The 72,089-nt window shown below is 44.3% G+C and overlaps 1 protein-coding gene across 2 annotated transcripts; it reads left to right on the top strand.

Annotated features, from left to right (window-relative positions):
• Positions 1-19,459: 19,459 nt before the first annotated feature.
• DIO2 (iodothyronine deiodinase 2) lies at positions 19,460-36,372 on the top strand. Of its 2 annotated transcripts, none has more exons than XM_054026966.1 (2): positions 19,460-20,449; positions 30,746-31,318. In XM_054026966.1, exons 1-2 carry the CDS (start codon positions 20,228-20,230, stop codon positions 31,316-31,318), a joined length of 795 nt encoding a protein of 264 aa, XP_053882941.1. In that variant the 5' UTR covers positions 19,460-20,227. The 2 variants fall into 2 exon arrangements, with proteins under 2 accessions (XP_053882941.1, XP_053882939.1); XM_054026964.1 differs by having other exon boundaries at positions 19,463-20,449; positions 30,746-36,372.
• Positions 36,373-72,089: the final 35,717 nt, after the last annotated feature.

The following is a 72,089-nucleotide window of genomic DNA, read 5'->3' as shown; positions in this document are numbered from 1 at the left end:
TCAATGCAGTGGACCAGCACAGGCTGGACTTAAGTGGTGCATAGGCTGTGAGCTTGGCCTCTGCACAGGGGTTGGTTTCATCTACCCAGAGGTATTCTCTTGTCTTGCTCAAGGTCACACAAGAAGTCTGTGACAGAGACAAGACCTGAGCCCAGCTCTCCAGATCCCAGCCTTGACTACAAGATCACCTTAGAAGAAATCAGATGTTAAACCCATACCACACTTGACCTTAGCCAAAAGGCCGAGAATAAATGATTATATACAAGATATTGTAAATTACATACAACATATAGTAGACGTAGCTGCCAAATTTTAAGTAGCTCCTGAAGAGACATTTTTGCAGATGTGGGAGTGTGAAGTGGGTAAGCTTCTTCTGATTTGGCCTATTTTTCCCCTGCATCTGATAATAAATTAATGCTAATACTTACATCCCAGCATCTTAAGGTGCTTTCATATACTTGTGATGTAAGTTAGTATTATCACTATCTCTATTGTATGGATGGGGAAACTGAGGCATATAGCAGTTGGGTAAAGTCAGCCAGCAGATCAGTAGCAGATCTTGGACTGGAACCCAGGCATCCTGATTTCTGTCCTGCATATTAGGTATAAGAACATTTCCTCTCCCCTCCTTTTATTCCAGCAGTGTTTTCTTTGCTACCTTTTCCTCTCTCAGTCGTAATCTTTCTCACATCTATTACTGATTTACTCTTATCTCTTTCTTTGATTTCTTCCTGGACTTTTCCATGCTCCCTTCCCACAATGGCCCAATCTCACCCTCCTCATTTCTCTCCTTCAGTCTTTTCTCTCTAAATTTCTCTGTAATCCCTCTGCTTCTGTCTTCTTCCCTCACACCACAGAGAGAAAAGAGCTGCTGCTCAGAGTCAGGAAGTAGCAGTACTGGCCACCTGTTCCACTCCAAGTCCTGCCCTGAGAGTTACAGTAGGGAAGAGGGAATCAGTGGGCAAAAAAGTGTAAAGGGGTATGTGGAGAGAGAGGAAGAATCCTTGGCTACCTGCTCAGAAGCTCCAGGAGGGGTCTCTCATAGTGAGGAGGAGATGAAATGAGGAGGAACTGAAGTGGAAATCTTGCTCACTGCCTCCAGTCCTGACATGTCAGCAAGCATGACTGAAGTGCAGCAGCAAGAGCAAATGTGTGACTTTCACTCCAGATGAGTGACACTTAGAGATATGCATGGCCCTTTATGGGTAAATAAGAAGACAAACTCCTTGCCCAAAAGAACATAAGTAAAGCCTCCATGAGTGACCACAGTGAATGGGAATCTCCATCACTGGAGGTTTTTAAGAACAGGTTAGACAAACACCTGTCAAGAATGGTCTAGTTATTATGTAGTCCTGCCTTGAGTGCAGAGGACTGGAGGTCCCTTCCAGTTCTACACTTCTATGATTCTATGATTTACACTCCAGCTTGCCACGCACTAACTTGCCATCTAGACAAGCCCTTAGTCTCTTTTGTAACAGGCTGCAGCAACTTGGAAACAAAATGCTACTGTCTCTTTAGATGAGCGGTGTTCTTAGAAATTTTAAGGTGCGCTCCACAGAAAATGAACACATCCCAATGTAATAGCTACATGCACCACAACTAACATCTAAAATTGAGCTGCTGAAGTCAATGGGAATTCTTGCCATTTACTTGAGCGTGATGAGCCCAGATGAACTAAAGGGATCAATATTGAAGGATAAGGAGTTGAATGAAAAGGAAAAAAGATGCAACCATAGGGCCTCATTTACAACCCTTACTCATACAGGTAGTGCCATTGACTTTATTATGGTTACACACATGCTTAAGAACTATTTGTCTGAGTCAAGGGTGCAGGACTGGGTCCTTACACTTTTCCAAACATGAATGCTTTTAGGGCTAGATCCTGCTCCATTGAAGTAAATAGCAAAACTCTCATTAACTTCAAGGGACCTTTAATTTCTTCAAGGTCTCTTTAATTAGGATTCATTATTTAGTGTTTTTACAGTGCTTTCAAGATGTACAGAGATATAAGTGTGAAATGTTTTTATTATTATTATTTTATTATTTGCTGTTACTATTAAACTCATTATTGTTTTATTTTTTTATGTCTCTCATAAAGCTGGATATGATATAACATTGAGCACTTTAGTACTTAAACAAAGCAAAAAGGAAGACGATGATGATGATAATTTATTATTTACTGAACAGCAACTTTGGTATCATTGCTAAAGGTAGGACCCACTCCTGCCCACACTGACCTTTTGGGGGAGGTCCAGGTTGGATATCAGGAAAAACTATTTCACTAGGCGGGTGGTGAAACACTGGAATGCGTTACCTAGGGAGGTGGTGGAGTCTCCTTCCTTGGAGGTTTTTAAGGCCCAGCTTGACAAAGCCCTGGCTGGGATGATTTAGCTGGGAATTGGTCCTGCTTTGAGCAGGGGGTTGGACTAGATGACCTCTTGAGGTCCCTTCCAACTCTGATATTCTATGATTCTATGATTCTATGACCCCCCTTTAGGAAATGTACTCCTGTCATCCCTGGCCACCTGTATTTGCAGGATTGGGCCCATAAAGACAGCTATGGGACCTGATTCATCACTGCCCTGCATCTTGTACAGACACTGTACAGTACCAGTGCACAGTGGGTATAAAATATTACCAAACTAGATTGATAGCACTTTATACCCATTTTGTGCTGGTGGGAATGACTGCACTAGATGCAGAATAGTGATCAATCAAGCCCGTAGTCCTGGCTCCGAGGCGCTTACATTCAAAGAGCCCCATTCGGGAAACAGTTACACACATGAATAATTTTACTGATGTGACTTATCCCATTGAAGTTACTCCTGTGCATAAATGTTTGCAGGATCAGGCCATTCATCTGACAGAGGCATAGGAAATTGACTTCTGGGCTTGTGCAAAATGTTCACAACTGCATTTGAAAATCTATAAATTTTAGTTCCTCTGGTTTGCCCCAATTCAGCCAGGGACTACTCTGATGCTTAAAGTTAGGGCATGTGCTTAAATATCTTGTTAAAACATTTGCCAGGCCCTTATTAGCTTCTCTCTTGATAATTACAGGAGGAAGTTTATGTGACCAGGGCTATAAGTTACACAGCAACAGGGCTGCCTCTACAGTAGAACACTGTAGTTCTTGGAGCAAGGGGTGGCGGCGGGGGGGGGGGGGGGGATTGTTTGTTTTTAATAAGGGATGCACAGCTACAGATTGCATATGGCCTATTTATTTATTTTTAATTTCTTAAATGAACTCAGTGTTAATTCACATACTAACCTTGTACATAGAAGGGACAAGGGTTCTTCTTTTTACCTGTAATGAGACTGCATAAACCAAATCCCATAAAACCTTTGGTTTGTGGTATCTTGGGTACTGGGAAATAATGGCTTGCTGCCTAGTTAGCTCACAGTAAGTAGCACAAGGTATTCCATAATTAAATCTTATAACTAGAGTGGCACTAATTTGTGTCACTGCTGTATTATTATTACTACTGTAACTAATACTTGGTTCTTAATTAATGTTTTCCACCTGCAGATGTTAAAAAAGCACTTTACAAACCTTAATTAAAAATCCCAAGACCTCAGTGAGATACAATACCACAGGTCAATAGTGTTATAGATGGGGAAGCTGAGGCACAAAGAGTTCAAGTGACTCACCTGAGATCACAGTGAATCAGTGGCCAAGCTTGGAAAAGAACCCGGGAGACCTGACCCTCAGCCTCCTCCTCCAGCCATTAGAACACACTTCTTCCCTTCCCTCCAATGACCTCCCTTATGAGATGGAAATGATACTCATCTTGCTGAGTTGCTGCTTGTTTCTTTTGAGGAAGTTCATAAATCGAGCTGGACAGAGAGATTTAAAATGAATGTGTTGTTCAGACCTTACTAGCAGAAAATCAAAATAAATAGTCTTAGACCCCTGCTCATTTCAGTTATTGATAGGACCTGCCAAACTGAAGCGCTAAACAAGCTGCTTTCATTGCCTATAATGATGTTACCTTTCCCGAAAGGAGGCTATCTGCTTGGATAGTCTTTGTCTCGTAAGGTCAGGAAGTTGCCATGACAAGCCCCTTTACAGAGATTCATGCAACTTTAAACTACTGAGCATAAAATAAAAAACCAAACCACTAAACCTATTGTTTTAAATTTCATTTCAACACAAAACTTTCCAACGCTTTTTCATGGTTGGTTAGTTAACCTATGTCTTTTCCCCAGTCCCTTGCTTTATACTTTCCTTTCCTTCCCACAGCCCCAGTCCCACACAGATCCTTAAACCCTTCCTCCAGTTTTCCTTAATCTTGACAGCAGATGGATAGCTTGATGATTACCTGTTCTGTTCATTCCCTCAGGGGCACTTGGCATTAGCTACTGTCAGAAGACAAGATACTAGGCTAGATGGACCTTTGGTATGACCCAGTATGGCCGCTCTTATGTTCTCATGTTTACTCAGCCAAAGCACCTGATGGAGTCAGGTGAGTAAGGTCCCAAGGCCTGGCCTGCATTTTGCTCTGTGTCTTGAGCAGTATGCTTCTTTGGGCTGGTAAGGATAGCAGAGATGATTTTCTGGCTAAGGCACTGGACTAGGACTCTGGAGATTTGGTGTTCAATTCTTAGCTCCTGTGCGACCATGGTAAAATGGTGATAACACTTTCTTCCTCCCATTTTGTACCTGTCTTTTCTATGTCGATTGTAAGGACAGGGGCTGTCTCTTACTATATGTACAGTGCATAGCACAATGACCCCAATCCCTGCTGAGTCATTTAGGCAATATTATAATGAATATACTATAATAGAGATGGGTCTGAATCAAATCCCCAGAGCTGAACAGCCCAAAAACTTGAGGGATTTTCAAAAATTGAAACCAGATCTTCATCTCAGTGTTTTAAATCTCCCCAATATTTCTGATGAATTGAACAAAAAGCCTGATCTCAGCACCCCAAACTTTGATCTTTTTGCAGCATGCTTCTATAATTGACTCATAGTAGGAACATTTCAGTGGAACAAGGATAAAATAATTAATAGAAATGGGAGGCTTTCTAAAGGCTTAAGCTTCAACACCCCCAAGTTCCAGGTCTTTGATTAGACCCATGGATGAGTGAGTTTGTGTATGCAGTTTCCAACCTCTTGCTCCTGGGGGCGGCGGGGGGATAAAAAAGGGTGGCAGTTGCTCTGGAGAAGTGATTCACCAGTGGGAGAAGGCAGGCTGCGATACCACAGCTGGATGGCAGTAGCTTTAAGTTGCCTTTCCTGATGTAGGAGGACTCCATAGGACCTCTGCTTGTGGAGGATGCTGAATCAGCATGTCTCCCAGGCGCCCTTGTCCCATTCCCTCCCAAGGCTAGCCAGCTTTTCTAGGCTGCACAGGCTGACTCCAAGCCCCCATAAGCAGGGACTGTGGTCGGTTGGCACTACTGTCTGCTTTCATCCTGCTGGATGTTTTGTCCCCGGGGACCTTCGGCTTGGGTTGTCAGTGAGGCCAATCACAATGTTTATGTGAACTAGCTCAGCTTCTTGGTTTGAGAAAAGAAGGCTGGAGATCTCCAGGGAACAGGATTTGCTGGAACTCCCTGCTTCTGGCTGAACCAGAAATACAATAAGAGACTTTCTTGTGGCACTTCAGCATTTCTGAAAATTACACAGGGTGGAGCTTAAAAATGACTCAGGATGGGGAGGGGGGGATCAAAAGCTTGGATCACGCACAACTACCAGTATCTGAATATACAAACAGGAACACCTGAGTAGACATACAGGGGGACACACCCTTTTAACTCCATTGAAATACACTGGATTAGGAGAGCTTTCAGAAGGAATGCTTTGAGGGAAAAAAGGCTAATATTTTTCGGGGAAAATGGGGACTCCCTCTTCTAAGTAGAGATAGCTGGGAATTAGAGTGCTTGCCTAGAAGCCTGAATTGAGACAAAATAAAGATGCATTCTAGGGTTTAGGATAGTTACACAGATTTTATTCAGTCCTTACCCAAGCCAAATGCTTACTGAAGCCAGTAGGAGTTTTGCCTGAGAATGAACTGGGTTAAGGACATCAGGAAGGGGAACTTAGAGATTCTGAACTCTGACAGTGTGGGAGAAGAAGTCTTATATAGCAGCTTGGGTACAAGGAAAGTGCAGAATGGATTGACATTTACTTTCCGCAGTGGTGGCACAGGGAGGTTGGCAAGAGCCAATTGTATCACAGGGACATTCATATGATCTGAAGGTCTAAGATCCCATCCCAGTTCCCCTTGGAGGTTTGGGTAGCTAGAATCAGAACCTCCATGCAGGAAGGGGTGTCTTGTTGCCATGCCTGTGAACCAAACTTGTAGAGCTCTTTCACTCTCTCTTGCCATGTAGTCACAAGGTTTGGCTTTGATTTCCCCTGAAGGGATTTTCCCATTGTCCTTAATATAATTATAAAGAAACCTCTTTGTTTTTCCTAGAAGAAACTGCCTTTTCTATTGAGTTGGGCAGGGTAGTTAGTATTGTTCAAACTCAGAGTTGACTCACCCAGGTATGTTTTATCACCAGGTTTGTTCACTCAACTTTATTTACTGTCCCCCCTCCATACACGCACATGCCAACTTCCTGTCTTTGTTTTCATACAGTGAATGTAGGGCTCATGAAAGGTGTCAGATTTACAGCTCTGAAGTGCACAGACCAGGTTTGTGAAGGAAGCAATAATCCCAGCTCCCTCACACTGTCATCTCCTCTGTGTTTTGACTATAATGGCAGGCAAATAGATTAGACAAAATGCTCCCGTGCAGTGTGACATATGAGGGAATCCAATCTTTCCACCTCCATCTGTCTAATGCCACGTTTCTTGCTCCATTGTAGCCATATTTTTCTTATATGTAATCTGTTGTCCTCCTCAGTTCTGTCTTCCGCCCACTGGCATCCAGTCAAATGCTTCTCTAGGAACATAGTTTTTTTACATTCATACAACAGGAGCGGCGAACAGCAGAGGCTAACAGCGGGAGTTTGCCTGGGAGCTGTCCAAGAGGAGGTACGCTAAGTGCTGCATTAGGGGGGCTGTGTTGGTGAGTATCTGAGTGCCTGCTGCTGGGACAGTTGGTCAGTTTGACCGTGTGCTTGATTGCTTGCTTGTTTGTTTGAAAAGTGTGAATTGGGAGTGCTTTGTTCCAGGTGGGCCTTGAGTGGGCCTGACTGGTATATAAGGGCAGTCAGCAGCGAACCAGCTGAACGGCGAACAGCAGAGGCTAACAGCGGGAGTTTGCCTGGGAGTTCGCGTGGGGAGAGCGCACCGAGGCTTTCATCTGCAGGTTTCTCTGAGTAGTTCCTACAACAGTTGAGGAAGCTCTTAAGAGGACGGTGATATGGAAGGTGAGCCATCAGCTGTTGTAACCTGCACAGGTTGTGCCATGTTTGTCTTTCTTCCACAGGACAGAAGCGACTTTGTCTGTACAAAGTGCAAGCTGGTCTCCATATTGGAAGAGAAGGTTCGAGGGCTGGAGAAACGAGTATCGACTCTGAGTTGCATAAGGGAAAATGAAGATTTCCTGGACAGACGTCAGGAGATGCTTCTACGGCCGCAATGTTCTGAAGATTCAGAGCAGGCGCAGCAGGGACAGAAGGATTGTGAGGAGGTTTGGCAGCATGTGACCTCCAGAAGGAGAAAGAGGAGCGTCCATGCACCAGCAATGGAAATACAGGTGAGCAATCGTTTCCATGTTCTCTCTACAGGTACTAATGCAGAGAGTGGACTAGATGACCCATCTGAGGGAAGGGAGCAGAAGGCGACTCCACTGATTGGAAGGCAAAAGATGCACTGTCCTAGGGATGGGGGTTCCACGACCACCACTCCCAAGAGGAGGAGGAGGGTGGTGGTGGTCAGGGACTCCCTCCTCAGGGGGACTGAGTCATCTATCTGCCGCCCCGACAGGGAAAACCGAGAGGTCTGCTGCTTGCCGGGAGCTAGGATACACGATGTGACGGAGAGACTGCCGAGACTCATCAAGCCCTCGGATCGCTACCCCTTCCTGCTTCTCCACGTGGGCACCAATGATACTGCCAAGAATGACCTTGAGCGGATCACTGCAGACTACGTGGCTCTGGGAAGAAGGATAAAGGAGTTTGAGGTGCAAGTGGTGTTCTCGTCCATCCTCCCTGTGCAAGGAAAAGGCCGGGGTAGAGACCGTCGAATCGTGGAAGTCAACGAATGGCTACGCAGGTGGTGTCGGAGAGAAGGCTTTGGATTCTTCGACCATGGGATGGTGTTCCAAGAAGAAGGAGTGCTAGGCAGAGACGGGCTCCACCTAACTAAGAGAGGGAAGAGCATCTTCACCAGCAGGCTGGCTAACCTAGTGAGGAGGGCTTTAAACTAGGTTCACCGGGGGAAGGAGACCAAAGCCCTGAGGTAAGTGGGGAAATGGGATCCTGGGAGGAAGCACAAGCAGGAGAGTGCAAGAGGGGAGGACTCCTGTCTCATGCTGAGAAAGAGGGACGATCGATGAGTTATCTTAAGTGCCTATACACAAATGCAAGAAGCCTGGGAAACAAGCAGGGAGAACTGGAAGTCCTGGCACAGTCAGGGAACTATGATGTGATTGGAATAACAGAGACTTGGTGGGATAACTCACATGACTGGAGTACTGTCATGGATGGATATAAACTGTTCAGGAAGGACAGGCAGGGCAGAAAAGGTGGGGGAGTTGCGTTGTATGTAAGAGAGGAGTATGACTGCTCAGAGCTCCGGTATGAAACTGCAGAAAAACCTGAGAGTCTCTGGATAAAGTTGAGAAGTGTGAGCAACAAGGGTGATGTCGTGGTTGGAGTCTGCTATAGACCACCAGACCAGGGGGATGAGGTGGACGAGGCTTTCTTCTGGCAACTAGCAGAAGTTGCTAGATCGCAGGCCCTGGTTCTCATGGGAGACTTTAATCACCCTGATATCTGCTGGGAGAGCAATACAGCGGTGCACAGGCAATCCAGGAAATTTTTGGATAGTGTAGGGGACAATTTCCTGGTGCAAGTGCTGGAGGAACCAACTAGGGGCAAAGCTTTTCTTGACCTGCTACTCACAAACAGAGAAGAACTAGTAGGGGAAGCAAAAGTGGATGGGAACCTGGGAGGCAGTGACCATGAGATGGTCGAGTTCAGGATCCTGACACAAGGAAGAAAGGAGAGCAGCAGAATACGGACCCTGGACTTCAGAAAAGCAGACTTTGACTCCCTCAGGGAACAGATGGGCAGGATCCCCTGGGAGAATAACATGAAGGGCAAAGGGGTCCAGGAGAGCTGGCTGTATTTTAAAGAATCCTTATTGAGGTTGCAGGAACAAACCATCCCGATGTGTAGAAAGAATAGTAAATATGGCAGGCGACCAGCTTGGCTAAACAGTGAAATCCTTGCTGATCTTAAACGCAAAAAAGAAGCTTACAAGAAGTGGAAGATTGGACAAATGACCAGGGAGGAGTATAAAAATATTGCTCAGGCGTGCAGGAGTGAAATCAGGAAGGCCAAATCACACTTGGAGTTGCAGTTAGCAAGAGATGTTAAGAGTAACAAGAAGGGTTTCTTCAGGTATGTTAGCAACAAGAAGAAAATCAAGGAAAGTGTGGGCCCCTTACTGAATGAGGGAGGCAACCTAGTGACCGAGAATGTGGAAAAAGCTAATGTACTCAATGATTTTTTTGCCTCTGTCTTCACGAACAAGGTCAGCTCCCAGACTGCTGCACTGGGCAGTACAGCATGGGGAGAAGGTGACCAACCCTCTGTGGAGAAAGAAGTGGTTCGGGACTATTTAGAAAAACTGGACGTGCACAAGTCCATGGGGCCGGATGCGCTGCATCCGAGGGTGCTAAAGGAGTTGGCGGGTGAGATTGCAGAGCCATTAGCCATTATTTTTGAAAACTCATGGCGATCGGGGGAGGTCCCAGATGACTGGAAAAAGGCTAATGTAGTGCCCATCTTTAAAAAAGGGAAGAAGGAGGATCCGGGGAACTATAGGCCAGTCAGCCTCACCTCAGTCCCTGGAAAAATCATGGAGCAGGTCCTCAAGGAATCAATTATGAAACATTTAGAGGAGAGGAAAGTGATCAGGAACAGTCAGCATGGATTCACGAAGGGGAAGTCGTGCCTGACTAACCTAATTGCCTTCTATGATGAGATAACTGGCTCTGTGGATGAGGGGAAAGCAGTGGATGTGTTATTCCTTGACTTTAGCAAAGCTTTTGATACGGTCTCCCACAGTATTCTTGCCGCCAAGTTAAAGAAGTATGGGCTGGATGAATGGACTGTAAGGTGGATAGAAAGCTGGCTAGATCGTCGGGCTCAACGGGTAGTGATCAATGGCTCCATGTCTAGTTGGCAACCGGTTTCAAGCGGAGTGCCCCAAGGGTCGGTCCTGGGGCCGGTTTTGTTTAATATCTTTATTAATGATCTGGAGGATGGTGTGGACTGCACTCTCAGCAAGTTTGCAGATGACACTAAACTAGGAGGCGTGCTAGATACACTAGAGGGTAGGGATCGGATACAGAGGGACCTAGACAAATTAGAAGATTGGGCCGAAAAAAACCTGATGAGGTTCAACAAGGACAAGTGCAGAGTCCTGCACTTAGGACGGAAGAATCCCATGCACTGCTACAGACTAGGGACCGAATGGCTAGGTAGCAGTTCTGCAGAAAAGGACCTAGGGGTCACAGTGGACGAGAAGCTGGATATAAGTCAACAGTGTGCTCTTGTTGCCAAGAAGGCTAACGGCATTTTGGGCTGTATAAGTAGGGGCATTGCCAGCAGATCGAGGGACGTGATCGTTCCCCTTTATTCGACATTGGTGAGGCCTCATCTGGAATACTGTGTCCAGTTTTGGGCCCCACACTACAAGAAGGATGTGGAAAAATTGGAAAGAGTCCAGCGGAGGGCAACAAAAATGATTAGGGGTCTGGAGCACATGACTTATGAGGAGAGGCTGAGGGAACTGGGATTGTTTAGTCTCCAGAAGAGAAGAATGGGGGGGGGATTTGATAGCAGCCTTCAACTATCTGAAGGGGGGTTCCAAAGAGGATGGAGCTCGGCTGTTCTCAGTGGTGGCAGACGACAGAACAAGGAGCAATGGTCTCAAGTTGCAGTGGGGGAGGTCCAGGTTGGATATCAGGAAAAACTATTTCACTAGGAGGGTGGTGAAACACTGGAATGCGTTACCTAGGGAGGTGGTGGAGTCTCCTTCCTTGGAGGTTTTTAAGGCCCGGCTTGACAAAGCCCTGGCTGGGATGATTTAGCTGGGAATTGGTCCTGCTTTGAGCAGGGGGTTGTACTAGATGACCTCTTGAGATCCCTTCCAACTCTGATATTCTATGTCTAAACCACTTTAGCCTTCTTTCTCAAATCATTGTCTCTGTAATCTGCACATCAGCATTAGTTACTCTTCCCACTGGCAGTCACCAAGTATTCTCATCATTATCTCTGATGGAATGTGTAAAGTTTCATGTTGTGGGCTTCTATCATTTGCCAGGTTTCAGAAACATATAACAATGTTGGTATTACAATGACACTGTATAACTTTATCTTGTTTCTTATGTGAATTTCCTTATTTTTCCAAATATTTACCAGTCTCATAAGCGCCACTTGCCTTCTGAGTGCTTGCTTTCACTTCCTTATGGCATTGACCATCAGCACCTTGTTTCCAAGATATACAAAATTCTTAACGATCACTGTCAATCGCATACTCCATCATTGCTTACTCCTCTTTACAACTATCATGACTTTCATTTTCTTTTGATTTCATTTGATGTTCTGATTTTTCATCCTACCTTCATGGCCTCACATTTGACATTGGAGAGTGTCTTTCCATGGCATTGTTATGTGTGTTCAACAGAGAAATATTATCTGCAAAGTCAAGATCTTGATGTTTTCCTCTGCTTCACATAATGTGTGTATCTTTCTTTGATGTTGCTCTTTGCATCATATAATATATCACAATGCAAAAAAGAAGAGGTGATAAGATGCAACACTGCCCCGCTCCAGTGATGATATCAAAGCAATTGGTCTTTCAACTTTCTGTCTTTCCATAACATTTTGAACCTTCATACAGCATCTTGACCAATAATACTATCTTTCTTGGATGCCCATATTGTTGCAAGATTTTCCATAGTGACTCTCTGTGAACGCAGTCGAAAGCTTTGGTGAAATCTATGAAGTTCAAGACTAATCTTCTCTGGTATGTGAGCCCTTTCTCAACAAATCATCTCAGGATAAAGATGTGACCTACAGTCTAAAGCTTGCTTGCTCATTATGCAGTTTTTCATTTTTGACCAATTTGATTCTGTTCAATAGTATACTGCAGAACACTTTCCTGGGTACTGAAAGTAATGTTATTTCTTGCCAGTTATCTCACACCAGTTTGTTCCCTTTCTTTGGTAATTTACACATCAGACTTTTGTTCCAATCCTCTGGACAGAGTTCTTTCTCCCAAACAATAAACACGGTACATGTACTACCCCATCCTCACCAGCTTTAAGCATTTCAGCAGTAATCTTATCTTGACCAGGCACTTTGCTGATTTTTATCTGCTTAATTGCTTTCTCTATTTCTGTTTCTAAATTTCTAGCAGTGAAATGTTCAATCCTTACCTACTTCACATCCACTGATCTAAATTGTTGGCTCTTCTTGGCTGAGTTCTTCATTAAAATGTTATTACCATCATTTCTTTTGTTCTACTTCTGTTTTTAACAATCTTCCATCTTTTGCTTTTACGATACCCCTGTGACTCCGCAACCAGGATGACAATTGCATATGTAACCCAGCCCTGAGGCACAGCTGCTGCTTTCTCCTTTTTCTCCTCAGGGTTGTAGGCCCTGGGTTCACCAGGTACCTGGTGTCTCTAGCCAACTACATGCCTCCTTGTGCAGAGAACACAAAGAACCTGTCCCTTAGGAAAATATTCAACACCCAATCTCATACAAAGTAGTGTCAGTCAAAGCAATAAATAAATAAATAAATAAATAAATAAATAAAAATAGCTATCGCAATGCCCAGAGAAATAAAACAGTAACTGTTTTTTTTTTTAAGTAACTGGGGAACTCAGAATAGGGAATAAGGGGAAAAGGGATCACAATAATAAAAGACAAAATTAACAATAAATAATCTCTATCCTTTCCAACATTTACAGACAATACATACTACCCCGCTTCTTCCCAGCACCCACCTAGACAGATAGTGAGTATTGGCTCAATCTTTGATGGGTGATACAGCACTGAAATCAGTGGCAGGCTGAAAGCACAATATCAAAATAAATAAACCAGGATGTTCTTACGAAGTATCCATACCAAGGATAGTAAGATTGTCCTTGTGGCTCTCTAGGATTCAGATGTGCAGTTAGACTGGCTCTTGTTAGCCTCACCTTGACTGTCTCCTCAGACTCCTGGGTTTCTGGTCTCTGCTGTGATGACACTATTCAACATCCCAGAAATACCAAAAGGGATCAAAGTCTTCCCTTGGATAGAAATGTGAAGGGTAGAAAGGTCCTTCCTGGCTGTGTAGTGCCTTTCCCTGCTGTACTCCAACTGAAAGTAAAGTCAGTCCCTTTTCTCTGAGTCCTGGCTCATGAGTGGTCCCACATAGTGTAGGTAGCTGGTTCTATCTCCCTCCCCAGACTCTAGGCAACCTAGGAAACAGATTCCTGAGCCTCTGCCACCATTACTGCCATAGAGCATGGGTGAGTCCCCTAGATCAGTGGTTCCCAAACTGGGGTTCGGGAACCCCTAGGGTTCGCAAAATGTTACAGGGGGGTTCTCAGGAAAAAATTCCCTAATGGTGGACAGAGTTGTCCCAGCAGCCCGGAGCCCCTGGACTTCCAAGAGTTAAGCAGATCAAAGCAAGCATATCTATCACACTGAGGAGATTTAAACTTCAAGACTCCTTATAAGAAATGGAAAGGATGGTGGATATTTTTTGCTGGTTTTAAAATTAAATAGGCAGCTAGTATTGTTTTAAAAATTATTATGAAGAACAAGTTTAAGCTTTGTTGTAACGTGCGTTGTTTGCCTGGACTGCTCAAGACCTGAATGCTTGTGTAGGAGGAACTCTTTGAGTTGGCTTCTTAAATACCTTCATGCTGTTTCACATCTGATACTCCTTGATCAAACATAGGAGCCTTGTCTTATAACAGACTTATTCAAAGTGATATAAGCTATGAAAGTGAGATCTTGGAAGAGTGTTGCCATTTTCATAATGTAATAAAAATACTGTAATGATAAATAATAATTAATAATAAAGAGTGTGTAATAAGCACGTCATAAAAACAAATTTTATATTTCCAAGATCACTGGTCTTATAATTTATACTCAGGTAAAGGAGAAAATCCCTGGAAATATTCATTTTTAGGAGGGGGTTCGTGAGACTTGACATTTTAGTGAAAGGGGTTCACAGGTTGTTAAAGTTTGGGAACCACTGCCCTAGATCCTCAGTGTGGTACTTCAGGAGCACTCCCTCCAAAGAGGTTACACTTATGTATCTGAATCATTTTCTTAGAGTCACCTTTGATTGATGCATGTTTGGCTTCTCTTGCTTTTTTGTCAAGCCATTCTCTCTTATCTTGCTGACATAACTCCTTTACTTCTTTGCCTTTCTCTTCATACTCCTATTGCAGCTTGTATTCTTACTATGTCACCTGTGGGCTGTAATACTTTGGTTTAATTTCAGTTGCTGAGTTTAGTGTGGAGGGGCTAGGTGGTGCTGGTAGCCTGTAATATACAGGAGGTCAGACTAGATCATCTGGTGGTCCCCTCTGACGCTGAACTCTATGATTCTGTGACACCTATGCTTGCCTCTTTTGGTTTTTTTACGGCTTTTCTTTCCTCAGTCAATTTCCATTTCATGGCTGCGTCCACAGTTTTCTTTCCTTGATCCAAGTGAAATTGTGGCTGCTTCCAAGCAAACATATCTAAGGCAAGCCCATTGCTCTTCTATACCATCATTCATTCATTACCCACTGCTCTTTAAATCCATTTGAGAGCTGGATTGTAAAATCCCTCCTGATTCCTGGCAGACCCAGCTCTAGGGATGAGGATTTTGGGTCTCACTTGCCATATTGTAGAATTTTTTATTCCCCCTGTCCAGAGGCATCTTTAGTATTGGTCATTTTTCTCTTCTGGTGTATTTTCCAGTTCCTATTGGACAAAGTATCTGCACCATAAAATCAGCCCCAGTTGTTTCCTCAGAGAGCCCAAGGACTAATTGGGCCATTGAGACTGAACTCCCTTCACAGCCCTAGCTGTTTTCCGTCCAGGCGATCCTGGAGGCACCCAGGCAAGGTTGTGTGTTGGAAGCTTGCATTCTTGCTGCCTGTACTGTACTCTGTGTGCATAAATAAAGGAGTTCAGTGCCAGGGCTGTCAAGTCAGCACTTTTCACTGGTGCCAAAATCACTATATTTTGCCTTTTTAAATACTTTTTTTTTTAAAAAAATCCCTTCTCCCAGAAAATCTGTTGCTTTCCCCAACCAGAATTAGGAGAGGGATAATCAATCAGCATCTTGATAATCCTTGAGGCAAGAGGATTTGTGATAAGGAGCTAAGAAGTTTTCTCTCAGTAGCAAAGAAAAACTGGAACATACCAAGAGACCAAATTCCTGTACTTGTGTAAAACTTTAGTAAGGAGGTTTTGCACAAGGGCAGGGAAGGCAGAAGGGAGGCTAGGCAAATCCCTCCTCCTGCCAATCTCGCTGCATTGCCTCTCCAGGGAGGATATTTCAAACTCCCAGGCTGTAGTAGTGGTGGGGACCCACATGGGGAGTTAAGGCCAGAAGATCCTCAGAGTTTGTGGGCACACTGGCCAGCCCCAGCCCCAAAACTTCCCTCTGTATTGCTGCAAACAGAGCACAGTGAAGCAGTGTTGTGTGGCATGCAGGTAGTGTGAAGATCCCCCTGGCATGGGCACTCTGCAGAAACTCTAAGCACACCTCCCACGAGTAAAACCATAGCAGTAGAGATGGGTATCTCTTGCTGTGAGGAGTTCTTGTCATGCTGTGTGGAAAAGATAAACTAATTTTGAATTGGTCCTGCTAGGTCCTGAGGAAACCAAGTCAGAGCAATGTACAGCAATCAAGTTTCTTGATGGAATTCAAGGCTCTTCCATATAGGTGACCAGATGGTGATGGGAGTCACTGTGAAAAAAAATCTAGATAGATAGTTCATCCCTGTCTCACAAGTGAAGGCCCTGAAAGCAGTGAAGGGTTCTGGACATGTAAATCAGACTCCTGTCCTTTTAAGCTGCAGAAAGCCAGTATGGACCTAGAACATCAATGCCTCTGTCAGAGAAAGTGATCTGCCAACTGCCCTGCAGTGAGTAATAATCCAGCTGGTTCTCAAAGAAACATGCATTTGAGGTCAATTATCTCAGCAGCAGTCACTCCATCTCCAACCTCTCGAGCCTGGGCAGAGTTATCAAGAGAGTGGTGGGGAACAAACTTCAGAACTTAATAACTGCCAGTATCCTAGTCTTCTTGCTATTGGGGTTCAAACCAGGATATGGCATAGGGATGGTTTTAATGTGTGATCTTCCTATGGCAATTAACAGAGCACAGACATCTATGCTGATACTGTTTATTCACATATAAGATCCAGTAGGAGTGCAAGGTGCATCACTATGTTGGCTCTACTCATTTCTCTTAGACAAATCTCTCTGTGGCATTTTTATGTTCCCCCTTACTGTGGTATTTGAGCAGCTCACAAAAATCCTGTGAGGTTGGGAAGTACTGTTCTCCCCATTTTACAGCTAGGGGGAACTGAAGTACAGAGAGTCTAAATGACTTGCCTATGGTCATGTAGGAAGTCTGTGGCAAAGCAGGGGAATTGAAGTCCCAAGTCCTAAGCAACACTTCAATCAGTGGCCACCTTTCCCCTCAGAGAGTCAAATCCAAGAGATTCAAAAAGGCAGTTGATCCGTTTCCCAAAGAGTTCTTGCATGCTGAGGTCTGCAAGGCTCAGTCTTTCCTCCTCTTCTTTTCAACTTGATGGGAGACCTCTAAGGGAGGTAGTGAGATGCCATAGATCCATATTACTAATGTGATGCTGAAGATAACCATTTGCACATCTGTTTCTCAGTAGATACAGGCAGTGCTAACCTCCAGATATTCCAGTGCCTGAGAGAAATAAGGACATGGGTGTATGGCAGATGACTAAGGCTCAAGAAGAGGGAGATACTTTGAGAAGCAGATATGGATATTAACCTAATTATCTACTGAGAGAATTTATCCTCAGACTGTCAAGGTGATGTGCAGTCTCTAAGTTCTGTCAGTCTCATCACTGCTGCTGAGAACACAGATAGCCACAGTGTCAAGAAGTGCCTTCTAGTCAAAAACTCTTCAGAACAGGTGGCCATAGTGATTCACACATTTGTCACCTCCTGATTAGAGTTTTGCAACACACACTACCTGGGGTGAATGTGATGGCTACCTGGAAGCTCCAGCTAGTACAAATTCCCTTAGTCCACCTCCTAAGCAAGAAAGATCAACAAAAACATTTCATGTCAGTGTTCGATTGGCTCCCCATTCAACTCCAGCTCCACTTTAGAGGTCTTTAAGGAGCTAGAGTCTAATTGTTTTACAAAAATCCTCTCCATCCATAAACCACTGATGCAATTGCACTCAGTGGGTAGATGAGGGTATGGCTGAGTGATCACAGGATTCAGGATGTTCTCCGTGCAGATTCCTGGCTATGAATTTCCTTACCGCCAGAGAACAGGAAAAGCCCAAGCCAGACTGACTTTACAGTTGTCTGCAAACCCTTCCCAATAATGATGATTGATGGTTGATCTGGAATTCCCCATCTCCCAAGCTCTCTTTTAATATCATTTGGCAGTAGGGTGACCAGACAGCAAGTGTGAAAAATCGGGACAGGGGCTGGGGGGTAATAGGCACCTATATAAGACAAAGCCCCAAATATCGGGACTGTCCCTATAAAATTGGGACATCTGGTCACCCTATTTGGCAGAATAAAGGAAGGGTATAGACAATGGGGTCCTTCACAGCCAGAAAAATGTAATTTTGGATGGTGTATCTACTGGTGAGATAATGCATGATGGCTGTTTTTAAAAGGCCTGCTATAGAGAGATTAGGTATCCCTGCCCTTGGCCACACAGTGAGTAAGTGTGAGAGCCAGGATTAGCACTCAGGAGACCCTTGTGCCTAGCATTGAGCTCACATCACAAGAACATGCTGACTTGTACATGTTTGGGGATATAGAAATGCTTGTTAATAACTTGTTTTTGCAAGTTGGAGTTATAAAGCTGAATGAGTGACACGGCAAACATTTCTATGGCAACAGAGTGATGTCACCAACAGCATTTTGACTTTACAACTGATTTCATTTGAAGGAAAAACTGAGCTTAGCCCCAGAACATTTCAGCATTTGATATGGAAACACATAAAGTCACTGTAGTGCATGTGTGTGTCTGTTGACTTCTGTGAGTCCTGCACCTGTACCTCAGGGCAGAATTTGTGCCAAATATACATATTCTTTTCCCCCAGAGGAGTCTGAAAGTTGTTCCTGGGAGGGTTGCAACACATTGACGAGATGGTGTGAAGGAAGCTTTCACTGCTGCTGTCTATGTGTCTGATCAGTGGGTAAACAGAGAGGTGAGATGTACAGTTCAACCGGTAGCTTTGATCCCTGAGATGTGTGGTGATGGGGAAAGCACCTAAATAAACAGATAAATTAACTCAAAAACAAAAAATGTAAAAGTTAATATAAAATACAGGAAATATTTCCGATGGGAGGTTAGAACCCTGTTAAAAATAGCTCAGAGGTACCCACTGCCCGGTTAAATCGTAAAACAAAAGTTAAAAGAAAATTAACAGTGCAAAGAAAAAAAATCATTTTCTTCACTATGGGGGTCCAAAGTGGGTTTTTGGCTTTCAAGCCACACCTGGATCTTCCAAGAGATACTGAGTTCTCTGAGAGATTTTAAACTAAAAATGAGTTATTGACATTGGGCCAAATCTTTAGCTGATGTAAATGTGCCCCCATTTTAAGTCAATGGCTTAAAGTTTTAAATCAGCTATGCTGATTTACACCAGCTGTAGATCTGGCCCATTATCTTTTCAGTCAGGAACTTCAACTTTAACAGAACTCATCCGAAAGCATGTTCTTATTCTCTCTCTCTCTCTTTCTTACACATCAGCAGATGAAGTCAGTCCTGGGTGTTTTCTTATGTTTCCTTAAATACCGAGAAGACAACAAAAGATATTTAAAACACCGTGCACATTGTACTCAATGGGAGTGGAAGGGAAATGTACAGAAATATCTCCTTTCTAGGGATGTATCAACTCACACACCTTCCTGGAAAAGACAAAAGGGCAAGGGCGGGGGGAGGGAGAGAAACTCAAGAGAAAACAACAGCAGAAGCCTGTGTTGCTGGATTATCTTCCATGTCATATGAAAATACTTTTTCCAAAGTTTGAAAGCGTTTCTTAAGAGCAGCCAGCAGCATATTGAGATTTCCCTCCTCTCCTTTCCAACAACAAAGCAAAGTTCCACCCTCCCTCCCTCTCTCTCTCTCTTTTCTCTTCTCTTAAAAAAAAAAGTTTTGAGAATTTCACTTTTCTATTCACAGCAGCCCTGGCCAAAGTAAAGCCCTCTTTTACATTGACGTCAAGATCTTTACCAAGATTAGGGTTTCATTTCTGTATTGCAGCAATTAGCCAGGGAATGTATAAAAGGCTTCAGGGAAGCAAGCTAGGACTCCAGAGGGAAAGCACTTTGCACCACAGACAGATAGCGCGAGAGAGGAGGGAGACAGGGACACACAGAGAGAGGGACAGAAAGTTTGTGTACAAAGACCTTAAAAAAAAGTAGCGTTGCACCTGGTAATACTGGTGACACAGAAATTAGAGGTCTGCTTAGTGCTTAAATAGCTGAGAGACAATGGGACAGGAGAGGAAAGTGAACGATCTCTGCTTAAATTTCATAATTGCAGGGAAGTAGAAGCACAGCTGCCTCTGTCTTTAACGGACTCCAAAGGGCTATTGGATAAGGGAAACATTTTAGTCTCTGAAAAAGAAAAAGCAGCTCAGAGTAGAATGAATTTCATGCTGAGTTCTGGCTTTGACCAGCCTGAGTATATTTAATAATTTCTGCTGCCGTTGAGAGAAAGAGGCGGGAGGTGGAGGGGGCTGATGAGTTTTTTAAAAATGCCTTTCATTTTATTTTATCTTATTTTTTAAATGAGTGCTCAGGGCAAAAAAGGGAGCTGAAGGGAACCCGTTGGAGAGCAGCAGCAGGGAAGATGGGTCTGTTAAGCGTGGATTTGCTGATCGCGCTTCAGATCTTGCCGGTTTTTTTCTCCAATTGCCTCTTTCTTGCACTCTACGACTCTGTGATCCTCCTGAAGCACATGGTGCTGCTCCTGAGTCGCTCTAAGGCGGCGCGTGGCGAGTGGAGAAGAATGCTGACCTCGGAGGGACTACGCTGCGTCTGGAATAGCTTCCTCCTAGATGCCTACAAACAGGTGGGTAGGTGGGAAGGGGATGGAGAGGAGGTGAGAAAAGGCACCCCCGTTCCGGGGAGGGGTCTGTGCGCTGTGCACAGTGTTTCCACTTTGTGCCCTGCGCTAAACTAGAGTTTGGTTTGGCATTGGGAGAGTGGAAAACAGCTGTTCTTCAGGCGGGTAGGGGATTGGGATTTAAAGACCTTGGTTCTGTGCCCTCCTCTGCCACTGACTCTCTGTGCAATTTAGGGCAAGTCATTTAACCTTTTTCTGCCGCCGTTTTTCTAGCTGTACCGGGAGAATAATGGTACTTATCTTTGTAAAGTGCGTTGAGAGTGTTGGATGAAACATTATATAAGTGCTGAACATAATTAAATATCTTTGTCAACCATTTAACCAGTGCAATATCATCAGAAGTTATACAAAGATTAGGTCTTTAAATAACATCTCAAGGTGATCTGAATGCCCATGACAGCAAAGGATAAAAATAACCCTAGGGCATTATATCATCATTTTTATTCAGCTCATCTGTTCATTTTTGTATTGGGAAGGAAGGCAGTGCGACAGTGTGAGTAGGTTTAAAAAAAGAGAGCCCCTTTTCTCTTATGAAGGTGGTGAAAACAGGACATGACAAAGCTTAAAAATAAACTTGTAACCAGCTGAGGGACAGCTGCCTGATCTTCTTCTTCGCTGCATGCACAATGTGCCTCAAGTGGCACGTGACCAGGATTCATCACTGAATTTGGTCCGCTGGTGATTTTGGTTAATAATGCTAATAGCAGTTACACAACACATGCTCTTTCCAAGTTCCACACAAACATTAACTAATGAGCCTGGATAAAACCCCTGAAAGTAACTGTATCCCCACTTGATAGATTGGGAAACTGAGGCACAGAGACATTACAGATTTTGCTCCAAATCATCCAGCCAGTAAGGGCTTGTCTATGCAAACGCTTTGTTTGCAGCAAACTGGGACATGAATCTACCCTGCGCTAGCCTACTGAGCACCAAGAGTACATGTGGACCCAGCTATCGCACACTAAAAGTTCCCTAGTGCTCTGTAATCCGCTTCCATTTGAAAGAGGGATAGACAAAAGTGCACTAGGGAAATTTTAGTGTGTGCCATGAGGGTTCAGGTGGACACTTAGCTTGCATCAGGCTGGTGCAGAGTAAATTCACACCATGACTTGCTGTGAACTAAGTATTAATTTACACAAGCTCTACAAAGCAAAACTGGGATTAGAAACCAGAAGTTACTGTCTCACAGCCTTGTGATCCGTTTATTGGAATGTTCTGTTTTATTAAGATTATTTAAAAACAAAAACCCATCTGATGGACTTAGGTTAACTATCTCTTATATCCTGTCTGAATCATAGCTATTTATCTGCTGAAAAGCATTTCTTGTTGTGCTACCTCTCCTCCCACTACAATAGCATTATATATTTACTCTTAGGTAGAGCTGTAGGGAGCTGCTGATGGTGGTGCTTAGTTACTGATTTAGTTTGATATGTAACACCAAGTGCCTGTCCTGAAGCTCTTGGCACAAGTACATACTTTTCAGTATATAAAACAAATACAGATTACATTAGCTATCCCAACCGCAATCAACCCCTTAACTCACCACAATACAAATCAAATATTTGCAAAATATAATAATTCTAATTACTTTTATCGCACTTTAATCTCCAAAACACTTCAGATATTAACTAAATAAATGTCTCAATGCCCTTGTGAAGTAGGCTGCAAAACGTTATTATTCCCATTTTGCTGCGTGGGGAAGTGAGACAGAAAGATGAACATGTGACTTGATCATGGGTACAGAGGAAACCAGTAGCAGAGCTGTGATTCGCACTCATGCATTCCCAGCTCCTAGACTTGGGCTCTGAACACTGTGCCTCGCATTGGGAGAAGGCTCAGATATTCACTAGCTTCCTGAAGGTGAATGGAAATGTTTTAAAAGTCTCCAAAACCCCTTATATACATGAAAACTCTTTAACTTCTGTAGTAAGTTACATCAACATTCAAATGATGCATAATGCACTTTAAAACAAGGCTATTAAATAACTTCCTTCTTTCCATTCCTGTTAAGACCTGAGTTCATGATTCAGTGTTTCTTCATCTGCTACTGATGGCATCACTGACACCTGAAGGAGTGGGTAGCTCTTCACTGGTGTTAGCAAAGAAACTCAAATCTTAACTTCAGGGCTTAGAAGGTAATAAAAAGCCTTTTATTTTACCTTTAAACTGCCTAGAACACATCAACCGTATCATGTAGGGTGATATCCTAGCCCCAGTGAAGTCAATGGCAAAATTCATATTGACTTCAATAGGGCCAGTATTTTACGCCCCCATCTCAAAAGGGGGTGCGGGGGGGAATTCCTTCACAGCAGTGATTCTTAAGGAGAGCCTCACAGTGACTACACAGAGCACCTGATTGAGTAATCACAGATATAATTGGAAAGATTCCTGTTGACTTCAGTGATGTTGAGGCCCAAAAAACACTGAAGATTCCTGACTGTTGTAGAGGCAGAAGTGACAGACTACATTGAAGATCAATATTAACAGTGAAAGAGGAATGGGTTGTAAATTGCTTGCATATGAATCTCTGGGAGTCTCCTGCCACTTCTGCAGGGCAGGGGGGAAGCTAGTTAAATAGAAAGCCAATTTGCTCTGGTAGAGTCCAAAGGAGACTACACTTCTGCGGCTCTGTGGCATAAATGTGAACAAACAATGTAAAACAGTGAAATGCATGAACCTAAAGAATGTCCAGTAGGGCCTCTCCACAAATGTATATTTTTCCAAGTCCTGAAATGGATTTTGCATGTCAGAACCACTTAATTGTTGTATTCCCAAATCCAGCTGGGCAGAGGGGGTAGATGTCAATCGGATTTAAATACATGCCTAACATTAGGCATGTGCTTAACTGTCTTTCTGAATCAGGGCCTTCTTCACTAGTAGTAATACTTTGCAGTTACATAGTGCATGTCAAATGAGCACCTCAGAGAATTTTACGAATACTAAGTAAACCCACAAAATCTCTGTGAGGTTCGTAATCTCAATTTTACAGATGGGAAAACTGAGGCACAGATAGTTGAAGTAGACCAAAGCCACACACAAAGGTAGTGGAAGAACCTGGAATGAAACCAAGAGCACCCAGTCCCATATAGTAATAACACTACCTAGCTGTTATGTAGTGCTCTTCATCAGTAAATCTCAAAGCACTTTACAAAGGTATCATTTTACAGAGGGAGAAACTTGAGTCAGAGAGAGGTGAAGTGACTTGCTCAAGGTCACCGAGCAGGCCATTGGTAGAGTTGAGACTAGAACTCAGGTCTCCTGTCTCCCAGCCCAGTACTCTAGCCACTAGACACACTACCTCGCCAAACAAATTAGTTTCCTTTGATTTTTTTTTTAAAAGGTCTTGTTTACAGGGGAAAATTGATTAGCATGGCTATTGTGAAATAAACTAATCCGTAATAGCTATTCTGGAATAGTTCCATGTGTGGATACTATTCCAGAACAAAAGTAATTTTATTCCAGAATAATTACTCTGACTTGGAAGTGCATTAATTATTGCAGAATAAAGTGACTTTTATTCTAGAATAGCATCTGCATGGGGAGCTATTCTGGAATAGCTATTCAGGTCAATTGCCATGTAGACAAGCACATAATACAGGGGTGGGAAAACTACGGCCTGGGGGCCACATCCGACTCTTCAGACGTTTTAATCTGGCCCTCAAGCTCCTGCCGGGGAGTAGGGTCTGGGGCTTGCCCTGCTCTGGCACTCCAGCTGGGGGCTTGCCCCGCTCCATGCATGCCGTGGCTCCGTGCAGCTCCTGGAAGCAGCAGCATGTCCCCCCTCCAGCTCCTATGCGTAGGGGCAGCCAGGGGGCTCTGCACGCTGCCCCCACCCCAAGTGCCGCCCCCACAGCTCCCATTGGCTGCAGGGGCAGCGCCTGCAGATGGGGCAGCGCGCTGAACCACCTGGCTGCGCCTCTGTGTAGGAACCGGAGAGGGGACATGCTGCTGCTGCTGCTGTTTCCGGGAGCTACTTCAGGTAAGTGCCACCTGGAGCCTGCACACTTGACTCTCTCCCATGCCCCAACCCCCTGCCCCTGCCCTGGTCCCCTCCTGCCCTCTGAACCCCTGGGTCCCAGCCCGGAGCACCCTCCTGCACCCCAACCCCCAATTTCGTGAGCATTCATGGCCTGCCATACAATTTCCATACCCAGATGTGGCCCTCGGGCCAAGAAGTTTGCCCACCCCTGACATAGTACGTTACACCCAGATTTGTGCTTGTTATTCCTATCTTTCTGACAGGACTTGCTTCTAGTTCTGGAAGATCCCAAATATTGGACCTTAAGACTATGATTTTTTTATGTACAAGAAAACTATTTTAGGTCATTTTAAAAGTGTTTTAAATATTTTAGTTAACATTTTAATCTCCTTTTCTGGACTCATGGACTCATGGACAGCTGAATTTATCATGAATCTAAGGCACATGCTCTTACCATCAGAAGAGTTAAATAGAGTTCCAATAATATTTCAGTTTCAGTTTTCAATCCTTCTATAACAGGCTTTCTGCATTTCTGTAAGATATGAGGCATATAGAGAATACTTGATGTGGTGTGAAATAAATGCTTTATTGTCACTCATATGGATGACCTATATAATTCATTCAGAAGCAATGTAAATATCCCCCAAACTCTCTCTTTCTCTCTGTATAGTCATCCAAAGAGATATACATGTTTTCCTAGTAATCATTTCACTCACCACTTCTGTGGGGGAACACAGCTGTTTGTAAACAGCACACAGCAATACTACAGAACAGTTAAGAGTAGAAAGCAGTGTCCAAATAATAAAAAGCACCCTAGGCTTTCTCTGAGATGAAGCTACTTTGCCTAGTCTGCTAGCTCTGTTAACTCCCATTATAATAGTTAACCTTGTTCTAAAGAACCTCTCTTTGCAACACATCTTGTATGTGCAGTCCATAATTAGGGGTGGTGCAGAGCCATGTTTGACTCACAAGGCCACTACACCCCATGGCTCTGTTTCCTCACGGGAGGAGAAGGAGGAGGGTGTTATATAAATCATCAAGAGGGAACAGTGTAGGCATTATCAACAATTAATCTGGCAGATGTTCAAATCAGAAACCAGAACTCAGGAAGTTGTAAGAAATATACTAATCACTGATAAAATGCACATGAGAAAATAAACAAACATCAGAGAATTACTCAGTTGTTCCTATTCTGCTGGGGGGAGAGGGTGGAGGGAGGAGGAAAACAGCTTATGTAAAATGTTCCAGTGTAAGAGAATGCTGTACATTTGCTAAACAAGTAAATCAAAGTATCTATTGTTTGCCCACTGAGGATGTTAAAGTCTTTTGTTTTTGCTACTAGATCCTCCCAGGTGATAATGTCCTAACCAAAAGGCTGCATCACGTTTCTGCTGCTGTATGCAATAGTAGTTTATAACAAGAGGACAATGGAAAAATACCATTGCAAAGTTAGGAATGGGTATCCCATTGGAAAGCTATGAAGCTCTCTGTCCAGTGATTTATAGCTTTCATTTCTAGTCCTCAAAGGATAGCAGGAAGTAGGATCTTAAACCTGTCACTTGTCCAAGATTGAATATTGCCCATTCTGCACCTCAATGCCAGTGTAATTTTGAGGGATAATTCTATATTTGGATTGTGTTTTAAATGGAATTTTGTTGAAGCAGCAATATTATTTTGAATGTCAAAAGACATTCTCTCTCTCTCTCTCCAATACTACAGTGATCAGAATGATACTGTATAAATAGTTTGATTGATGGATTCAGAGCTAAGTTTATGTGTGCGTGTGCGTGCAGATCCTTCCAGTCTCTAAAAAGGGTTGAACCAAAAGCAAACTCTCACATGAAGACTCCAGAATTTAGAGAAAGTTTGGATCTGGATCCAATCTTCAGGGGATGGGCTCATCTCTGGATTTAATAGTAGATTAAACCAGGGCTATGAGCTCTGATGGAGGCTCAGTTAAATCACCAGACATACCATCAAACACATGGCCCTCTTCCCATATAATAGGTGTACTCATTCCTAGAAGCACCAGCATGCAACTCAACATCTGGAAGGGCATCACAGCTTCTGACAACACGGATTGCTCAAGGGTGTTCTGCAACATTGCAGAGCAATATTTCCAAAGGTAGTATAAAGAGCAAGTGCCTCATTTCCTATTGATCAGCTTTTCAGCATACCACTCGGTTACAATGCTACTTTGGGAGGCTTTTCAGACAGTAGAGCAAAGACCTCTTAGCTCGAACCCTTATGCACTCATCACCTTTGTTAATTTTGATCTGGAGGGCAAGGAAGTGTCTTTCTTTGAATTTCATGGCAATAAGAGGAACTTATGAAATAAGCCCTCTGCTAAAAATGAATTGTAAATAGTTTTAGGTCCAAAATGTAAGCATTGTCTAGTGTTTAAAAATATTTGTCCTCCCAAACCTGTATTAATAGCACTGATTTTACAAAATGTAACATTAGCAAAATTATTTTCATTGAAATTTTCAAGTACAAATGATAATAAAATAAACTTAAAACTACTACTAATAATAATAATAACTAAACCTTCCCCTCAGTATTGGGAACCCAAACTCTACAGGGCTTGGGCTTGAACTCCTGAACCAGGAAGTAGGGCTGCCAACTCTTCCCCCAATGCCCCTGGCAATATTGTTAACAAATAATATTAATAATAAAGACCTCAGTCACATCTTGTAGGTATAGCCCATAATTAGGGGTGGTATAGAGCCATGTTTGACTCACAAGGCCACTACACCCCATGGTCCTGCCTCCCCATGGTTTACTCCCACCCTTCTTTGGAGCATTATTTGCCCCTAGGGGAATATAGAGGGAGTAGAAATGGAATTCTGCCAGGTCCTTATGTGGGAAGCAAGGACTCCTTATGCGACCCCCCCCCCGACCCCCCGCAGTGCATTCTCATATATGGGCCAGTCAGAGTTTGTCCCTAAGTGAGTAAGGAGGGCAGGGTTTGGCCAATGATTTTTATTAGGACTGTGTCATTTTAATTCTTCTTCTCCCCTAGCCTCACAGACCTGAAACTAAATAAAGAGCAAGAGCACCAATGAAATCCAGCATCCCCTGTTCTCCCCATGTTGTACACACTGTTTTAAAAGCAAATGCCCTCTTCCCTGTGGTGAATGAACAGTACACATTAATGTATACTCTTCCAGGCAGGGACCTTAGGGGATTTATATGCACTGAGGGATTCCTACACAACTTTGGGTCTTGTAAAAAGCAAATACTACTAATACTTTGAATAACCTTGCTGCCAGAGCCTGACTAACATCTGGATGAGGCTCTGAGAAATGACAGGCTCTTCTGGGGCTGCATTTTACTGAATAGAATCAAAGCAAAGAGAAGAACTTGAAAGGGAGTTAAGAGCTCAGGGGGTTCTGCCCATAGCCAGTAGCTGGGCTCCAATCCCTACCACGGCATGGCCATGTTTAAATGGCTAGTACCATAGCCTGCTAATTATCTGGCAACACCTATTTTCTTTAGGGAGTTGATGTAGCTTGATGAGCCTGCCCAATGGTTCAAAAATCCTTGATGTGGGGCCTGAAAGCAGTTTTTCAATGCACAGGATCCCAAGAGGGATATGTTAGATCTGATAAAAAGCAAAGCAAAAAGAAAGCAAATCAGGAGATGATGTTTTGTCCACGGGGCTTTTCCCAGGCCATGTGGAAAATATTCAACAAAGTTAGTAGTATGTTCTGTTTCCAGCTTGTGGTTTATGAATAGGTCTTTCTTTTCCTCCCCTTCCCCTTCATTTTGCAGTTGACATGCTAAAGCAGCATTAGCGTTGCTCCCCCTTTCCATTGTGCACAACGCTCCAGAACGAGATGCCCAGTATCAGAGCCATCAAATGAATGCAGGATTGGCCTTAAGCACAAACAGTGCAAGTTATTGCTTTGAGGTGGGGAGGTCCCTTTGCTTGTGGAGATGGTGAGACAGGGGGGCCTCACAGTTCATGGGCTAGCTTGCTGTCCTCTGAAAGCAGGATCAGCCACCGCAGCTTGGGATCCATAAGGCCAGCATTGAGTGACTAAACAGTCAGCACAGAAGTGCGTGATTATATAAATGCTGGAGCCAGAGTTATTGCATGTGAGAGAAGTTCTGCTGGTTTGTTTCTTAGAACATATCTTTTGCCAGCTTTTGTGTAAGATTTCAAAAGCAGTTGGGCTGACTATTATGTGGCTTTTTTGGTAGGCATTTTCATTGCGTCAATTTTTTTCCAATAGCTATTTTTTTCCTTTCTGTAATAAATAATGACAACAAAGAGAACAGAAAAGCCCCACAATGCAGATGATCAGTGAGGATGATATTGTCATCCCGTGTCAATCCCGTTCCTGAGTCTGGTGAAATGAAGAGGCCCTTTGGGAACGTCAGAACTTCATCAAGACCAATTAGCGGAGATGTTGCTGCTTGTGTTTAAGCATTAATGACTGGGCAGGGTTGGGTTTTTGGAGTGGCTAACATTGGCATGGAACGAGGCAACGACCTAATTACTCCTCTGCAGGAGCAGAAAATGCCTTGTGAATGCCTGCTTGGCAAGGATGTCTCATTAAAGACAAAGCGGCAAACACAACTCTCCTCGAAGCAAAAATTAACATGATAGGTACCCCATGGCTGTGAGACTTTCTTGTGTCTGTGGGAAATAAAATGAGGTTAGCCACACCGGGGGATATCTTGGCTGCGTTTTAGTCTACAGGATGTCATGGAACTAGTTTTTATTTTGTCTCCAAACCTCATCTTTTTGGTTTGCAAGGAATACTCTGCCTACGGGAGGCACAGAGAACACCCTTGCATTGTTGGAGCACAGTCACACATGCTAACATCCTTGGCACCATTGTGAAGTAATACTTGAAGGGCACTATTATACTAATGTCCAATTGAAACAATTTTGATTTTTCCCTCCAGGGTTTAGGAATCTAAACAGCGAAAGTGGCATTTGGTAGAGCCTAATGCAGAGTTGGGAAAGAGGAATTTACTCAGTGAATATAGCCTCTTTTTCTGCCCACATAATATTCATAAGCAGATTATGGTTTTCCTCAAATTTATTGATGAGTATAAAGCTGGTCAAAAAAATTTCATTCATAATATTTTTCCAAAGTAAAACTGGAAAAACTTGGGCAAAATGAGCCCTATCTACCTCACAGGCATGTTGGGAACTTCTTTAATTAGCTATATGTTCCCGAAGCATTAAATACAACAGTAAAAATTCCCATAAAATCTGTTGGCTTGAAGAGAGAGTCAGGGGAAAGGAAGAACAGGTTCAGTGTCAATTACCCTTTGAAAAAAGTGGAACTGAACCATAAAGGATCATATATTCACCAGGGAAAGTTAGGTTTCAGGTGAAGAGATGGAAGTCCCTGTACCTACAATGTGCTCATTGCTGGATTTTAGCTATAATGGAGATTTTTCCCCCCATCAGCTGAGCATCCTGCTCTCAACTCTGGTTCTTACTGGTTCTGGCTTTTCAGGAGGCAACGCTTGGTAATGAAATCTGAGATGACTTCTGTGGGCCAAATTCAGAAGTCCTTACTGAGTTCTTACTCAATGAAACTCCTGCTAGCTTCAGTAGGAGTGTAGTTACTGAATACAGTCTGGATTAGAACCTCAGGATTTGGTTCTCTATGAATTCTATCAAAACAGTATTTTTCTGAACATCATGAGATAGGCAGGAGATGAGAAGAGAGAGAAATTAGCAGGGAAATAAAAAAACAATTACATTATTTTATAGAGCTTGATGCTAAGGAGAGATGTGCAGGAGTTGCAGTGACTGGACTTATTAATTGTCTTTTATAGTAGTACTTTGTAATTCCATATCATCTTTCAGAACACCTTGTAGACTTTAGTCAATCTTCACAATACCCTTGTGTGATGCATACATATTATCTCCATTGTATAGATGGGGAAACTGAGGCACTGATGGGTGCAAGGACTTTCCCACAATCGCACAGTGAGTCAGAGTCAGATCTAGGGATAAGGCCATGAACACCTAACTACCAATCACCTGCTTCAGACACTAGCCACACTCTTCTCTCCTCCTGCTGCTGCAGGAGAAACACAGCAATGGGAGAAGACACTGGTCTTATATAGATCATTTGTTTAAAACCAGGATCCCTGCAGCATTTTCTGTGTAGGGAGCACACTGTGTTGTTTGAACAGCTGACTGTGTTTGTTTAGTGAGAGTGAACATGAAGGACACTGTGGAAGCAAGTCACAATAACTCATCATGTCTTTATTTGTTTTGACATCAGGTGAAATTGGGAGGAGAAGCCCCAAACTCCAATGTGATCCACATAGCTAATGGCAGCAGCAGCAGCAGTAGCAGAAGGAAAAGTGTTGGCGGGAAATATGGAACCAAGTGCCACCTCCTTGACTTTGCCAATTCAGAGCGCCCGCTTGTGGTTAACTTTGGTTCAGCCACCTGACCCCCATTCACGAGCCAGCTGTCGGCCTTCGGCAAGCTGGTGGAGGAGTTCTCAGGTGTGGCCGATTTCCTGTTGGTCTACATCGATGAGGCTCACCCATCGGATGGCTGGGCTGCCCCTGGGATCTCCCCCTCCTCATTTGAGGTGAGGAAGCACAGGAACCAGGAAGACCGATGTGCTGCTGCTAACCAGCTCCTGGAGCGGTTTTCCTTGCCACCCCAGTGCCAAGTGGTAGCTGACTGCATGGACAATAATGCCAATGTGGCCTATGGGGTCTCCTTCGAACGAGTGTGCATCGTGCAGAGACAGAAAATTGCCTACCTGGGGGGCAAGGGCCCCTTTTTCTACAACCTCCAGGAAGTCCGGCTTTGGCTGGAGCAAAACTTCAGCAAGAGATGAAATCCAGTCTAAGTTGAACAAAGTGTGTCAAGAGCTTTGTCCCTTTAAAGTGATATAAAAGGGAAAAAAACACACTGTTTTACAATAGGTCTTTTGGGGCCTGTTGCAGGAGAACAGGTTCAATAATAAGGTCAAATGAATGCAAGCCAGGAAAAAAAACAAAAAAAAACCCAGCACATAAAAAGAGAATTGTGTGAGACAATCCTACTCCTGCCTTCTTAACAGGGCAGAAAAGGCCACTGTGAAAAGTGCTGCTGCTGCGCATGAAAGGTGGTGGGATGAGATTTCTCGCCCATCCTTTTAACAACATGTTGACTTTAGGTTCAGAAGAAAGCATTGCTTCCTGGAAGGCGATTCTGCGGAGAGGCAACCTCATGTATTTGATCAGGGACATCTCACTTTTCCATTGAGGCCTGTGTAGGCAACTTGCCAGCAACCTGGGACCTTCAATTAATTTGCATAAAATGGAGTGGATTATGACTGCCTTCCTGTTTTGATAGAGATGTATGACCCAGCAGAGACTACAAGATCCACCATGCAGTGCAAACTGGCTGCTCAGTTCAAGATGAAACATTGTATGTGGATTTTGGTACTCTCTACAGGCAGCCTCTCTGCGTTGTGTGTGTGTGTGTACAGTACGCACACATACACACACACACAAACACACACACTCTTAGGCTTCTGTATGTTAACAATTAAATTGGCAGCAGGCCACACCATAGAACTCCATAGGCTGCATTTGGCTCTCAGGCTACACCTTGGTCACCACTGTGAGACAGAGAAGGAGAGAGAGAGAGAGTGAAGAAAAGCGGTGATGGGCGGGCGGGGGAGGGAGAAGGATACAGATGAAAGAGTCTGCAAGATCCTAAGATCAAAGGAGTGAGGGAGAAAGAAACAGAGATTGTGTAATAAAACTATAACTTTTCACTTTGAAAATTCAGAAAGTGGGATTATTTGTCACCAACACACACAGATATACACACACAGTGAAGAGTTCAGCTGATGCCAGCCTTCAATATGTGGGACTGAAAAGATGTATTCATTGCTGCTTTTTTCTTTCTTAAAGAGAAACAGCAGAGAGAGAGAGAGAGAGAGAGAGAGAGAAAGAGAATTAGGGGTAATTTTGTGTTTAGTTTTGTAAAAGTAATTTATTTCTTTTGACCTAGCAGGCATATTTTTGAGCGGGGGCGGGACTTACACACCACTTTACCTCATTGGAATTGAAACCTGTCCAGTTGATTACCCTGTTAAAGTGGTCATGTTGATTTTTGCTATCCTAGATGCCTGCAATTAGTTTACAGCCATATTAGTTCATTGAAAAGTTAAACAGTCTTTAGCCTCAGCAACTGCAATTCTGTTGGGCAGGATAGCATTTGGTTCATGTTTCATTCTTCTTCTCAGAAGCCTTTGGGGAAAAAAACCCCATCACACTGGCCTCACAGTCACCACTTTATTTCTCTGAAGAGGTTAAGGATGAACTGAGTGAATTATCAAGAACAATTGTAACAAATGGCTGGATTTCTCAAAAATGGCTGAGGGGAATATTCTGAAGTATATTTAAAGAGACACTGTCAACTTGGTCTAGGCCTTAAGTATGTTTAGGTTTTGTAAAAAATTAAGGGATTTTACAAAACCTAACACAAATGGACATGCTTCCATTGTGCTAGTGCATGAGAACTGGGAAGTGAAACTGACTAATTACAAGAGTGAACCTGACCAGCGTAGTTTCACAGTCCAAGCTGAGAGAAATGCAAAACAAGCAAACAGCATAAAGTGGGGGAAAATAAAGGAAAGTGTTAAATCTCTTACCCTGCTAATCACCTGAGATGTTAGTACAAATACAGGGAAGAACTGAAAAAAAAAAAGAAATATTTCTATTTTACAGTGTCCCTTTAATCACACTTGGCATATTTCCTTTTGTTTTGGTGTGAGTCAATTCAGCTAATGCACATGGCATTTTAAAAAAAAATATGTCTCTTTTAAGAACAGATATGACATTTTGACAGCAATGTGAGTGTGATTTCTTATGCATCCAGGTTAATGCCTCCCCCCTGGATGCATAAACAAACCCTGGTAAAGCATAGGGTGACCAGATGTCCCGATTTTATAGGGACAGTCCTGATTTTTGGGTCTTTTTCTTATATAGGGGCCTATTACCCCCCACCCCCGTACCGATTTTTCACACTTGCTGTCTGGTCACCCTAGTAAAGCATCCCAGAGAATCTGGTGGGGAATGGAGTTCAGAGAGCCAAGTTCAGCTGGGTGGACGGAAGAGCGTGGTACTCCTGTATTTCAGGTTTTCATACTTGCGCTAAGTAATTTGTGATGAGGGGTAAAAAAGGGAAGATGACATACACTGTTGCCTTCTTTAGGGTGGGCCAAGGGTATATAGTAAGAGGTAAGAAGAAAAAATTGAACAATGGAAAATTTAGGCTGAATATCCATCTACTCCAATGTCTGCCTTCTGGTATATAAACCTGACTTCTCAGACCATTCAGTGAAGTGATAATGACCTAGCAATTACTATGGTACATTTTTATGACTGTGTGGGAGAGCTACCTTAAACCTATGAACACAGAAACAGGAATTGCCTACTGGATCAGATCACTAGTTCATCTAGTGCAGTATCCTATCTCGGATAGTGTCAGATGCTTTAGAAGAAGGTGCAAAAATCCCTATACTGGACCATTCAGAAGTAAACTGTCCACAGGAGTTACTTGTTCTGAACCACAGACAGTTAATGCTTGGCTTTATCCTTTCTAGTGTGACTACAGATGTCTTCATTATCCATATAAATGCCTGGTCCTTTTTTGGAATTCTGTGAAGAACTTGAGCTCAGTTCTGTCTCATGGCAGTGAATCTGATGATCAAAACACATCCTGTGTTTAAAAAAAAATTCCTTTTATCAAATTTGTTGCCTTTCAATTTAATTGAATTTCTCCTTGGTCTTGTATTATAAGACAGAGTAAATAGGGGCACCCAATTCTCCTTCTGTGTGTCATTCATTATTTTGTATACTTTTGATGCAAGTCTTATTTGTGTCCTTTCTAAACAAAACAATCCTAATCTTTCAATCCCTCATATGGGTCCATATCTCTTATCATTTCCTCCCATTTCTGGACTCCTTCTCTTTTTGCTTAACTACCTTTTTCAGGTAGGGTGACCAGAGCTGAAAACAGTATTCCAGATGAAAACATTCAGTGGGTGTATATAATAATGTAATATTTTCAATGTTATTTTCTATTCCATTCTTCAGACATCCTAAACTTTATCATTCCATAACTGCTTCAGGCTATAACCCGATGTGCTTTGTAAAGCTTAAACCTACCTTTCTTTCTTTCTTTCTTTCTTTCTTCAATCTGGGACTTTTAGCATTGTCTAAGTTGTCTGTTTGCGAAATGCCAACCCAAGTGTCTAATATGACTGTTGAAACATATCTTAAGATCACAAGAAGGAGTCCGAATTAGTAACTCTAATACTCCTTTGCATAGCTAAAGTCACAGTAATTTTGCATAGCTTTTTTCTCCTTTTTGGATTTCTACTATTTTGTCCCTCTCTTATGTGTGGGTGTCTTGTTATTCATAGATGGGTTTTCATTGCACAGCAAGGGAATTATAAAACTGGCTTCTGTAAATAGACAATCCTCAAGGATCAGAACTTTCTTTCTTGGCAACATAAATTCCTGACCCTGGCCAAAATGCAAAGATGCTGGCAACCTCTGTGGTTATCATGACAGGGATACATTTTGTAAATTCTTTTGATCCCTCCAGAAAACATATGGCCAAAAAGCAGAGGGGAATATTTTCAATAGAAAAGAAATGAGCTTAGAGAAAAAGATGTTTTGTCTTTTATAAGTGATTAATAGAAACATTAAATACAATTCCTTTAATTTTTTGATGGTGTAAAAGGATACAACTTTTAGAAAAGGTTTAAAGAATAATGAAATAATGTCACCATTTTGCTACTAACATGGCATAATTGGCCAGGTGCATTGTGAGGTTGGGTTTCCCTTTCTCTGTACCTTTACACAAGGCATCTGCTGGACCAGAATAACTATTGTTTATTCCAGTATGGCAAATCTTACATTCTGAAGTTGAATAGAATTCACAGAAGAGGCTAATGCCTGAAAATATTCCAGAAAGTCACTGCACAGAATAGGGAATGCAGTCCTGTCCCTTGGCAGTAGCTGGAGATCGGTAACTGTTTTTTAAAATATCCTAGCATGCCTGCAAAGTCACTTTGGACCTGATTCTCCACAGACGTTTGCCTTATATCATTATTTAGCCCTGTGCAAAATAAGTGTAAGTGACACCACCAGAATGATAGCTTTTTGCTCATCCTTTGCACTTGTGTAAATGATGACACAAGGTGAAAGGCAGTGGAGAATCAGGCCCGGCACATTTTAAAATGAAAAAATGCATGGCAAAATGTATGTCACTGAACAGCTGCGCTAAGGACTTCAAAAACCTAAAGGCGATTATTCTTCTGAAGGTTGTCTAGATGGAGAAATCCATGAAGCTTCTTAAAAATGTCTCAGTGGTGTGTGTGAGACCTTTATATGTTGTTGGGTGTAGGATTAAGATTTTTAACATACATTCAGTACTATAACCAAAGCGATAAAAGAGGTATCAGGTAGGGAATAATGGCCAGTTTTGTTCGACTCTACACCATATCAATGCATGACCCATATGCAGCAAACTAGAGGCCTGAATTCTGGGCTGTACAGATGGGGGATGAGGGCAAGGCAGGGGTGCTAGTGTGCTCATGAAGACCGCTAACAAAAGAGTAACTAACTCCGTTGGCGTTCAGATACCATCACACTGGCATTTCTTTCTGCGTTTTGTTATCTCTGTTTGGAGGGTCTGCTTGATGTCCATTCATTTGAGTACTGTGGGTAGAGATGTGTTTGTGTGTGCATCATTGTTTAGATGTCAGAAATATACTTCATAGGAGAACCAGCACAAATGTGTTATAATATTGGTGCTCTGTGGAATGTGTGCTTTTTAGACTTGTTTTTTTTTCTTGTATTTTAATAAAATCTAAAGGCAAAAATATTCTGTCTTCTTTGGTCTTTTTTTATTTTTAAATATGGCGTGCTACAGGTCAGTGAAAGTATGAAGGATTGGTTTTTCGATAGAACGGACTATCCTGCAATGGTTAGAACTCAGCTTATATGGGCAAAACATAAATGTCAAAACCTAAATGTCAGGATCTGTGTTTTTCTTTCTTTAATCTCTGACTAGAGCTCTTTCTGAGAAAGATAAGACAGAGCAATCTGAAAACATCTAGGATGATGTTTTAATATGCACAGTACAAGCAACATTTTCAAAAATATGAGCTTGAGGCAAGCACACAAAACACTACATTGCATGTGAAAATTTTCATGTATTGGCATTTGTGTGTGCAGTGTAATACACATCCAGCACGTATACATGCAGCTATATTTTCAAAGGGTGGCATTAAAGAGCAAAAATTTACTGCACACCAAAATGAGTGAGCAAAACTCAGCGCTTGATTGAGAAGCTATCCGATGAATGGAACGGCTTGAGATGAGAATGCTCAGCACCTTACAGGATCGGGACCAACATTACTTGCGGATATATTTAATTTTTAGCTTTTTCGAACTATATATTAACATGTTACAGCAAGTTCTGAAAATCTCACTCACTGTACCCAAAACCAAATGTGAAAATACACCTAGAATGAAAAAGGAGAAAACAAGTTACCGAAAAAGAAAAGTAGTAACAATGTAAATCGTACCTAACTGCACTGTCCAGAGGACATCCACTCTATTATGCTGACCAGGACTTTGGAACAACCAAAGAAGAAACTATTCCTAGAAAATCCACCCCAGGTTTTTTTAAATGATCCTGTAAGCATTAGGACAGGACTTGGCATGCTTATTCACAGAGCTCCCACAGTGGGCATGATTGAGAAAGCCCATAGTTTAACTACCTCATTATCAAGTCTCAGCGCTTTGATTTAAGATGCTTCCCTTCGACCCTAGAATATACGAGTAACGAATACAAAAATAGTGGAAATACCTCTGATTCTTCTCACACCAGTGTAAGGCAGGTGTAACTCTGCAGAAGTAAATGGCCTTTTACTGGTGTAAAACCAATACAAGTCAGAGGAGAAACAGGCTCCTTGTATATATCCACCAACATATACTTTTATTTATTTTTAAACAACTTATTCTTGCACATATTTGCAGGGATATTTTCAACAATAGTTTTGTTTTCTGGGAGGGACATTATCCACTACGGACAAGAGAAAAGAGTTCTACACCACACAATTAGAGTAAAGCCTCTTTAATAACTGGAATATTTCCAGAGCAGTATCTCGGTGGATTGACCAGTGCTCAAGAACAATTATTTTTTTTTTGACAAAGACTAGAAAAATTCTTCTAGCATAATAAATCTTCCCCAAGTATAAACATCAAACAAAGGACCTAATTGCTAGCTAAAGACTTTGATCACAGACAAGTGATCAATTTTAGCTAAAGTCAGTATCTCCTCCATGGTTCAATGCATTAATTGACTCACTACATTTTGCCTGTCTGTTGCTAATTCACCAGTCACATTAATGACCCAATGGCTTACATATGTTTTAATGTGCAGCAAGACATTCTGAGAACACCTCGTGTTTGAGACCCCTGTTCAAGTCCCCGACTCCTTAAAGGTGCTTATCACATCATTTAATTTGAAAAACACAATCCATTTTAGGTTATAAACATAATCCATATGATGATTTCAGCTTAGTCTCCAAGCTGTTGGTGTATTTACCCCTGGTCTATGGCTAGGGGAAAACAAAGAAAGAAAAGGTAATATGCATAAATCATTCTATGTGTCCTTTATTTGATTCTCTTGTTCATTTTTCAGTAGGCCCCACTGGAAATTGTTTGATAACTTGAGCACTGGGTTCATTCTCACATATACTGTGATGTGTGATTGTCTACTGAGGTAAGCTCCAATGTCCGATACAGCCCACCATGGCGTAGGTGTGTTTCTAATTTCCTGTAGTCTGCAGGGGGAAGAGGAGATGCATTTTTAGTCTCATCCCAGGGCACCAGAGTTAATCTGTCCCTGCCCTAGCGGCTGTTTGTCAAAACCAGTCTAATTTAGCACAGAATAGAGGGTGTTGTCTGGGAGGAATCCAGCACTGAAATGCAGATGCACTGTGGGTCAGAAGTGGTCAGATGTCTTATGAGACAAATCTTTCTGAGGTTCATTCAGAGATTCACTGGAGATGCAGACCAGAAATCAGTAGAATATGTTTGTAAATGAAAAGCACTTGCTTCCCGAGAAAAGATTCCCGTGGCTGATTATATGAGGTAAATGACAGCAGATTTGCATCAGCTGAAGCTTCCCTAGTGTTGTTAAGGAAAGTCCCAGGTAGAATGAATTGCAATACCACAAAATGTGGAGGTCACGAAGGCCTGGATGGTGGGGGCAAAATTCACAACAGAAAAACAATTCACACTTGTCAAGTGGAAAAGAGTGTATTAGCCATTGATAATGTCTGAGAATTTAGGAGTAACTGGGGATCCAGAAGTATCTCCATATGAGAAACCTCTCTGACAAAGGTTGAGCACATTACCTCAATCGTAGGGGCACATCAACAATACTCAGCCACACTCCTCAGATGTTTCTCCTCATTACCAACAGCATCTCTTTTTCTGGGTATAAGGTCCACCAGTAGCACTGAACAATATAGTAGTATCATTATATGATGCAAAGAGCTGCAGATAGCATCAGCTGAAGTTTCCTTAGTGTCAGACCTACTATATCATCCCATAGTACTGGAGAACTGTCCAGCTACAGAATCAGAATCATAGAAATGATAGGGATCTCACAAGTTCATTTAGTCCATCCCACGTGCTGAGGCAGTATTCGGTACCCCAGACCATCCCTGATCTATGTTTGTATAAACTGGTCTCAAGCGAGCATAGCCTGTTGAGCAGATTCATTTATTTTATGTGAATTTGGAGTTGGGAAAGGTGCTGATTGACAGCCTTAGGGACTGAATTGCTTTGTTTATCCATGTGGAAGATATATCTCAGGCAGAGGAAGTACAAACTTCCCACTCACCCCCTACTCACTGTCTCAGCAATAAGCATTAATCCTGATCTGAAAGGAACCATTTCAGCTAGGGATGGAGGGGAGGGTTTATTCCCTGCCCTTGTTCAGTCCTTGGTCAGCCTGCTGCATTTAGTGTCAATTATGATAGTGGTCTCCAGGATGTGGACACCTATCCATGATAAACAGCTGTCAGATGATAACTTCCATTGGACTCTCAGTTTTTGAAATTACATATAGATGTAACATATAAAGCTTCCAGTAATTGTTTTGCTGTAAAAGGATCAAGGGAGAGCTTCCCCAGGTACTCATGGCAGCTGGCTGGCTACGTTTCCAAGATGAGAGTTGACAAGGCAAATAAATGAAAAGGAAATCATGTACCATAAGGACCACAACATGGCCCATGTCAATGGGAGGTTGATAGAAGTACTGAGAGCACAAGATGGCCCTTAGAGACTGTAAACCGTTTCCCTCTTCCTTTCCCTTTTGTTTGTAGAGGGAGATCACAAACTCTTGAGATACCTGAGAAGTGGGCTGTGGGCCAGGGCACATCCATGGAGTAAGATCTCCTTTCCTTGCACCACAGATGTTTATTTGCAGGGGACATTTCAGAACAGCAGAAATCAGGGAGCAGGACAAGGTAAGTTTCAACTCTCTGCCAGGCTGAAGAGGAGGATGTTTTTAGTTTTATGTTTCAATTGTTTTAATCAATTTTGCATTCTCTCCCCCTACAGAGGTGAACAGGCTGATTCGGTGATTTGAGCATTTATAACTCCAGAACAATCTAATCCAGATGAACTCTTTGAGCTTTATTTTTTTGTGCTTTGTTTGAGTCCAGGTAAATAGATAAGACAAGTCATTACTGAAATCATTATGGCCTGGATCATTACCCAGAATACCATCTGCTGGTGTTTTATCAAGCCTCCTTCTATTAAAGTGCCATTAAATTGCTTCTGATGTTCACTTACGGGCAGCAGATAAATCAGCCCACTTGACAGATAAATAGGAAGCCAAGTAACTATTTTTTAATTGTCTCTACTACCATCCAGTGTTACTCATGATCTATTTAATCACTGATAGGACTTTAATTAAATATATCCTAAATCTGATTGTCTTGTCAACAGGGGGAAAAATGGGCTTCAGCACTTGATGAGCCTTTGGGTTGGCTATGGTCTCATTTTTACATTGACAGGAAATTAATAGCATGATTTTAAAATGTATGCATGCTGCCATGGGGGGAAGGGTGGGGGCTTCCTTCTTCTAGCATCAGAATGGCAGCTTGTGAGGGAGGTGGATGATAGAACTCTGAAGTGAAGTTAAGCAGTTCTGGCAACTTTATTGCTAACAAGAAGTTATTCATATACTGCCTGGAGGCCTGTTGTATTAATTTATTTGTCTCTCTGTGTGTATTTTGAATGTAGTGAGCACCTAATCTGCAAAGCGAATTTAGGAAGATCCATTTTAAGTGTGTTACTGTAGCAATTGCAGGGGAATGAAAGAAAAACAGTTAAATACAACAATAGTGAAATAAAACAGCATTTATTGTATTGAATATTTTAGTGATGTTAAAAAAAATGTATGGAGTGCCCCGAGGACAAGTCTACTGGAGTCTCACTCACAGGTCAGACGAGATCATACTACTCAGCTTTCTGTTATAAATCTGGCAGCCTGAATCAGAGATGTTCGTGAGTCACCCTAGAACGCAACAATCAGTGGCTCCTTCAGGGCACCATATAAATTTACCAACAAGTCCATCATGTCATTAATGTTGCTTAAGGATTTATGCGCTAAAACACATTTTAAATGTGGTTAACCTAATTGCAGTAGATATAACAGAACTTTACAGTTAACACATTCCACTATTCATTGTCCTCTTTTCATATAGTTATAACCTTATGGAAAATTTTCCTTTTTTTTCCCTGAAAACTTCTAGGCTTGGGCTCATCCCAAAATTGTTTTAAAAATAAAATCGTGGAAAATTTCAATAAATTGTATTCAGCTGTTTCAGAGTTTGGTGGAAACTGGAAAAATAGTTTCCTATTAAAAAAATTAAAATCTAACCACACTCCACTTTTTTTTAAAAAAAGGTGGTTGCAGCAAGAATGGCTGAAGTTTGAGGCTTGAAATTGCATGCAAATATTTGTTAATGAGGACTAGTGCCTTTTTTAGGTTTGAGGAAAAATAATTAAGGTGTCTGAAAACTCACTTCTGAGCATGCTCAGTAAGCAGATGACTACATCACAAAACTGGCCTAATTAGCACCTTTATTGGCACTCTCAGCAGGAAGACCAAGGAATGAATGGAGAATGACGTGTTTTCTTACCCCTGGAAGTTTGCCTGCCAAAATAAGGCTGAGGCTTACTGGAGGACTGTGTTGCTATCAGGACTGGATTTAGGGACAGGCAACCCAGGCGACCGCCTGGAGTGCCAGGTTTGGGGTGTGCCAGGCTAGGAGTGCTGTTTTTGTTGTTATCGACAAAAGGGGAAATAGAATGTTTGGAGTAAAATGTTTCAGGTATTCTGTACATGGATTCCTTTTTCACCAACCTCCTAGAATGTTCTGGACATGAAATGGGCTACAAATGCAATAAAAAATAAGGTATTCAAAAGTTTAACAAATGGAAAGGGTGCACCAAAGACGCTCCTCGCCTGGGGTGCAATTTGGTCTAGGACCAGCCCTGGTTGCTATTGCCCATGTTGTCCCTTTTCTCTGGAGGACAATTTCAGTCTTCTAAGCTAAAATCTGCTCATTATGACCATCTCAACTGTTTCTCTGGAACCTTATGTTCCTCCCTTATGTTTTTTCTGCATCTCAGCTCCCCTGCTCTAACCCAGTGTGTCCAAAATGCCACTACCACATTCTTTATTCTAAGGTCACACCTCACATACATTTGAATGCCAGTGTTGGTTTCAGATATCAACAGATTAAAAATCTTTTCTGCCATCTGTTCCCTTTGCCTCCATCTCCCACATATATACTTTAAGTGCTTGAGAAGACATTAATCAGGCACAGACATACAACTGGATCAAAGTCCAGATACCAAAATGTATTTAAAAATAAACAGACCTCCCAGGATATCCAGTTAAAGCCCACGCTCTCAGTGGAGTTATACTCCAGACAACCCAATCCTTTAGGGACAATGTGGGGACATAGGCTGGCCTTACAAGATGCTCTGAAGGTTCAGAATTTCAGAATCTGTGTTCAGTCAAGGGGTAAGTGAGGTCTAGAATTGAAGACACCTCACTGCCTGTTCACATTTATACTAGGGAGTGTTAGCACCAGTTTCTCAGCAGTGTCTCCAGCAGAGACAGACATTCCTTAATGTGGCCAGGACCTAAACCATTCAGATCTTCACACTTTCTCTTATGCAGTCACCTAAACTTAGAACAGCCTCCAAATTCCCATATTCCAAGCACTATCCTCCTTCAACCCCTCCTTAAAATCCACTTATTGGGACCTACAGCTAATACATATTAAAAAACAAGTAGGGCTGTCAAACGATTAAAAAAACACAATCATTAGATTTTTTTTTAAAAGTTGCAATTAATCACAGTTTTAATCGAACTGTTAAACAAAAATAAAATATCAATTTAAATTTATTCTATATTTTTGGATGTTTTTCTACATTTTCAAATATATTGATTTCAGTTACAGCATAGAATACAAAGTGTACACTGCTCACTTTATATTATTATTTTTGATTACAAATATTTGAACTGTAAAAATGATAAACAAAAGAAATAGTATTTTTCAGTTCACCTGGAGTACACTCTCTTTATCATGAGAATGCAACTTAGAAATGTAGAATCATTTTTTTTTTTACATAACAGCAATAAAAAAAACAATGTAAAACTTTAGAGCCTACAAGTCCACTCAATCCTACTTCTTGTTCAGCCAATCGCTCAGACAAACCAGTTTGTTTATATTTACCAGATAATGGTCCCCACTTCTTATTTCCAACACCTGAGTGTGAGAACAAGCATTCACATGGCACTATTGTGATATAAAGTGAGCACTGTACACTTTGTATTCTGTGTTGTAATTGAAATAAATATATGTAACCCTTCTGCCCATCTAAGTTGGCAGCAACAAGGGCCGGGTTCTGTATCTAGGGGTTCCGTTTCAATAACGCAATGCAAAACCGGCTCGAGCCCCCACCCAGTGACCTGGGATAATCACATACCACCCCCTGGGCGCCTCTAGGAGGCAATACTTCCCCTCTCGCAAGCACGGAGTCTGAGTGTAACAGAAAATGTTTAATAACATGAGGTAAACGACTTCAGCATTAAATTGGAAAAACAACACAAACAGGCTTCATGAGCAAAAACCCACCCCAGCAAATTGGGCTGTGTCCTTTCTCTTTGGTTCTTGAAACCAGCAACCCAAGAATCACCAAAGTCCCAAGAGTCCAACAACCCCAAAGTCTCTTGGGTCCAGCAACCCAAGGATCACCAAAGTCCCAAAAGTCCAACAACCCCCCAAAGTCTCTGTCCCTGGTCAGTGCAGCCCCAGAGTTCAAGCGGGGGGGGGGGGGGGAAGGCACACAGGGTGTTAAGGGGCACCTTACGTGATCCGAGGCCGACTGGCTGCCTCTCCGTGGGGTTCCGCCGCAGCCTTCACCACGAGCCGCTCCACTCCACTCCACCAGCTGTCCCGTGAGCCGCTCCCGCCGTCCACGAACTGCTCTGGCAGCTGCTCCGCTCTGCTCACCGACCTGTGAGCCACTCAGCTCTGCTCCACTTCAGCTGTTCCTTGGGCCGCTCCCACAAGGCTCCGCTCTGCTCGCTGCTTCTCCAGCCGCTCCACCCCGCTCACCGACCTGTGAGTCGCTCAGCTCCGCTCCAACCGTCCCCATGAGACTCCACTCGGCTAGCTGCTCTGCCAGCCGCTTAGCAATATAGCTTCAGGCTCCCCCACTAGTTAACACAATCTCAGTGATCTCAGCTCTTAATAACTTTAGCTCTTTTGTGATTTCAGCTCTTAGCAATTTCAGCTCATAGTAGGGGAGCCCCAATGCTAATGCACTGTTGGCCCAAACTGAATTCAGCTCAGCAGCCTGTAACTAGACTCCTAATGGAATCAAAGTTAGCTCTGACATTCAACAGTGGAGAGAGAAGGTAGTGCAATTGGTGTTTCAAACCCTCAAAGAGGGCCCATACCATCAGATATAAATACCTGTCCCCCTCCTCTCTCAATTCACTGGGTTTTGTAACCCATGCCCCTTGTCAAGCAAGTGCTACTTAGGTAATGGTGAAGGACTCACTCAGTCCTTCTGTCATACCACAGTTCCACTGGCCTTGATTCACAGAATCAGGGTAACAAAACTTTATTCTTCCTGCCCCAATAATAGAGAAACTGGGGATCCCACACCAGCCAAAGTAACCACTTTGAGTTGCTGTTGTTTCATGCCAGGCGAGTGGGTGTGCCTATGCAAACCAGATCAGCCCCTGGAGTTCTTTTCCACACTCACCATAATTCACCACCAGATGTCAGGGTAGAGCTCATCCTGACTCTGCTTACATATATTTGAAAATATAGAAAAACATCCAAAAATATTTATAATAAATATAAATTGGTATTCAATTATTGTTTAACAGTGCAATTAAAACGGTGATTATTTGTGACTATTGTTTTAATCTAGTTAATTAGTTTTGCGTTAATCGCTTGAGTTAACTGTGATCAATTGACAGCCCTAAAAAAGTCCCAAACATTTATGGAATGTAAAATAGTTTTGCAGTTGCCATTTGGTTGGAAGATATGTCATGGTTATGGCCTGCAATTCATCTTGTTTCCCTACATAGAAAGGCTAAATATCTCTGGCAGGCCAAAAGGACCTTTATTGTACTTTTAAGAATCAGGGCACTTTCTGAAAAGCTTTGACTTCTTTCCTTAAATTAGTTTTCCTTGTGTCATTCCTGTCAGAAAGTGCTGATTTAAACATTATTTTTCTTCTTACATTGTTTGATATAATTACAAATCTCTTTTTTGGTCTTTACAATTAATGATTACTAAGGCAGGTAAATGTTAATAGACTTATTTTTAGGGGATAGTTTTTTCCTTTTCCTTTTCTGACAGCACTATTTTCTTCTGTTTTATTTTCCCTGGTTTGTTTGTAATACGATACACAGTTTGCTTTTGTAATGGAACTAGGAAATGGAGGATGTGAACATATTTCTGCAAAACTCCTCATGCTGTAGGTGTGCTCTCATTCACACTTCACTATCCAAATATCTCAAAGCTCAAATGCAGCTTCAGGAAGAGATTAAATAGGGGCACATCCTGCTGAGTCTGAGCCCATGCTCCCACATGGTGCAAGGGTCACTAGACGTTGCTATCTTTTACATAAGACATAAAATGGAGGTCCTGACCACTTAGAACAATTAAAGATCCCTTCACATTTTCTGTAAGATTCAAGGTATTAGCTCTAGAGACCTGAGCAATTTCCGGTCTTGGCAAAAAAAAAGAAAGAAAAGGAAGGGGCCCTGAAGAGCAAAGATGGCTGCCCCACAACTGAACCTGTAGAAGATTACCTTGAGAGCTTCATGAAACAGGTGTGGTAAAATACTCCCTTCCTCTTCTCTTCTCTTCTCTTCTCTTCTCTTTTTGTGCTGCAGTGTGAACTTGCTTGTTTTTTTCTACTGGAAACACCAAAAATAAAGAAAGTAAGGGTCTCAGAGTGTGCACTCACTAGAAAAGTAAATTAGGTGCTGCCTAAGATCAGTGGCAGCATGCAATTTGCAGGAAATTGCATGAGGGTGGCGTCTACAGGGAAGCATAAGCCAGAGCAGAATAGAAAGTAGCAGAGTCTCAAGTGGCTTCTGATTTTGGGTGCCTCCATTTCTGGTTGCCCAGTGCTAGACACTTTGGGTAAAATTCACTCCTCATTGAAGTCTGTGGCAAATCTCTCATTGACTTCAGTGGGGCCATGATTGCACCTTTTGAGACTGCTTTTTCCTTATATGCTAAACCGCCAGAACTCCAAATGAAGCCAGTAGAATCTATGGCTGGTCAGCACCTCTGAGAACCAGGCCCACATCGTTGCATTGGGGCACCCAAAATTAGAGGCCACTTTTGCAAATATAGGCCTCAACCCTCTCTTTGTCTTGGTTTCCCCATCTGTTAAATAGGAATAATTATATTTACCTACTACACAGGGGTATTGTGAAATCATTAATGTTTGTAAAGCAGGTTGAGATGAGATCCTCAGATGGAAAGGACTGTAGAAAGGAAAGTTTCACAAGCAGGACACAATAACTTCCTAATGTCCTAGCTCCCAAGCTATGTAACCTGATGGTCCAACCTCAATGAGCAACATGGGATATATGAGTGATGACAAAAGATCTGTCAGGCACACTGGCTCACATCCGTTAAATGCTTTATTATGTGAATGATAAAACTTTTAGCGCTGATTTTATTTTCTGGGAAACCAGCATGAGGATTTTTAAAGGGGACTGAGATTTTGAGACTGCTGAGCCTTGTTCAGGGTAGGAAGTGCCCACATGCCATCTGCAGTGCTCACTCATTACCTCAGTCTTCTCCTTGAAAGTGACTTCTCCAGGGTTTTGTTGTTTTATATTTAGTAGGTGAACTGAGCCTAAGAGAGGATGAAAGTGGAGAGACGGTTTCAGCAAGGAAATCTAAGTATCTACCACAGCAGCCCTTTCTCTATCACAAATAATTGGATGTCTCATTCCCTTTGTTTTATTTATGTTGTCTGAGTCCTGCATTGGATTTTTGGTGTGTCTCTTATTTTTTTAATTCATTGCCTTTAATTAACCTCTTGGGCAGCCTCTCAAGCCTTCTTAAAAAGGTGGTTAATATGCATTAGACCTTCTCTGAAGAAGAATAGCTCCTGCACATGCACTTGCTAGGATAACAATTACATGAGCTATCAGGCCTGGGGGTTTAAACAGCAGGGTGGGCTCAGGAAAAAATAGTATCAGACATAGGATAGTTTTGGATAATTTTCCAGGCTCATTATAGGCATTTTTCACAATCTTCTGAAGCATTGCTTTGTATCAACGAGGGAGGATAACCACACTCAATAGATCACTGATCAGTTCTTGTCCAAGGCAATTCTTATACTGTATTCCTATGACCATAGATGGAAAAGCTCCATCAATTCTTCTAGCCCATCTTCTTGTGGGCCGATGCAGGATTGTTCTCTACAGTATATCCTCTAGGGTTTTTTCCAGTCCAATTTTAAATGACAGAACTTTCACCACTTCCTTGAGAGTTTAATTTAGTCTCAGATTATAGTCAGGTGCCGCCAGTTTAAGGTCTTAAAAAACTAACCCCAAAACAGAAAGAACGTTTTTTTTTTTTCTATTTCACCCATTACCAATCTTCTGAGCCATGTGAGGTCTCTTGGTATTAATTTAAAACCATTTAAACAAACCCACGCATATTTATCCAGGCTATCATCCAATCTCCTAATCCTCATTACCTTCCTGTTTCCCAGCCCTGTGCTATAAGCCTTAGACCACACTGCCTGTTTCTATTAAAAAGCCTCTCATGTGTAGCTAATAGCTCATAAGGGTTAGAGGAGCGATGGGATAAATCACACAATACAATATAGCTTTGAACACCCCATATATAGGAGGGTCCATATCCAGGGTTTTGATTTGGCCCTTTATAAAAACAGGAGCCAGTTGCTAAATTTGGATCCAGATTTGGGTTTTGGAAATCCCTAAATGTGGCAGGTCCGCCCGGGGGGGGACAAGTGGGGCAATTTGCCCCAGGCCCCGGTCCCCACAGGGGCCCCGCGAGCCCTAGCCTGGCGGGGGTCCGGGTCTTTGGCGGCATTTCGGTGGCAGATCCTTCAGTGCTGCCGAAGATGCAGAGTGACTGAAGGGTCCCCCGCCGCCAAAATGCCACCAAAGACCTGGACCGCCGCCGGGTGAATACAAACGCCGCAGCTCCTCCGCTTTGCCTCAGGCCCCCTGAATCCTCTGGGTGGCCCTGAAATGAGGGAACTGGATCTAGCATTTTGGTTTGAGGCCATCTTTTGTTTAAAGTGGGTGAAAATGAATAATGTTAAAGCTACCATGGTGTATAATCAGAGAAGGGGAGTGTGACTGCGTTAGGGATATTGTACAGCAAATGCACTTTAAGGGCTAGTTCCACAAAGGGATTTAAGTGCCTAATTGCCACTTTAGGCACCTACCTCCAAAATTTAGCTTCTCAAAACCCCCACTCAACTGCCACCCAACCCTGCAGTCACCTAAGGTCCCTTGGAGCCTGTTTCTACAGGTAAAGTCCCCAAGCATTTACATTTCTGCCTGTGGCATGTACACAACTGCCCAAGTCTTGATGCCACCAAGCTTGTCAGCACCTAAATCTTGGCAGAATCCTCAAGCTAGGCATTCTTCCATCTGTCTCACTATGGGGCACCAGTCCAGCAAATGTTTTCAGAGGGTGCCCACTGCATTGGGTCCTGCACAAAACAGAGGAGGTGTTCCCCTGGTATCACATGGCCCAGTGGTTAGGGGGGTGGGAGGTTCACACCTTGCCTGCTGTGGAGCAGGGACATGAACCAGGGTTTCCCACCTCCAAAGTGAGAACCCTAGCCACTGGGATCCATGGTATTCTGGAGCTGAAGGTCTCTCAATCTCTGTTGAAGCTGTTACATGTTGCATGACATATTTAAATAGTCATTGGGCCAGTGAGAGAGAGTGTGTGAATGCCTCTAGTTAAATGGTGAGGACACTCCCCTAGGAGACCTGCTGCAAAGAATATTTAAGTATTTTATACAAAGTAGTGTCACTTGGACAGGAGAGAGAAGTATGTTAGCATAGCTGCTGGGAGGTGTAATTCCCAGCTTAGGTGTACAGATATGTGCTAGCTCTGATTGAGCTACTGTGCTAGAAATAGCAGTGTGGCTATGGCTACAAGGGCAGCAGCACAAGCAAGCCACCTGAATACAATCCTAATTCCCTGGGTGCGCGCTCAGGTGCCTGGGCTGAGCCACCAGCTGTGCTGCTCTAGCCTCCCTGCTATTTATAGTGTGGTAACTTGAGCAGCATTTGCATGTGGCTGTCTGAGCTGGGACTGTGACACCTGACAGAGGCATTATTTGACCCTGGATTTCCCCGGTAAATGCGCTAACCCTTAGCTACAGGGACAACACCCCCACCTCTGTGGGGTTTTCTTGAGAGAGAAAGGGCTGCCCTGGTTTAGGTGCCTAACTCCAGGAGAGGGTTTATGGGTGGGAATCCCAAACAGAGATTAGCACCTCCCTCCAGTCCAGACTTAGGCACTAACTCCCTTTGAGCGGTAGTGCTTAGGTATTTCCTCTTTGCTAGTTTACGTGGTTTATCGCTCAGCTTGCTGGCTTCTGTGAATCCCATTCCAGGGTGCCTAACTCTCCCCATGCATAATATAGGCACCCTGGGCACCTAACTCAGGGCTGTGGATTCCACTAGGTGACAGGAAGTGGGGGCATTGCAATGCTGAGTCTAAGTCCCCTGTGCGAATTCAGCCCAAAGAGCCTTGTTGGCTACTGCTTTCTGGAAGGATAAGTGGCACTTTAAGGCTTCAAGACTATGGGTATGTCTACACTACGGGATTAATCCGAATTTAGATAATTCGGATTTGAGAAACAGGTTGTATAAAGTCGAAATGAGTGCGGCCACACTAGCACAGTAATTCGGTGGTGTGCGTCCAAGTACCGGGGCTAGCGTCGATTTCTGCACCGTTGCACTGTGGGTAGCAATTCCATAGCTATCCCATAGTTCCCGCAGTCTCCTGCGCCCATTGGGATTGTGGGTTAAGATCCCAGTGCCTGATGGGACAAAAAACATCGTCGCAGGTGGTTCTGGGTACAGCCTCACTCCCTCCCTCCCTCCCTCCCTGCATGAAAGCAACGGACGGCAGACAACCATTTTCGCGCCTTTTTTCCTGGGTGGGTGAACACTGCAGACTCCATACCACGGCAAGCATGGAGCCCGCTGAGGTCAAGACAGCACTCATGAATATTGCAAACACCTCGCGCGTTCTTGTGGAGTTTATGCTCAGCCAGGACCAGAAAAACGAGGCGAGGAGGCAGCGGCGGCGGCAGCGCAGCGACAAGCATGATGAGGACATGGACACGGACACGGACACAGAATTCAGTGAAACCACAGGCCCCAGTGCTTTGGAGATCATGTTGTTAATGGGGCAGATTCTATCCATGGAACGCCGATTCTGGGCAAGGGAAACAAGCACAGACTGGTGGGACCGCATAGTGTTGCAGGTCTGGGACGATTCCCAGTGGCTGCGGAACTTTCGCATGCGTAAGGGCACTTTCATGGAACTTTGTGACTTGCTTTCCCCTGCCCTGAAATGCCAGAATACCAAGATGAGAGCAGCCCTCACAGTTGAGAAGCGCGTGGCGATAGCCCTGTGGAAGCTTGCAACGCCAGACAGCTACCGGTCAGTCGGGAATCAATTTGGAGTGGGCAAATCTACGGTGGGGGCTGCTGTGATGCAAGTAGCCAAAGCAATCACTCAGGTGCTGCTACGAAAGTTAGTGACTCTGGGAAATGTGCAGGCTATAGTGGATGGTTTTGCTGCAATGGGATTCCCTAACTGTGGTGGGGCAATAGACGGAACCCATATCCCTATCTTGGCACCGGAGCACCAAGCCACCGAGTACATAAACCGCAAGGGGTACTTTTCAATGGTGCTGCAAGCACTTGTGGATCACAAGGGACGTTTCACCAACATCAACGCGGGCTGGGCGGGAAGGGTTCATGACGCTCGCGTCTTCAGGAACACTACTCTGTTTAAAGGGCTGCAGCAAGGGACTTACTTTCCGGACCAGAAAATAACCGTTGGGGATGTTGAAATGCCCATAGTTATTCTTGGGGACCCAGCCTACCCCTTAATGCCATGGCTTATGAAGCCATACACAGGCAGCCTGGACAGGAGTCAGGAGCTGTTTAACTACAGGCTAAGCAAGTGCAGAATGGTGGTAGAATGTGCATTTGGCCGTTTAAAAGGTCGCTGGCGTTCATTATTGACTCGCTCTGACCTCAGCCAAAGAAATCTCCCCATTGTTATTTCTGCTTGCTGTGTGCTCCACAATCTCTGTGAAAGTAAGGGGGAAACCTTTATGGCGGGGTGGGAGGCTGAGGCAAATCGCCTGGCTGCTGATTACGCGCAGCCAGACACCAGGGCGATTAGAAGATCACACCATGAAGCGCTGTGCATCAGAGAAGCTTTGAAAACCAGTTTCATGGCTGGCCAGGCTACCGTGTGAAATATCTGTTTGTTTCTCCTTCATGAAAACCCTCCCCCTTTACTGACTGATTTTCTGTAAGGAACCCACCCTGCCCCTTCCCCCAGCTTTCTTTCAAACCAAATAAAGTCACTATCATTTAAAAATCATTTATTCTTTATTAATAGATTAGAAAAAGAGGGAGGGAACCCGGGTGGTATTTGGGAGGAGGATTGCTGGGAAGGAAAAAGCCACAAAGAAAAGGTTAAAAAAATGACAGCCTTTTGCTTGGGCTGTCTACTGGGGTGGAATGGGAAGGTGTACGGAGCCTCCCCCCCCGCGTTCTTACACGTCTGGGTGAGGAGGATACGGAACATGGGGAGGGGGGAGGGTGGAACAGGGGCTGAAGCGGCAGTCTATTTTCCAGCAGCCGTTCCTGAACCTCCACCAGACGCCGGAGCAGCCCCAGCGTTGCATCCTTCATCCTCTGGTCTTCCTGCCGCCATCTCTCATCTCGATCGTCTCTCCTCTCCTCACGTTGGTCCCTCCTCTCCTCACGTTGGTCCCTCCTCTCCTCACGTTCACTGACTTCTTTCCTATACTTTGAAACTGTTTCCTTCCACTCATTCAGATGAGCTCTGTCACTCCTGCTGGATTGCATAATTTCAGAAAACATGTCCTCCCGCGTCTTCTTCTTACGACGCCTTATCTGTGATAACCTTCGGGATGGAGGAGGGAGGCTTGAGGAATTTGCAGCTGCTGTAGGGAGGGGAAAAAAGAGAGAATTGTTTTAAAAGCTACATTTTGCAGAACAATGCTTATACTCTTTCACGGTGACCAACACTGTTCACATTACATAGCACATGTGATTTCTGTGCAAGGTCGCATTTTGCCTCTTAATGCTGAGTGCTTGTGGCTTTGCTGCTAGAGATCACAGGTCTGGGCAACAGAATTCGGCTTGCATGCGGCCATGGTAAGCCATTGTTTTACAGCTTCTGCACCCTCCTTTCCCACATACCAAGCATAGCCTGTAGAGTGCTGCAGAAGCCTGGCCAATCTCAGCCAGTTGGGGGGGGGCAGTGTGGGGGGGGCTTGTCTGGGCCCCTTCAGGCAAGTAGAGTGCTGCGGTTTTTCTGTTAACATTCAGCAGCACCAGAAAACAAACTAACCCCCCCCCCCCGCCATGAATTCTCTGGGATGATCACGGTACCCCTCCCCCCACCGCATGGCTGGTATCAGGGAAGATCCCTGCAGGCACCAAACTACCCCCCCCCCCCGCCGCCGACCCCCCCCCCTCGCCATGAATTCTCTGGGATGATCACGGTACCCTCCCCCCACCGCGTGGCTGGTAACAGGGAAGAACCCTGCTAGCCAAACGCGGAAAACTTCAGGGCCAATTTCCCATCTGCGCTTGGCTAACTGCAGGGAAGGATTTATTTTCCGCCACAGGCAAACAGCCCAGTAGGAACGGCCACCTCTGTCCCCTTAATTAAGTTCCCGTATTTCAACCAGGTTACCAGGAGTGATATCACTCTCCTGAGGATTACACAACAAGATAAAGAACGGATGTTGCTTGAATGCCAGCAAACACCGGGACCATACGCTGCTAGGCTTTGTCAGGCAATGATACCAGATTACTTGCTGCAAGCATGGCGTGGTCAAGTGTCCTACCATGGAGGAGGGAATAAGGATGCACTGCCCAGAAACCTTCTGGCAAGGCTTTCGGAGTACCTCCAGGAGAGCTTCATGGAGATGTCCCTGGAGGATTTCCGCTCCATCCCCAGACACGTTAACAGACTTTTCCAGTAGCTACAGACTTTTCCAGTAGCTGAACTGACCGCGAATGCAAAGTCAGGCAAAGTAATCATTAAAAACCGTTTGCTTTTAAAACAAGTTTTATATTTTAAAAGGTAAACTCACCTGAGGTCCCTTCCATGGGGTCAGAGTCTTGGGTACTGGCTTGGGAGGCTTGGGAGGGTACTTCAGTCAGGGTGAGAAAAAGATCCTGGCTGTTGGGGAGAATGGAGTGCTGTGTGCTCTCTGCAAGCTCATCCTCCTCCTCCTCCTCCTCTACCCCATCGGCAGAATCCTCAGGCGTCGAGACTATCCCCGACCCAGAATCCACGAACAAAGGTGGGGTAGTGGTGGCAGCCCTCCCTAGAATTGCATGCAGCTCGGCGTAGTAGCGGCATGTCCGCGGCTCTGACCCGGAGCGACCGTTTGCCTCCTTTGTTTTTTGATAGGCTTGTCTGAGCTCCTTGACCTTCACGCGGCACTGCTCAGAGTCCCTATTGTGGCCTCTCTCCATCATGCCCTTGGAAATTTTTTCAAAAGTTTTTGCATTTCGTCTTTTAGAACGAAGTTCTGCAAGCACTGAATCCTCTCCCCATACAGCGATCAGATCCAGTACCTCCCTCACGGTCCATGCTGGTGCTCTTTTTCGATTATCAGCCTGCATGGTTACCTGTGCTGATGAGGTATCTGTGGTCACCTGTGCTCTCCACGCTGGGCAAACAGGAAATGAAGTTCAAATGTTCGCGGGGCTTTTCCTGTCTACCTGGCCAGTGCATCCGAGTTCGGATTGCTGTCCAGAGCGGTCACAATGATGCACTGTGGGATAGCTCCCGGAGGCCAATACCATCGAATTGCGGCCACACTAACCCTAATTCGAATTGCTAAAATCGATTTTGGCGCTACTCCGCTCGTTGGGGTGGAGTACAGAAATCGATTTAAAGGGCCCTTTACATCGAATTAAATGGCGTCGTTGTGTGGACGGTTACAGGGTTAATTCGAATTAAAGCTGATAAATCCGAATTAAAGTCGTAGTGTAGACCAGGCCTATATCTGCCAGGACTAAGGTTGTTTGGGTGGAACTCAGTAATTTAAATCTTCAGCTACAATAGCTGGGAGACGCGTGTGACACTGCACCCCATATTCGTCACAGTAATATTATTATGATATGATTATGGCATAATTATGATGCATTTTGCACATGATGGGTCATGTGAGGTATCACTGGAAAAGTTATGATTTGCTGAATATGATTATCTTATTTGTATGCATGTATCATTTTTATATCTAAAGTTAGGAATATTGACTATGTATCTGTATTTCAATGTTGCTTATTCTGGGTGACACCCACAACTAGACTTTCTGGTACAACAATGAAGAAGCCAGACAGTGCTGATGGGCCATCAGCAAAGCTAATGAACCCTGGAAGAACTTAACCTTCTTGTGAACGTTCCAGACAGCCTGTAAGTAATGGCTGCTATGACTCAGTAAGTTATGCAAGGGCACGTAACTGGGCCACATGACTCTGGACTCCATCTTGGAATGTCAGTGTTTTTCTACAAACTGAGTTTGGGACAAAGGGTTCTTGCTATATGCTAAAGCTATATAAGGCAGTGAGTGACATCATCTGTGGTTCTTCACTCCCCACACAAAAAGTTTCCTGGAAACACCTGGGGAACAAACACTGAACTGGGGGAAGTGCTGGACCCAGGCTAAAGGGATTTCTAGCCTATGTATGAAAGACCTGGGGATTCCAAGCTGTAAAGCAAGTGCAGCTTGCCTACTTGTATTGTTTCTCACCCTGAGAGATGATACTGCTAAATTAAATCCTATCTTTCTAGTAAGTTAAGCTCAGTTTGTGGTTTTGTTTATTTACTAGGTAATGTGCTTTGATCTGATTGCTAGCACTTATAATTATTTAAAATCTATCATTTGTAGTTAATAAGCTTGTTTTTGCTTTATCTAAACCATGGAATTTGAGTGAAATACATGGGAAATCTTAGCTCAAGGGGCAAAGGCTGTTGCATATTCCTCTCCATATTGTGGGGGCGGGGGGAACTCTATCATCTTACACTGTACAAATCCCTGTGCAGTGCAAAATGTAGAAACCAAGAATTAAACCTCCACAGATGTGAAGGATCCTAGGCTGGGAAGCTGGTGGTTATTTTGGCTGTAGCCTCTCTATTGCTGGTTTATGCAGTGGCTGGTCAGAGAGCCTGCATGTAACTGCAGCTGGCTGCATCCCTACCTGTATGAATACTGAAGGAAGTGTAGGACTGGGAGGGGGTCTGCAGCTTGTCACAGCAGCACAGTGGAAAGGGAGCTCATGCTGGTGGGGTCAGAGGGCTCAATGGTACCCCAGTTCCAGGTGGCACCCCGGGAGGAGCCCACCACAGAGCGCCCTTCATAATTTTTGTTAGTAAAATCTGCATTTGTGTTATAAAGAATCTACCACTTGTAGATAGCACAGACTATAATGAGCACAGACAGTCTTCTTTAGCTAAGCAGAATCTAACCTAGTTGGTATTTGTTCAGGAGACCTCCAGAAAACCCAGACTTCTGCAGGAAGTAGTGGTGTCAGTGATCCTAGATGGAACTGAGTTAGAGTATGTCTTCACTGTGTGCCCGCGCACACACACGAGTGTTCTTTACTCACATTAGCTAACTTGGGTTAAAACTGCAGTGAAGACAGGGCAGCTCAGCTTTTAATTCAGTTTAGCAGCTTGTGACCAAACCAGGTACCCTTATATACTTTAACTCAAACCGCTAACTCATGTTACAAAGTTGCTGTGTCTTCATTGCTATTTTAACCTGAGTTAGCTCTCACTGAATGAAGAATACCTTTGTTTTTATTTTATTTTTTTCCCAGTAAAGTCATACGCTTAGCACTGAACTAATACTCTAGCTTAATGCTAGGAGGTACCATCTTTCAGATCAGCTGTAAAACTGAGGCTCTGATGACTTGTGGTCACTAGAGAACCACTTTCATCTATTCACATGAGTAGAGGTCCTACTAAATACTTATGGATAGCTCCACTCTACCTCCCAAAATTCCACCTGCATTTTCATTTGGACATACTATTGCTCTTCATGTCCCATCCTAAACCATTGTGTAGTGTTGATGTGGGCTGCTAAACACCTGACATGTTCTACCACGGAGATAGCTGCATTTTAGTGTTAGGTGAGCACCAGAAGTCTGTATCATTGAACCTGTTCTCCTTTCATGGGCTTTTACATGAAGTATTAGGACTCGTACGTGGCAGGGCCCGAACTTGGTGTAATTCCATTACATGTGCCTAGCTGGGAGTTCTCAATTCAATGTCATCAGCAGTAAATCCTGTGATATTTGTGTGGGGAAAAACTCCTATTTCCATGGGAGCTAATAGTCCCCAATTCCCACTCCCTCCTCATGACAGTGAAGTCAACTTATACAAGGCAGGAACCTCAAAGTTCAGGCAAAGTTTTACCAGAATATCAGTTTTGCTCTTTTAAAAATCAGAGATCCTTCCTCCTGAAGTCCACCCCTCCCACAATCTTTCCCCCCAGAAAAGACTGGTTCCAAAAGCAAGATCTGCAGCAGCAGTTCAGAGGGAAACAGCTGATGCCCTGGTACTCAGTGGGGCTTGGTTAATGCTATGTTCAGCATTGCTGAGGTGTCATACTTAAAGTACAGGAAAAAATTCCCATCCTGCCAGAATGTTAAACATTTCAAAATGTTCCCAGCCTGAATTGGGACAAAAAGTCAAAAGCTTGCAAATTTTCACAAATCAATAATAAAAAAAACCCAATTTTGGATTACGTCAATCATCATATTTTGATTAGTTTTTTACCTTAATTTATAGTAAAAAAATAATTAAACTTAAATTTCTAAACAAACAGTCATTTCAACACCCAAAATGGAACTTTTTTTTTTTTCAAAGTGTCAAACCAGGACTGTGATGGGAGTGTAAAGACCCCACACAGACGAGGAAGGTATCAGAGAGGCTAATCAGGATTAGCCCCACCCTTCCAATCATAAGACAGTCCATACTGGGTCAGACTAAAGGTCCATCTAGACCAGTATCCTGTCTTGCAACAGGGTCCAATACCAGCTGCCCCGGAGGGAATGAACATGTATGATAGGGAGGAAACTGCAGTCAGTAAGGAGCAGGCTTGCCCTAAGCAGCAGGCTGCAGGAGTGATTCCTGAAGCTGTGAGAGAACTCCCAGCCAGGAGACCTGTACCCTGACCTTATGGAGAGTGCAGTGATCTCCCAGGGTAAGCCAGATGGACTAAGCCTTACTCAAAAGCCCAGCTAGGGAGATTGCTCAAAAACCACTATGTGGGTGCTGTATCGTTGGCAGCACTGTGAACTTTCCATCCCCCCTTTTGGGGTGTCCCAGGAAGTGGGGACCCTCAAATGTGTTGGGGTTTGACTTTCCTTTCGATCTCCCATCTGGAGAGACTTAAGAAGGCCCACAAATTCTGGCTCCCCTGCAAGAACCGGGGCCTGTGCTGAAGGCACCCAGTGCAAATAACTGAGCATGGTCAGGTTCTCTCAGCATCTGGGAGAAGAACCACAGGGGACTCTGTTATAGGGACAATTCAGCAATTTTGAAAATTGTTTTTTGAAATGTGAAAAACCGCACACAGTTTCGGTTTTGACAAATTGGCATTTTCTGATAAGAAAAATGTGGTGTTGGAAGCTGGTTGGGAATCTTTCAATGTCAAGCACTATTTAGATCAGAGGTCAGAGCAAGTAGCAACTGTCATAGTCCTGACCCAAAAGTGGGTAAACAGTGCATCGGGAAAGCAGTTCTAATTTGGAGATGCCTGAGGCCTGGTCTACACTACGGGTTTAGGTCGACTTTAGCAGCGTTAAACCGAATTAAGCCTGGACACGTCCACACAACGAGGCCCTTTCTTTCGACTTAAAGGGCCCTTTAAACCGGTTTCTTTACACCACCTCCGACGAGGGGATTAGCGATAAAACCGGCCTTTGTGGGTCGGAATTGGGGTAGTGTGGACGGAATTCGATGTTATTGGCCTCCGGGAGCTATCCCACAGTGCTTCATTGTGACCGCTCTGGACAGCGCTCTCAACTCAGATGCACTGACCAGGTAGACAGGAAAAGACCCGCGAAGGTTTGAATTTCATTTCCTGTTTGCCCAGCGTGGAGAGCACAGGTGACCACGCAGAGCTCATCAGCACAGGTAACTGTCATGGAGTCCTCCCAGGATCGCAAAAGAGCTCCAGCATGGACCGAATGGGAGGTACGAGATCTGCTCGCCATATGGGGAGATGAAGCAGTGATAGCTGAACTCCGTAGCAGTAAAAGAAATGGAAAAGTATTAGAAAAGATCTCCAAGGCCATGAAGGACCGAGGCCATAACAGGGACACACAGCAGTGCCGCGTGAAAATTAAGGAGCTACGGCAAGCCTACCACAAAGCCAGAGAAGCAAACGGAAGGTCCGGGGCAGAGCCGCAAACTTGCCGCTACTACGCGGAGCTGCATGCGATCCTAGGGGGTGCAGCCACCACTACCCCAACCGTGTGCTATGACTCTCTCACTGGAGAAACACACAGGGAAGACGGTTCGGGGAACGAGGAAGATGACGATGGAGGTACTGTAGGTAGCTCACAGCAGCAAGGAAGCGGAGAAACCGGTTTCCCCAACAGCCAGGATATGTTTGTGACCCTGGACCTGGAACCAGTAACCCCCGAACTCACCCAAGACCCTCAGGGCACACAGGAGACCTCTGGTGAGTGTAACTTTGTAAATATTTGTAAACATTACAAAAAAAAAGCAAGCAAGTCTGTTAACGTGTATGGGGATGGAGCGGAAATCCTCCAGGGACATCTCCAGAAAGCTCTCCTGGTTGAAATGGGGTGATTTTATTAAGGGGACATTCAGAGGCGCCCGTTCCTGCTCTTCTGACCAGAAATGTTCCCCGCTGTTAACCACGCGGTGGGGGTGAGGGGTGAAGTGATCATCCCAGAGAATCGTGTGTGTGTGTGTGGGGGGTGGTGGTTTACTTGTGTTTGTGCCGCATGTTAACCGGGAAACCGCAGCCCCCTCCTTTTACATTGAAACCCCATTTTAAATGGACAACCCAATTCATCCTTGATATGGGAAATGCGCTGCTGTTTGCAACCTTTCCCGCATGTTAAGAAGGTTAAAAAAGCCAAAACACTGTGGCCTACGATGGCTGCCTGCAAGCCGAAATATGCGACCTTGTAATGAAAGAGTGTACCCATTGTTCCCTAAAATGTGTCTTTTTTAACCACCTCTCCCTTCTCCTCCACCAGCTGCAAATGTTTCTCCTTCGCAGAGGCTCGTGAACATTAGAAAGAGAAAACGTAAGACGAGGGACGAGATGTTCACGGAGCTGCAGATGTCCGCCCAGGCTGATAGAGCACAGCAGAATGCGTGGAGGCAGTCAATGTCGGAGATGAGAAAAGCCCAATATGAACGAGAGGAGAGGTGGCGGGCTGAATCGCGGGAAGAACAGAGCAAGTGGCGGGCTGAAGACGATAGGTGGCGTCAGCTTGCAGACAGACGGCAAGAGGCAATGCTCCGTCTGCTGGAGCATCAAAGTGATCTGCTCGAGCGTATGGTTGAGTTGCAGGAAAGGCAGCAGGAGCAGAGACTGCCGCTACAGCCCCTGTGTAACCAACAGCCCTCCTCCCCAAGTTCCATAGCCTCCTCACCAAGATGCCCAAGAACACGGTGGGGGGGCCTCCGTCCACCCAGTCACTCCACCCCAGATGATCGCCAAAGCATCAGAAGGCTGGCCTTCAATAAGAGTTAAAGTTTTAAAATGCAGTGTGTCCTTTTCCATCCCTCCTCCCCCACCCATCCCAGGCTACCTTGGCAATTATCCCCCTACCTCTGTAAGGAACTAATAAAGAATGCATGAATGTGAAAAAACAATGACTTTATTGCCTCTGCAAGCGGGAGGGGAGGGGAGGGTGGGGTGGGGTGGTTGGTTTACAGGGAAGTAGAGTGAACCGGGTCGCGGGGGGGGGGGGTTGGAGGGTTCATCAAGGAGAAACAAACAGAAGTTTCACACAGTAGCCTGGCCAGTCACAAAACTCGTTTTCAAAGCTTCTCTGATGCGCACCGCGCCCTGCTGTGCTCCTCTAACCGCCCTGGTGTCTGGCTGCGCGTAATCAGCGGCCAGGCGAGTTGCCTCAACCTCCCACCCCGCCATAAAGGTCTCCCCCTTACTCTCATAGATATTGTGGAGCGCACAGCAAGCAGCAATAACAATGGGGATATTCTTTTCGATGAGGTCTGAGCGAGTCAGTAAGCTGCGCCAGCGCGCTTTTAAACGTCCAAATGCACATTCCACCACCATTCGGCACTTGCTCAGCCTGTAGTTGAACAGGTCCTGACTCCTGTCCAGGCTGCCTGTGTACGGCTTCATGAGCCATGGCATTAAGGGGTAGGCTGGGTCCCCAAGGATCACGATAGGCATTTCAACATCCCCAATGGTCACTTTCTGGTCCGGGAAGAAAGTCCCTTCCTCCAGCTTTCGAAACAGAGCAGAGTTCCTGAAGACGCGAGCATCATGTACCTTTCCCGGCCATCCCACGTTGATGTTGGTGAAACGTCCCTTGTGATCCACCAGGGCTTGCAGCAGCATTGAAAAGTACCCCTTGCGGTTTACGTAGTCAGTGGCTTGGTGCTCCGGTGACAAGATAGGGATATGGGTTCCGTCTATGGCCCCGCCACAGTTTGGGAATCCCATTTCAGCAAAACCATCCACTATTGACTGCACGTTGCCCAGAGTCACTACCCTTGCTATCACCAGGTCTTTCATTGCCCTGGCAAATTGGATCACAGCAGCCCCCACCGTAGATTTGCCCACTCCAAATTGATTCCCGACTGACCGGTAGCTGTCTGGCGTTGCAAGCTTCCACAGGGCTATCGCCACTCGCTTCTCAACTGTGAGGGCTGCTCTCATCTTGGTATCCTGGCGTTTCAGGGCAGGGGAAAGCAAGTCACAAAGTTCCATGAAAGTGGCCTTACGCATGCGAAAGTTTCGCAGCCACTGGGAATCGTCCCATACCTGCAGCACGATGCGATCCCACCAGTCTGTGCTTGTTTCCCGGGCCCAGAATCGACGTTCCACGGTATCAACCTGCCCCAGTGACACCATGATTTCCACATTGCTGGGGCCTGTGCCTTGTGAGAAGTCTATGTCCATGTCAATTTCCTCATCATTCTCGTCGCCGCGCTGCAATCGCCTCCTCGCCTGGTCCGGGTTTCGCCTTGGCATGTTCTGGCTCTGCATATACTCCAGGACAATGCGCGTGGTGTTCATAGTGCTCATAATTGCCGCGGTGATCTGAGCGGGCTCCATGATCCCAGTGCTAGCTATGGCGCCTGGTCAGAAAAAAGGCGCGAAAGTAGTATCTGATGGACCAGGAGAAGGAGGGCGGGAGGGAGGGAGGGAGGGCCGAGTGACGACATGGCGTACAGGTACAGGAACAGGGAGAAACACAAACAACTGTCACACAGAATGGTCCCCCCAAAGATTAAACTGGAAACCCTGGGCTTAGCAGGCCGTTGATTTCACGGAGGAAGGGGAAGCAAATGAACACAGAACAAATCTATTTTTTACATCTTAAGGTGGCAGCCGACGCTGCAGCATGAGTGACAGCCATACCAGTACGATGACGATGGGTACCAATCATAATATACCATCATCTGCCAAAAGGCAAGGGGCTGCTGCTGTGTAGCAATGCAGCCCCACGTCTGCCAGCCCCACGTCTGCCAGCACCCAGCATCGCCCTCGGCCTCTTCTGGGTGCTTAGCAGACAATATTGGGCAATTGGCAGAAAATAGTATATTATGACTGGTAACCGTCATCATCAAAACAGTAGCATGTCTGCCCAGGTGGCCATGATTGACAGCCATACCAGTATGACGATGACGGGTACCAGTCATAATATACCATCGCCTGGAAGGGGCTGGTGCAATGCAGCCCTACGGCTGCCAGCCCCACGGCTATCACTCATGCTACACCGTCTACCGCCAAAAGGCAGTTAGCAGCTGCTGCTGTGTAGCAATGCAGTCCCACGTCTGCCGGCACCCAGAGGACATATGGTGACGGTGAGCTCAGCTGAGCTGAGCGGGCTCCATGCTTGCCGTGGTATGTTGTCTGCACAGGTAACCCAGGTAACCCAGGTAAAAAGGCGCGAATCTATTGTCTGCCGTTGCTGTGACGAGGGGGGAGGGGCCTGACGACATGTACCCAGAACCGCCCGCGACACTGTTTTGCATCATCCGGGCATTGGGATCTCAACCCAGAATTCAAAGAAAAGGCGCGAACCGCTTCTCGGCTCGAGCTGTGGCGCAAACGTAGTATCTGACGGCCTAGGGGAAGGAGGGAGGGGGGCCGAGTGACGACATGGCGTACAGGCACAGGGAATTAAAATAAAGAACGGTGGCTGTGCATCAGGGAGAGACACAAACAACTGTCACAGACTGGTCCCCCCCAAAGATTAAACTGAAAACCCTGGGTTTAGCAGGCCGTTGATTTGACGGAGGGAGGGGGAAGCAAATGAATACAGAGAAAATCTATTTTTTTACATCTTAAGACGACGGTGCAGCGTGACTGATAGCCCTCGGCATCTTTCTGGGTGCTTGGCAGCAAATACGGGGCGGTGTATGACGATGGTCTTCAGGCCTATTGCACGAGCTGCTGCTCAGGGAAGACTCTGCTAACGTGCGATGACCCGACTTGTAATAGGCCGGCTAACAGTCATAATACACCATTTACTGCCAAAAGGCAAGCCCCACGGCTGCCAGCACCCAGATCGCCGATGAAGGCTACCAGTCTACTGCACCGTCTACCGCCAAAAGGCAGTTAGCAGCTGCTGCTGTGTAGCAATGCAGTCCCACGTCTGCCGGCACCAAGAGGACGTATGGTGACGGTGAGCTCAGCTGTGCTGAGCGGGCTCCATGTTGTCTGCACAGGTAACCCAGGTAACCCAGGTAAAAAGGCGCGAATCTATTGTCTGCCGTTACTGTGACGGGGGAGGGAGGGGCCTGACGACATGTACCCAGAACCGCCCGCGACACTGTTTTGCATCATCCGGGCATTGGGATCTCAACCCAGAATTCCAAGGGGCGGCGGAGACTGCGGGAACTGTGGGATAGCTGTGGGATAGCTACCCATAGTGCAATGCTCCGGAAGTCGACGCTAGCCTCGTACTGTGGACGCGGTCTGCCGACTAGAGCACCTAGAGCATTTTATTGTGTGGACATACACAATCGGCTGTATACAACCGATTTCAATAAAACCGGCTTCTATAAATTCGAACTAATTTCGTAGTGTAGACATATCCTTAGCAAACGTACAGTCTGGGGTGGAAAAAGCAAACAGTGCTGGGAGACCTGGGGTCACACACTGGCCCAAAACCCATTGTTTATCTTGTGAGCTTTTTCTATTTGCAAGGAATACACGTTTTTTAAATGTATCCCTTCCCCCACTTTTTATTACATTTTTAAGTAACTCTTTTATGCAAACTGGCCTGCTGAGTCTTTTTTTGGGTCAGGGCATGACACTCTCAAATCTTACATCGTTTTGATCCCCCCCCCATAGCCCCCAAGAATTCCAAAGCTCTTTCTATGCTGTGGGACAGATTTTCAGAAGAATTCTGCTCCCATTTAGTAATTCTGCTCCTACTTAGTAAGTAGCTAGACTTTCCACAGAGCTCAGCCCCATAATTTTAGGGATTCAGATTAAATGGGACCAAGATCCCACCATCCCTGCTTTTGGTTTTACCTGATGAGGTTTTGCTAAATCATGACCACTCTTAGTTTCACCTATTGCTGTAAGAAACAGAGATTGAGGCAAAAATCACAAACACTGATTGCATCCAAACTTTGGGGACGATTATAGAAGGGACCCCAGATGAACTGAGATACAACTACAACAGGGCAAATAACTGATTGGTCTGTTCACTGGCAGTTGTGGAGAAATTGGGTCAAACCGACACCAAATTTCTTTGGAGTTTTTGGCAAATTGAAAAAGTTGGAAAAATTTCATTACACCAGAAGACGCTTGTAAGAATGACTCTAGAGCCTGGGGGATAGGGCATTCACCTGGGAGGGGAGACCCTTGGATTTCACACAGAATAGAACAACTTTAAAAGGAGAGATTGAGAACTGTCCCTAACTCAGAATATCTGCTAGCCTGGTGAGGAAGGCAGTCATTTGAAAGGAAATGGTAAACCTTCATTCAAGTCTCTGCACTAGAGTGGGGATTTGAACCTGAGTTGTCTCCCTTCTAGGTAAGTGCCTTAACTACTGGGTACAAAAAGGAGCACCATCTCTTGCTTGATTTTGTGCTTGGGACCTAACTAGCCTTGGAAGTTTAGCCCCCAAACCCTTCAATGACATTTCAGAATTGTCTTTTTTTGTTTGTTTTGTTGTTTTGTTTGTTTCAACCAGAACAATTCACCGAAATTGAGACAAATTTGCAAAAAGTTTTAGTGGCTACAAATATGCTTGCTCTTTTCCACCAAAAAAAAAAAAAAAGTTTCAGCTGAAACATTTCACGTCGCTCTAGATACAACAACAATACTAAAGGAAGGAAGGAAGTGCCAGATGGGAGCTAAGCCTGGGTTCAACTCCCTGCTCTGCCACAGACTTAATGTAACCTTGGGCAAATCCCTTAGTCTTTCCGGGTGCTCCTACACTGACCTGGAGGTGTAAATTTCAGCTTGAGGAGACATACGCAAGCTAGATCTGATCCAGTGCTGAATTAAAGAATTTTGGCGCCCCTTGCACTATGGCAACTGGCTCCACCCCTCACTCTGGGGTTGGGAGCCCCTTAGGGGACACATCCTGCCTCCGGTGAGTAGGAAGCCCCAAGGGGTGGTGTTGGAGAGCAAGTCCACCTGCATTCACGCTGCAGCAGCTCCTATCCGGCATGGCTAGACCGGCTTCCCTTGCTGGTGTAACCCACACACTTCCTGCGTGTGGTGTTCTGTCCCATCTAGTGGCACTGAGACCACAGAGAGAGAGAGAGAGAGAGTTAAATGAGTCTGCTCTACAGCCTTAGCTAACAGCCACATGGCTTTTAGCTCATGCAGTAGAGGCTCATGCATTTAGCTCCAGAGGTCCCAGGTACAATCCTGCCTGCCAACAACCGGGGTCTGTCAGTGTTACACTGGCTCTCACCACAGTATGCAGGCAGGGCCCTCCACCGGCTCTGGGTTGGTGTTTTGGGTGTCTTTGGTTTCCCTGTCCCCCTGTCCACCCTGCCCGAGGGTCCTGTGCAAGTGCAGTGATGTGGGCATGGGCATCTTGCCTCTTTTTGAGCTTGCTCCAAAGCCCATTTAGCTCAATGGACTTTGGATCTGGCCCTTTCATGCTTAATATATTCCCAGCCCTCTCTTCGTTACTTCCAGAGCTGCAACTCAGAATATATGGGGATCTTATCAAACGTGCTAAGTCTTTGCCTCCCCTGGGAGGTCATTATTTAATAAATGCCCCTCATGTTGAGCCTTCACTCATTTCTAATTGCCTTGTTCAGGACAGCGACACTTGCCTCAATGTTAGATTTTACTGCGGGGAGGGTGTGATGCTCTCATTTATTCAGCAGAGAGAATTCTCCTCTAATAACCAGGATCTGACCTGCCTTCATCTTCTGATGGTTTTAATAAGTAAAAGAGAGCAATGTGTATTACTTTGATTGTATGACTCATTCCCCAAGTCCCAATGCTTTAAGGTTATGTTTTATTACATTGGGCTGTTTGCCAAAGAGGAACAGCATGCTGTACATTGTCTGCTTTACACTCAGGCAGGGGAGGAATTATTGGTGGCTGGATGTTATTAGTGACTGGACTGACTATTATTCTTTTTTAGAGGCAGGCAGAAATAATGGGGATTTGTGCAGCAAAATCTCAACAATGCTGCTAATCAAAAGGTGACCAGGAAAATCCTAACAGGACAAAACTGAAACAGTCTACTCTGTAAGCTAGGAACAAAATAAAACACACACACAAACACCACAGCTTGGATTCAACCCCATCCTGGCCTGTGTGAGGAAAGAGAGTGTGAGACGAAGTGCTCAATTCACACAGGGTCCAATTTGCCTCTTGCTTACACTGGCGTTGCATTAGGGTAACTCCCTTGACTTCATTGGAATTACTCCTGATTTGAAGCTGCATGAGATCAGAATCAGGCGCCTGAGTCTACATCAGCTTCTGATAACATAAACCCTGGCATCAGGATCAAAGTGATCAGTCTAGTGATAGTTGTCCATGACCTTAGGTAGGCTCACTATTCAATATCTATGGGTTGGACTGTGGGCCAGCCCACACAGAGGCATAAGAAGTAAGAATTCTCCATACTTCTGAATGTTATCCTAGGACCTTAGGTCTGGATACAGAAAGATAAACTGGCACTGTGCATCTGCTACTTGTACCTGACCACATGGGTGGGGAGTAGACAGAGCTTTGGTTCCCCTCCTGACAGCATTAGCTGGTGTTGCAGAGAAAGCAGGAAGAGTAGTAATTTGTTGTACTCCTGGTCCTTACCCACATTGCAAGAGGGCAGCAGGGAATGAATGAATCTCTGAGGCATGGTTCCTTCTCTTGAGGCTCCTGGCACAGCATGACTAGGTACCACACCTCACACAAGGCAGATTGTACAAACACAAACTTGCCTGATGAGATCAAGAAAACTAAAAAGAGCAGGAACTTCAAATCTGAACTTATAAATAGCTATGAAGGAGAAGCTTCATGACTCGCTTCTTCCCAGTATACTCCCATTGCATGCTGTAAACTGTTGATCTGGCCTCTGTGATCAATGGATGGTGTTGCCTTCAGGCTTGACTATCCCCAGTGGCCCATCAATGTGAGTTAAAATGATGGCCTTGGAAAGAACTCTAGCTGTTTAGAAGTGCAGGAACTCCCCTACTTAGTAACAAAGGTCCTCACAGACATGTTACGCCCATGCTCCAGACCCTGTGTTAGCTCCCTTCAAATTCATATTCAAGGTTCCTGATCCCAGGCCAAGTCTTAAGTTGACTGCATGTGGGATACCTCAGAGAATGCCTGTCTCTCTACCGAGGATTATTGACAGCTGTGCCACATAGGAACAATGGTACGGCCAATAGCAAGGGTGAGACTCTTAGGACGGGAGACAGCTTTCCTGATAACTGGCGCACACAGCTTTGGAAGTCCCTACTAGGCGAATGGAGTAGGAGCACTAATGTGAGCTCAATTAAATCAAAATGGTTTTGCCATAACCTCTGACAATAAGTATCCTAAATGATAAGGTGCTTACTCTGGGAGATAGCCTCTAAAGCCAAAAGACAAGCTTTCTCAGAGGTCTTCAGATAGCTGGAGATTAGAATGACAAAAGACATATAAATTCCATAATATTCCCATTTTGCAAAATGGGAACAGCTAGACACAGTGTAGTTAGGTTTTTCCTCCTCAAGGTTAAATAGTGAATTAGTGGCAGAGCTTGGAATTGAAGTCAGGACTCCTGACTTCTAGTTCCGGAACCACTAGAGAAAGCTGCCTCTTTACAGTAATTATTAGAGCTGATTATTTCGACTAATTGGAGCAGATGGCTATGTAACATAATAACCACCTTTTCTCTCTTTCCCCAGTACCTTCCTCCAAGCCTTTCTGAATGCTCAAGGCTGGACACACTGTTTCTATGCTGGAGTCAAGTCCTTCAAGCTCTAAACAGCCAGTTGTGTGTTTGATTATTGGAGTTGTTTTCAGTCAGTTTACCGGCTCTTTAGCCTGGAGAGCCAAATCACTCTGGGACAAAGTAATCGTTCTCTATGCATGGTTTGCTACTAATTGTGGAACAGAAGAGGCCTGGAGCACCTGATGTCTCTTCCCAGTATGCTCTTCAATAGAAAATATTATAAACATTTGTGACACGCAAACAACTAGGATGCATTTGATACATGCCACTCGATTTCTTAACCCTTGAGAGCCCACATGTTCCTCCTGATAAATATGTTACAGCAGGTTATAACGTACATAGAAATGTCCAGGCTTCCCCTTGTGGTCTAGTACCCATGTTTATAAAGAGCGGAGCAATAATTAATTAATCACCACGTCATCCCTTTGCAACAGAGAAGTAAAATTATTATTTCCATTCAACAGATAAACAGTCCCCCATGACATTCTGATAAGTGAGCTGGAGAAATGAGGGCTTGGCAGAACTACTATTAACTGGATAAATAAATGGTTAAACAACTGAAAACAAAGAGTAACTATTAGTGGAATGATGTCAGGTTGGAGCGAGGTTTCAAGTGGGGTTCCACAGTGATCTGTTTTGAGTCTGGCGTTGTTTAACATCTTTATTAATAACCTGGATGTAGGAATAGAGAGCATACTGATCAAATTTGCAGATGATACAAAGGTGGGGGTGGGGGATTGCCAACACTTTGGAGGCTAGAGATCAAACTGAAACGTATCTTGATAAATTGGAGAACTGGGCTATAGAAAACAAAATGAAATTCAACAAAGACAAGTTGTTTACATTTAGGGAAGAAAAACCAAATGCATAAATACGGGATGGAGGATAACTGGCTTGGCAGCAGCATTGCTAAGAATCTGAAGGAACGGGGTATGTTTAGTTTGGAAAGGAGGAGATTAAGGGGGGACATGATAGCAGTCTTCAAAGGCTGCCATAAAAAAGATGGAGAAAAGTTGTTCTCTCTTGCCACAGAGGGCAGGACAAGAGGAAATGGGTTCAACCTACAGCATAGCAGATTTAGATTAAATCTCAGGAAAAACTTCCTAACTATAAGAGCAATAGGACAATGGAACAGACAGTCTAAGGAGGTTGTGGAAGCTCCTTCACTGGAGGTTTTCAAAAGGAAGCTGGATAGCCATCTGTCTTGGATGGTTTAGATACAACACATCCTGCATCTTGGCAGGGGGTTAGATTGGATGACCCTTGTGGTCTCTTGTAACCCTTTGATTCCATGATTCTATGAAACAAAGGCAAAGAAACAACAAGGAGTCCGGTGGCACCTTAAAGACTAACAGATTTATTGGGCATAAGCTTTCGTGGGTAAAAAACCCACTTTTCAGATGCATAAAGTGAAAATTACTGATGCAGGCATTATATAATGACACATGAGGAAAAGGGAGTTACCTCACAAGTGGAGAACCAGTGTTGACAGGACCAATTTGATCAGGGTAGATGTAGTCCACTCCCAATAACAGATGAGGAGGTGTCAATTCCCGGAAAGGCAAAGCTGCTTTTGTAACGAGCCAGCCACTCCCAGTTCCTATTCAAGCCCAAATTAATGGTGTTAAATTTGCAAATGAATTTTAGTTCTGCAGTTTCTCTTTGAAGTCTGTTTCTGAAGGTTTTTTTTTTTTGTTCAAATATAGCTACTTGAAAATCTGTTATAGAATGTCCAGAGAGATTGAACTGTTCTCCTACTGGCTTTTGTATGTTACCATTCCTGATGTCTGATTTGTGTCCAAGTAACCTACATGCCTCCAGCTTCCATCCAGGACACCTCACACGATCCATTGTCTACAGCAGTGGTTCCCAAACTTTAACAACCTGTGAACCCCTTTCACTAAAATATCAAGTCTCGCAAACCCCCTCCTAAAAATGAATATTTCCAGGGATTTTCTCCTTTACCTGAGTATAAATTATAAGAGCAGTGATCTTGGAAATATAACATTTGTTTTTATGACATGCTTATTACACACTCTTTATTATTAATTATTTATCATTACAGTATTTTTATTACATTATGAAAATGGCAACACTCTTCCAAGATCTCACTTTCATAGCTTGTATCACTTTGAATAAGTCTGTTATAAGACAAGGCTCCTACGTTTCATCAAGGAGTATCAGATGTGAAACAGCATGAAGGTATTTAATAAGCCAACTCAAAGAGTTCCTCCTACACAAGCATTCAGGTCTTGAGCAGTCCAGGCAAACAATGCACGTTACAACAAAGCTTAAACTTGTTCTTCATAATAATTTTAAAAACAATACTAGCTGCCTATTTAATTTTAAAATCAGCAAAAAATATCCACCATCCTTTCCATTTCTTATAAGGAGTCTTGAAGTTTAAATCTCCTCAGTGTGATAGATATGCTTGCTTTGATCAACTTAGCTCTTGGAAGTCCAGGGGCTCCGGGCTGTTGGGACAACTCTGTCTGCCATTAGGGAATTTTTTTTTGAGAACCCCCTGTAACATTTTGCGAACCTCCAGGGGTTCCCAAACCCCAGTTTGGGAACCACTGGTCTACAGCCAAGCCCGAAGATGCAACCGAATTTGCTCCAATCCCTCAGACAGAGACAAACACCTACAAGATCTTTATCAAGCATTCTTAAAAGTACAATATTCACCTGGGGAAGTGAGGAAACAGATCGACAGAGCGAGATGGGTACCCAGAAATCACCTACTACAGGACAGGCCCAACAAGGAAAATAATAGAACATGCTCGTTACAACAGCAGCTTTGCCTTTCTGGGAATTGACATCTCCAAAGGGTTACAAGAGACCACAAGGTTCATCCAATCTAACCCCCTGCCAAGATGCAGGATATGTTGTGTCTAAACCATCCAAGACAGATGGTTATCCAACCTCCTTGTTGTTTTTGTGGATACAGACTAACACGGCTACCCCCTGATAAAAGGCAGAGAAGTTTAGGCCATTATTTTCAAATGTTGGTATCCAAAGTTAGGCCTGGTCAACACTACGAGTTTAGGTCGAATTTAGCAGCATTAAATCGAATGAAGCCTGGACATGTCCACACGACGAAGCCCTATTTTTCTACTTAAAGGGCCCTTTAAACTGGTTTCTTTAGTCCACCTCTGACGAGGGGATTAGCACTGAAATCGGCCTTTGCAGGTCGGATTTGGGATAGCGTGGACGGAATTCGACATTATTGGCCTCCGGGAGCTATCCCACAGTGCTTCATTGTGACTGCTCTGGACAGCACTCTCAACTCAGATGCACTGACCAGGTAGACAGGAAAAGCCCCGCGAACTTTTGAATTTCATTTCCTGTTTGCCCAGCATGGAGAGCACAGGTGACCACGCAAAGCTCATCAGCACAGGTACCCATGATGGAGTCCCAGGATCGCAAAAGAGCTCCAGCATGGACCTAATGGGAGGTACGGGATCTGCTTGCCATATGGGGAGACGAATCTGTGCTAACTGAACTCCGTAGCAGTAAATGAAATGGCAAAATATTACAAAAAGTCTCAAAGGCTATGAAGGACAGAGGCCATAACAGGGATGCACAGCAGTGCCGCGTGAAAATTAAGGAGCTAAGGCAAGCCTACCACAAAGCCAGAGAGGCAAACGGAAGGTCCAGGGCAGAGCCGCAAACATGCCGATTCTACGCGGAGCTGCATGCCATGCTAGGGGTGCAGCCACCACTACCCCAACCGTGTGCTTTGACTCCATCAATGGAGAATCACGCAACAGGGAAGCAGGTTCGGGATACGAGGAAGATGATGATGAAGATAGCTCACAGCAAGGAAGCAGAGAAACCGGTTTCCCCAACAGCCAGTATATGTTTATCACCCTGGACCTGGAACCAGTAACCCCCAAACTCACCCAAGGTGTGCTCCCAGACCCTGAGGGCACACAAGGGACCTCTGGTGAGTGTACCTTTGTAAATATTACACATGGTTTAAAAGCAAGCATGTTTAATGATTGATTTGCCCTGGCAATCACGGCCAGTACAG

The sequence above is a fragment of the Malaclemys terrapin genome, chromosome 4 (genome assembly GCF_027887155.1).
Source record: "Malaclemys terrapin pileata isolate rMalTer1 chromosome 4, rMalTer1.hap1, whole genome shotgun sequence".
In the NCBI taxonomy this organism is placed as follows: domain Eukaryota; kingdom Metazoa; phylum Chordata; order Testudines; family Emydidae; genus Malaclemys; species Malaclemys terrapin.
The sequence above is the reverse complement of the archived record's forward strand: the minus strand, read 5'-3'. Positions and strand labels throughout refer to the sequence as shown.